Source organism: Dipodomys ordii, unplaced genomic scaffold (genome assembly GCF_000151885.1).
Source record: "Dipodomys ordii isolate 6190 unplaced genomic scaffold, Dord_2.0 Scaffold22, whole genome shotgun sequence".
NCBI lineage: Eukaryota > Metazoa > Chordata > Mammalia > Rodentia > Heteromyidae > Dipodomys > Dipodomys ordii.
In genome coordinates, this window is record NW_012267238.1 from 1,622,976 (window position 1) to 1,684,205 (window position 61,230).

Sequence of the window (61,230 nt, forward strand, 5' to 3'; positions counted from 1 at the left end):
CCCACCCCAGCTCAAGGTCTTCGTCCGGACCCCTACCTCAGCCTCCCTCCACCGCCCCCCGAGTCTCCCGCGCTAACCGCCCGCCTATCGGAGGGCCCGACACGCAGTTGCTTAGGTAACCTAGGCCTGCGGTGGCGGCGGCGGCGGCGGCGATGACAGCAACTGCCCCGCCCAGATACCCGGGCCGCGGTGCTGCTCCACTCGCCTCAGCGCTAGATCCCAAGCTGGACCAAGGACCCCACGCAACGAGAGTCGGCCCGGGGCGTCGCGGGAGGTGACTACGGCCCCGCTGCGTTTGGCCTGGGGGCGCGCTCCCCCAACCCCCCCACCCACCCACCCACCACCCCTACTGGCCTTCCAAGCCCCGCCCTCCTTACGACCTCACAACCAATCGGCTTCCGCCTCTCTGCGGCTTAGGAACCAGTGCACGTAGGCTCCCGTACGTAGCGACCTCTGGTGGGAAATTCTAGGTACTGCAGTCCAGATGAGCTCCCGGGAGGCCCCGGGGTCTCTTGGCAGAAAGGGTTGAGGTGAGAAACTAGGAGCCGCCCCTAGAGGTTCATGAAGAGTCTGCGAGTCTTTCCAAAGGAAATTACTGCAAAAAGCCAACTAAAATGTCCAGACCACTCTGGATAAAGTCCCACTTATACAACTGCCTTCTTGACACCCCCCACCCCCCCCCCGGTTCCCTCCTTTTCAAGCTAAATCGGATGCCCTTGCTTAACACTCCCTGTCCGTTTTCCTACCTGCCCCTCAAGGCTCCACCCTCTTGAGGTTTTTGCGGGAAGGGCCTGTGGCCAGTTCCCCCATGCATCTCACTCTCCCTACCCATTGAGCCTGGTGGGGGGAAGTGGCAGCGACTTGAGAATGAGAGCCCCAGGAAAGAGCAAGCCGGGCCTGAGCCTCCTTCAGCAAAGCTGCATTTCCTGCTCTCGAGCATACCGTCAGCAAATCTTTACTGAAACCTCTGTGCCCTACCCTGTCCTTGCCACCGGAGGCAGGAGAAGCAATCAGGCCCAGTCGTTCCTCTGACAGTAATAAACCAGCTCCTGTTCTAAGGAAAGCCTTTGAACACTAGAGCTTGGATTTGTCCAACAGCTGCCTGGCTTAATGGGTAGGCTGTTGATATAAAAATACATATCCAACGTCAGCTACTACCACTCTCCCCACTCTAGCTGGCCCTGACACTGACTTGCTGGCTGGCTTGCTTGCTCTCACTCTCTCGCTGCTCGCTCTCTTTCTCTCTCTCCCCCCTCCCTCCCTTTCTTCCCTAGTAGTGCTGAGGATCCAAACCCAAGCATCAGGCTTGCTAAACAAGCATTTCACCACTGTGTCACACCCCCATCCTAGAGCCTTCTGTGAAGTTGCCAATGCACACCTAACTCTTGGTGCATTCACAGCCTCGATTTCTGTGTGCGGCTGCTTCTGCCTGAAACTTTCCTCCCTACCCGCAGCTCTTCATATAGCTGTTCTTCCTTTGAAACTGCACACCTTCCAGGGCAGGTGGCTTTCATCAATAATCTTTAGCTAGCATGGAGGCTGAGATCTGAGGATCAAGGTTAGAAGCCAGCCTTGTAGGAAAGTCAATGATATGCTTATGTCCAATTAACTAGCAAAAAGCCAGAAATGAAAATGGCCTGTACACACAAAAGAGGGAAAGAAAGGAAGGAGAGAGGGAAGAAGGAGAAATGAGCAAGTGCTGAGGTTGTAGCTCAACTGGTAGAACACTTGTCTAGTAAGTGCCAAGTCCTGGGCTCAATCCTCAGTACCACATCAAAAAGAAAAGAAAAGAAAAGCCATTTTGCTTGCTGTGTTGGAACATCCCTGTAATCCCATCACTCAGGAAGTGGCAGCCAGAGGATTAAAAGTTTGAAGCCATCCTGGATAACAAGACCCTATCTCAACATAACAAGACCCTATTTCAAAAGCACCAAAATAGAATTTTTTTAAAAAAGTGCAAAGTAAAGCATGCTTAACACAACTTCCTTCAAATTTGACTACATCATTTCCCTTAGCCACCGCATGATTTCTTTGGGTATATGAGTACATGACCTACTTGGCACAAAAAGTCTGAGTCTTAGAAACAAGAAACCACGGTCAGCCAGTTACCAATTTACATCAAGACTTTGAATTTTTCAGAAATTTTTACATTTCCTGTGAGGCAAAAAATCACATTTTCCATCTAAAAATAGAATTAGCAAAGATCCAATTTATATTCCTTTGGGTATATACCTGAAAGTAGTGAAAGTTGGGTTTCAAAGAAATATTTGTACAGCCATGTTCATAGTAACATTATTCACAAAGCAAAATATTCAAAGTAACCCCGGAATCTATAGGGAAAGGATAAACAAAATGTTAAGTACATACAGCAGAATATTGTATAACCTTAAAATTCTGGTACAGGGGCTGGGAAGGTGGCTCAGTGGTAGAGTGAGTGCTTGCCTTGCATGCATGAGGCCCTGGGTTTGATTCCTCAGCACCACATAAGCAGAAAAAGCTAGAAGTGGTGCTATGGCTCAAGTGGTAGAGCGCTAGCCTTGAGCTGAAGAGCTGAGGGACAGTGCCCAAGCCCAGAGTTCAGGCACCATGACTGGCAAAAAATAAAATAAATAAATAAATAAAATTCTGGTACAGTAAATTCTGGCACATGATAGAACATAGATTAGGAAAAGTAAGTAAATAAGTAAATAAGCCAATCACAAGAGAAAAATATATCATGATTCCAACTCCAACCCCTGTGGCTTATGCCTGTAATGTTAGCTACTCAGGAGGCTGAGATCTGAGAAGAGAGGTTTGGCACCAGCCCAGGCAGGAAAGTTTGAGATGCTTATCTCCAAATAACAACCAAAACGCTGGAAGTGAAGCTGTAGATCAGGTGGTAAAGGACCAGCCTTCAGAAAAAGCTAAAGGACAGTGACCAGGTCCTAAGCTCAAATCCAGTACCACACACACGCAGAAAAATAATACTCATGTTTGGCTTTTTTGCTTAAGGCTGGCACCCTACCACTTGAGCCATGCCTCTAGTTCTGATTTTATGTTGGTTAATAGAAGATGAGAGTTTCTGGATTTCTGGGATTTGTCTGCCTGGGCTGGCTTTGGTGCCCAGGCAACCTCATCTTCTTCCTTTTTTTTTTTTTTCCTCTTGTTGGTCTAGAACTTAAATTGAGGGTCTAGGCACGATCCCTGAGCATGGCTGAAGTGGTAGGGTGCCAGCCTTAAGCAAAGAAAGCCACACAAGAGTATCAGGCCCTGAGTTTAATCCCTAGTACTCAAAAAGAAAGAAAAGATGGAAAAGGAAGAGGAAGAGGAGACTCAACTTTAAAAATTCATCTGTTTGCTTTGGGGCTTTTTATGGGGAGTAAAGGAAGGGTACAGAAAGGGAAGGACAAATGCAATCATGCTATTCAGCATACAGTATGTGGAAAATGAACTATGTAACTTGTGGGCAGGGACAGGAGGAGAACATGGGGGAAAGTGAAGGAATCGGCATCATTGTCTAAAAAAAGAAATGTACTCCTTACCTGACATGAAACAATAACTTTTCTGTACAACACAATAACAACAAAATTATATTAATTTTAAAAAGAATTCAATGTATATCCTACAAAATTAAGAAGAATGATGGGAGGAGTGGGGAGGGAAGGGATGTGTGAGAATGTTGAAAGAAGTGACATTGCTCAAGATGCATGTATTCACAAACTGCTTTGTTGAATAAAACCGCCTTTGTCTAACTACTTGAAGATTGAAAAAATAACTTAGGCTGGGAAGGTGGCTTAGTGGTAGAGTGCTTGCCTAGCATGCATGAAACCCTGGGTTCCATTCCTCAGTACCACATAAACAGAAAAGGCCAGAAGTAGCACTGTGGCTCAAGTAGTAGAGTGCTGGCATGGAGCAAAAGGAGCTCAAGGACAGTGCCCAGGCCCTGAGTTCAAACCTCAGGACTGGCAAAAAAAAAAAAAAAAGCAAAAAACCTTTAAAACATCATCTGTTCCTTTGGTATCTTCCCAAACTTGTCCTATCTCTTCAGACTTCTGCTATATTTTATTGTTTTGTTTTGTTTTGTTTTGTTTTGTTTTTGGGTCTGGTCGTGGGGCCTGAACTCTGGGCCTAGGTGCTGTCCCTCAGCTCTTCAGCTCAAGGCTAGCGCTCTACACTTGAGCCACAGCACTTCTTCCGGCTTTTTTCTTTTTGCTTATGTGGTGCTGAGGAATCAAACCCAGGGCCTCATGCATGCAAGGCAAGCACTCTACCATTGAGCCACCTTCCCAGCCCTTCTGCTATATTTTAGAGTACTTATATAACTGGTTTATTTTTTAGGTAGTTGTACAAAGGAGTGCCATTCAAAAAAACAATGCATTTTGGTCAATGTTATTCCTTTGAACATTCTCACTCCTCCCTCCAATTCCACCCCCCTTTCCTCCCTTCTCTTAATTTTGTAAGATATACACTGAATTTTTAACTGCATTTTCTACCCTTCCTTCTCTTCATTTGACTTGATTAGCTAGTATCTATCTCCTCCTGTCAGCCCCTGAGCTCATAAAGTACTGCATTTCCTACATCTTTATATTCTAATAGGCTATGTTCCCCATACCTAGCAGGTACATAAACATTTTGCTTAAAGTATGGACAAACGATATGCTCTATACAGCAAACTAAGTGTCCTTCCTCTATACCTCAGGGTTTCTGATTATCCTTTAGAAACAGAAGTGTTGAACAGGAGATTACACTTGATTAAAATAAAGAGATTCAGGCTGGGAGGTGTAGTTCAGTGACAGATCACTTGCCTAGTATTTCACAGGCCTTAAGTTTGGATCCCTAACACCATAAACCAACAAAAACAAAACAAAAAGTGTCCTACATCTATCTGCTCAGACAAGTTTAGGAATTGTTGTTTGGGCAGCATTATTACTGGCGCCCCTTGCTGTCCAAATGAAAGAATAGCTGTTACTGGGAACGTGCCCAAGGTCTGGCTTACTTAGCTTTCAGAAACTGAATTATCTCCCCTTCTAATACCGCATCTAGAATCTTACTGCCAATATTCACTCATTCATTCATTTAATATCTACTGGTTATCTATTTATAAAAATCTCATTCCTGCCACAAAGCAGTTTTATACATACATATATGAGGAGACAGTACTTAGTGATAATGTTTTGAGAGATAAAGGGGTAGATAATGGATCAGAGGGGGGACAAACTGCTAAAAGCAGCCAAGGATACTGTGCAGGGACACAGATTTCATGTGTGTTGGTGTGTGTGTGTAGGGGAGGTCTGGAATTGGACTGCCTGGATTCCCATCTAAGCTCTGATGTTGATCCTGAGGAATCTAAACAACCTCTCTGGCCTCAGTTTCCCATATAAAAATGGAATATTCTGTAAGCTTAGAATATCTGTAAAGCAATTAGAATAGTGCCAAGCAGAGAGTTATATGCTCAATAAATGTGGACTCAATATTCTGCAAGGAATTTAAATTGGAGTCTTTACCAGGCATCCATGGCTCCTTCCTATAACCCTAGTTACTTAGGAGGCTGAGATCTGAGGATCATGATTTGAAGCCAGGCTGCGCAGGAAAGTCTGTTATATTCTTATCTCCAATTAAGCACCCCCCCAAAAAAAAAAAAACCACAAGTGGAGCTTTGGCTCAAGTAATAGGGCACTAGCCTTGAGCAAGAAAGTTCATGAACAGCACAGGCCCTGAGTTCAAACCCCAGGACAGGCACAAAGAGAAAGAAAAGGAAAGAAAGAAGGAAGGGAGGGAGGGAGGGAGGGATAATTAAAAATAGAGAGAAGAAGAAGGAAGGAAGGAAGAGAGCGGAAAGGAAAGGAAAAGAAAGAAAAGGAAAGGAGGGAGGAAGGAAAGAAGGAAGGAAGGAAGGGAGGAAGGAAGATGGAAGGAAGGAAGGAAGGAAGGAAGGAAGGAAGAAGGGAGGAAGAAGGGAGGAAGGAAGGAAGGGTTGGACACTTGACTGTCCCCCCTCCCAATGTGGAGTATGGCTAGCCAAGATCCTAGCCTCAACAATACACTTAGAATCAGGAATCAGGAAGCCCCTGAAAACTCTCCATCTCCTAACAATAATAACCCTGAATAACCATGGACGACCTAGGTTTATCAAAAGCTAAAGTCACAGACTCCTCGACCTGTGAGCACTAGAGGACTTGAACTTCCTCTTCAAGAAAACACACCGTGGGCTGGGAAGGTGGCTCAGCGGTAGAGCGCTTGCCTTGCATGCTTGAGGCCCTGGGTTCAATTCCTCAGCACCACATAAGCAAAAAGAAAAAAGCCGGAAGTGGCGCTGTGGCTCAAGTGGTAGAGCGCTAGCCTTGAGCTGAAGGGACAGCCCCAGGCCCAGAGTTCAGGCCCCACAACCGGACCCAAAAAGAAAAGAAAAGAAAAGAAAACACATTGTTCAGCCAAGCACACTGGTCATAGTGGCTCACACCTCTAATCCTAGATATTCAGGAAGCAGTGATCTAAGGATCGCAGTTCAAAGCCAGCCCAGGCTGGAAAATCTGTAAGACTCTTAAAACCAATTAACCACCAAAAAATCCAGAAGTGGATCTGTGGCTCAAGTGATAGAGCACAAGCCTTGAGCAAATAAGCTCAGGGATAGTGGTGTCCAGGTTCTGAGTTCAGGCCCTAAACCTCCACAAGAAGAAAAAGAAAAGAAAGAAAGAAAGGAAAAGACCAGATTCACCCTGATATTTGCCCAAATTATGCACTTTGAAGAAGAACTTTATCTTCAGGTCCTGACTATCTGGATCCTGATCATGATGTGGCCGCCAATCAGTGGAATTGCTACTAAATGAACTTCCCAGGGGTTTCAGCCTGTGCTCCCAAGTGCCTGGAATCTTACTAACATTGTTCATAGAGAACAACAGCTCAGCCGGGCGCTGGTAGCTCATGCCTGTAATCCTAGCTACTCAGGAGGCTGAGATCTGAGGATCGCGGTTCAAAGCCAGCCCGGGCAGGACAGACCGTGAGACTCCTATCTCCAATAAACCACCAGAAAACCGGAAGTGGCACTGTAGCTCAAGTGGTAGAGTGCTCACCTTGAGCTGAAGAGCTGAGGGACAGCACCCAGGCCCAGAGTTCAAGCCCCACGACCGACCAAAAAAAAAATTTTTTTAAAAAAAAAGAGAGAGAACAACAGCTCGTACATCTGACAACTTACAGCCTCCTCCTCCTAGGGACAGAGCAGGACCAGAAACTGGATCCCTAATAGAAGCATGTGGGTTTTTCCCCCCGGTTTCACTCTGTGAGAATCTAGTGGCAAACTCAAAAATGTAAAAGGCCATCCTACGACTGGACCCCAGAGTTTCTAACTCTCAAGTACGTGTACAATGAGCCCCCAGAAATTCAGAGCCTGTGAATATGTAGCCTTACATGGTAATCCTGATGTGGTGGAAGGTCCTTAAATGTAGAAGAGGAAGCAAAAGAGCCATTAAAAGGGGGTACAACAGAGGGTAGAGCTTAGCCTGCCATGGCTGCCTTAGAAGATGTAAAGAGCCATGGGTCAGAGAATGAGAATAGCTTCTCCAAGCTGGGAGAGCTTCAGTTTCCCCATTGTGGTGAGTTGTAACTAAAGGTTAAATTGAAAGGCCATAAGATGGAAAGCGGTTATAAGTGAGTCTCTCAAATATTCTAGACCTTGGGAGACAAAGCCACATGACTGCTTTTCTGGTTTGGCCTAATTAATTCTCTCTTCATTGGTATCCTTTGATTCACATATTTCAAACATATAATAACCATTTTCTATTTTAAAAAAAAAAAGAGAAGATTTACACCAAAACTGACTACTTGTAATTTGGAGAGATCATTCTAGAGATAACACTGAGAACAGATCAGAGGGGATTTCAACCTCACAGCCCCACAAATCGCTTGGTATTTGTCATTTCCTTTTAAAAATGAAACTAAGCCTGAGAAGTTGGCTCTTAGAGCATTCTGCTTTTATATGATGGAGACAAGTGAGGTGGTCAGACAAACCTGGGCTAAAAACCAAGTTTATCTTCTTATTAAAAGTATAATCTTAGGGGCTGGGAAGGTGGCTTAGTGGTAGAGTGCTTGCCTTGCATTCCTGAGGCCCTGGGTTCCATTCCTCAGCACCACATAAGCAAAAAGAAAAAAGCTGGAAGTGGCACTGTGGCTCAAGTGGTAGAGCACTAGCCTTGAGCTGAAGAGCTGAGGGACAGCACCCAGGCCCAGAGTTCAGGCCCCACAACCGGACCCCCCCAAAAAAAAGTATAATCTTAGGCAAGACCTAAGGCATAATATGAAGTCTAAGCAATAGTAGTTTGAACAGAGGTGTTTCTCCGATTTGAGAAACAGATGGTGATTAATTAGCTAACCAGGTGAAGAATGAAGATGAATCATGATTATAATAGCTGTGACTTTAGAAAGTACCATTATGTACTAGGTATTATGTTAAGCATGCTAAGTTCAATTATCCATTCAATCAATGCAGGGAATTTACATACCAGGTACTATCCTAGGCACTCGGGGGAATGTAGCACTATATCAAGCAATATTTCTTGATCTCATAGAACTTATGTATTATCTCATATAATTAGTGTTTACAGAAATCTGATGTTGTAACATAATTTAGATCCATCTTATAAAGGATTAAAATTAAGACTTTTTTTTTGATTGGTTGTAGGGCTTGAACTCAGGGCCTGGGCACTGTCCCTGAACTCTTTTGCTCAAAGCTAGCACTCTACCACTTTGAGCCACAGTGCCATTTCCTGTGTTCGTGTAGTTAACTGGAGTTGAGTCTCCTGGACTTCCCTGCCTGGGCTGGCTTTGAACTGTGATCCTCCGATCTCAGGCTCCTGAGTAACTAGTATTACAGGTGTGAGCCACCAGTGCCCAGCAAAATGAAGACTTCTCTGAGTCTAGGAAGTCATGCTGTGGCTCAAGTGGTAGAGTGCTAGCCTTGAGCTGAAGCACTGAGGGATAGTGCCCAGGCCCAGAGTTCAAGCCCCATGACCAACAACAACAACAACAAAAAAGACTTCTCTGAGTCTAATGTTCTTCCCACCTTTTCCCCACTATATATCTGCAGATAAAACCCAAGTCTGCACACTTGCTAGACTTGCCACCAGCAGGAAGTGTTTTTAATCCATCAAATAGAGGTTATAATATCTGCCTCATAGAGTTGCTACTCAATAAGTGTAACACATATTTGTGTTGCCAGGGACCAGTGCTTCATGCCTGTAATCCTAGTACTCAGGAGGAGATCACAGTTCAAAGCCAGCCCAGGCAGGAACGTTCATGAGACTTTTATCTCCAAATAACCACCAGAAAAACTGGAAGTGGCACTGTGGCTCAAGTGTTGGAGTGCTAGCCTTGAGCTGAAGAGCTGAGGGACAGCGCTGAGGCCCAGAGTTCAAGATCTACAACTGACAAAAAAAAAAATTGTTAAAATCTCCAGTAATACCAGGTTCTGGTGGCTCATTCTGTAATTCTAGCTACTAGCCCAGGCAGGAAAATTCTGGAAACTATGATCTACAGTTAACTACCAAAAAGCTAGAAGTGAAGCTGTAGCTCAAGTGGTAGAATGCTTTTCATAGCACAAAAGCTCAGGGACAGCACCTGGGGCCTGAGTTCAAGCCCCGGGTATGGCGCACACGCACTCACACACACACACACACACACACACACACACACACACACACACACACACAAATTCAATAATGTTCTCTTAAGGGGACATGGCTATTCATGCCATATTCATGCTGTTCATGTCATATTATTCCAGATAGTCAGGAGGCAGAGAATAGGAAGATCACAGTTAAAGGCCAGCCCAGTAAAAAAAAAGTTGTTAGTCAGACCACCATATCAACCAATGAACCAGATAATAGTAGTACACATCTATGATCCCAGCTACTGAAAGCATTGGTAGGAGGTTCACTGTCTCAGGCTAGTCAGGCAGAAAGCAAGACTCTATCTGAAAAAAAAAAACACCAGCAAAGAGGGCTGGGGAGGCCAAGAATGTGGCTTAGTGGTAGAGTGCTTGCCTAGCATGCGTGAACCCCTGCGTTCGATTCCTCAGTACCACATAAACAGAAAAAGCTGGAAATGGTTCTCTGGCTTGAGAAATAGAAGCTCGGGGACAGTCCCAGGCCCTGACTTCAAGCCCTAGGACTGGCAAAAAAAAAAAAGGGGGGGGGGAGTGGGGAAGGGACTGGAGATATAGCTCAAGTGCTATGATACCTCCTTTACAAGCCCAAGGCCTAGCCCTGAGTTCAAAACCCATACTATATATATAAAATTTGGTTGGGCACCAGCTGTAATCCTAGCTTCTCAGAAGGCTGAGATCTGAGGATGGTGGTTTGAAACCAGCCCAGGCAGGAAAATCCATGAGACTCTTACCTCTAATTAACCACCAGAAAAACAGAAGTGGTAAGAGTGCTCACCTTGAGCTGAAGAGCTGAGAGACAGTGCCCAGGCCCAGAGTTCAAGCCCCACGACTGACAAAAAAAAAAAACAGAAGGAAGGGAAGAGACAGGAAACATGAATCATTTAGACATCTATAGAGGTGAGTTGTTCTTGGAACACCCAGACTGAAGGAGAAGGAATTTCACAGAAGGGATTATGCAAGATAACCTGGGTACCACCCAGTTTAGAGAATATCAAACATATACAGATGTTTTAGTAAACAGGAAAATTATTGTACTGCCTGCCTTGGAGGAGGGACTGCTGCTCCTGAAGGACAGGACATGACTGTTGGTTCCATTCCCTCCATCTTCTTAGTTCCTCATGGAAGTCAAGAACAATGGATTCGGGTTAGGAATGTGGCTTAGTGGTAAGAGTGCTTGCCTAGCATGCCTGAAGCCCTGGGTCTTCCTCAGTATCACATGAATAGAAAGAGCCAGAAAAAGAGGTATGCGGGGCTGGGGAGGTGGCTCAGTGGTAGAGCGCTTGCCTTGCATGCATGAGGCCCTGGGTTCTATTCCTCAGCACCACATAAGCAAAAAGAAAAAAGCTGGAAGTGGCACTGTGGCTCAAGTGGCAGAGTGCTAGCCTTGAGCTGAAGAGCTGAGGGACAGCACCCAGGCCCAGAGCTCAGGCCCAACGACCGGACCCCCCAACAAAACAAAACAAAACAAAAAACCCAAAAAACAGAAGAAGTATGGCTCCAGTGGTAGAGTGCTTGCCTTGAACAAAAGAAACTCAGGGATAGTACCCAGGCCCTGAGTTCAAGCCCCAGGACTGACAAAAAAAATTTTTTTAAACAATGGATTCAAGGATGTTTAACTTGTCACTTCCCTTACTAATACTTACTGCTCTTTCCTATCTTTCCTATCAAATCCCATAGAATGAAACATCAAGCTCATCCTTGGCAGTATCTGTAGAAGAGTAATAAAGGGACTACTTACTCTTCAGGAAGGCTGAGAGCCAGCGGTGGCTCCCATCTATAATCCTAGCTACACAGGAGGCTGAGATCTGACCATCAAGATCCTAAGCCAGCAGAGGCAGGAGAGAAAACTCTTATCACCAATTAACCACCAAAAATCCCAAAGTGATGGTATGACTGGAATGATAGCCAGACTTGAGTTTAGAAAGCTGAGTCAGCACCCAGGCCCTGAGTTCAAGCCTCAGTATTGACAAAAAAAAAAAAAGCTGAAAAAAAAATATGATAAGGGGATCAAGAAGAGTCCATGAAGCCTCAGTAGAAACAAGAGAAGAATTCAGACTTAGTATCAGAAGAGGCTAGGGACTAGGGCTAAGCCGAAGACTTTTGTGGGCAGCTGGTAAACTATAAGAACTAGAGCTCAATTGCTCACTAGGGCTTGGAACATCTATTTGGGTTTTGTTTTTTGTTGTTTTTTTTTTTTTTTTTGGGTCCGGTCGTGGGCGTGAACTCTGAGCCTGGGCGCTGTCCCTCAGCTCTTCAGCTCAAGGCTAGCGCTCTACCACGTGAGTCACAGCACCACTTCCAGCTTTTTTTCTGCATATGTGGTACTGAGGAATCGAACCCAGGGCCTCACGCATGCAAGACAAGCACTCTACCATTGAGCCACCTTCCCAGCCTGGAACATCTATTTGGAAGCCAGCAGAGAACGGTGAGATCACACAAAGCTTTTCATTCACTCCTCTGTCTCGGTCCATACTTCTCTTTCAGAGAAATGGAGTCAGATTGATTTAGTGCTGGTACTGGGGCTTGACCTCAGGGCCCTATGCTCTCGTTTGACTTTGCACACAAGGCCATTTGAGCCATACCTCCACTTCCAGCTTTTTGCTGTTTAATTGGAGGTAAGAGTCTCACAGACTTGGATCAGGTGGTAGCGCACCAGCCATGACTGAAAGTAGTAGATACCAAGTTCAAGTCCCAGTCTCAGGGGAGGAGGGAGGGGGCAGGGAGAGATGGAGGGAGAGAGAGACAGAGACAGAGAGAAACAGAAAGAGACACAGACTTTTCTGCCCAGGCTGGCTTCAAACCACAATCTTCAGATCTCAGCCTCCTGAGTTGCTAGGATTATAGGTATGAGTCATCATCAACCTGGCTGAGTCAGCTTAAGAGCTTTCATTTTGATTAAGAGGAAAGGAAAAAGAGTGAAAACATCATGAGGGTGTGGAAAGTCATGTTTAGTAGTTGTAGCATTGGGGAATTTACTAGCCAGTTCAAATGGATAATTTCACTTAATCTTACAATTCCACAAAGCATACAGGGCTTATCATTCCTTGTGTGTGTGTGGGGGGGGTGTATTTAACAGTTCCAATACCTGAACTCAGGTCCTTATGTTCTCACTGGGCTTTTTTCCTCATAGTTGATGCTCTACCACTTGAGCCAAATGTGCCACAAAAGTTACTCCAAGTAGGGGGCTGGAAAGGTGGCTAAGTGGCAGAGTGCTTGCCTTGCATGCTTGAGGCCCTGGGTTCAATTCTTCACCACCACATAAGCAGAAAAAGCCAGAAGTGGCTGGCGCTGTGGCTCAAGTGGTAAAGCACTAGCCTTGAGCTAAAGGGCTGAGGCCCCATGACTGACAAAATTTAAAAAAAGGTACTCCAAGTTACCTAGACGCTAGTGGTTTTACACATATTAGTAATTTATTAAAGTAATTTAATTCCACAGATGTTTACTGAAAGTAAATGTTTGCTTGGGCTTGCCTACGGCAGGCCCAGTGGGTGGACACAGATGAATCAGACCCAACCTCAAAGGATTCACAGTCAGTAAGCTAGACAGACATTAGACACAGATACAATTTACTACTGTACAAAGCACAATGACTTAAGTGATATTAAAGGACTATGAGCAATATGCTCTATGCATAAACCTTAATGACTTAATTATTATTCTCCACTGTATATCATCGAAGGTCAGAGCTCAAAGGTATCATCTAGTTTAATCCTTGTTTTTCACTGGAAGAAGCTGAGACCCAGAGACAGTCCTAGGATCTAGCGTAAGATCTTACTAGTCTAACTGGCTGAGCCAAGACTAGACTCCTGAAGCTCAGCCCTGGGCTTTTTCCTCCTATGGTAGCTTCATGTGCAACAGTCCCCTAACCCACTAAAACCTTGAGATCCTGGAGTAGTTCTTCCTCCTGAACTAGGGGGATGGGGGAGTCAAGCCTATGACAGAGGCTCAGAAATTACATTCTAACCTTAGACTGCCAATCCATTCCATCTTTCCTTCCTGATGGGATTACAGGTGGATATCACAAAGTATACACTACTCTCACTGCTATGACCCCTACATGGATTTTTCATATACAAATATATTCACATATATATGCTTAAATCTTATTGTTTTCAGTGCTAGTACACAGCCTTGTATGTGCTAGATTACTGAGTTACATCTCCTGCTTGACTTTCAAATACTTGTTTGAGGAAAAAAAATTGTCATGAGCTCTTTAATCAAGACACCAGGACACTAGATAAAGGGGAAAAAGTCCAGAGCCTATTATTTTCCTCCCTATTTTCCTATTATTTTCTTGAGAAAGAAATGCTAAAGGAGGGGGCTGGGAAGGTGGCTCAGTGGTAAAGTGCTTGCCTTGCATGCATGAGGCCCTGAGTTCGATTCCTCAGCACCACATAAGCAGAAAGAGCTGGAAGTGACTCTGTGGCATAAATGGTAGAGCGCTAGCCTTGAGCTGAAGAGCTGAGGGACAGTGCCCAGGCCCAGAGTTCAGGCCCCAGGACTGGCAAAAAAAAAAAAAAAAGAAAAGAAAAGAAAAAAAGAAATGCTAAAGGATACAAGTCCTGAGAAGGACTGTAAGGAACACAAACTCAAAACTCTTTGAGTGAAGCTGGGTACTGGTGGCTCATGCCTATAATCCTAGCTATTCAGGAGGCTGAGATCTGAGGATCAAGGTTCAAAGCCAGCAGAGGCAAGAAAGCCAAGAGCCTCTTATGTCTAATTAACTACCAGAAAACCGGACATGGTGCTGTGAGTCAAGTGCTACAGCACTAGCCTTGAGCTCCTCAGGGACAGCCCCCAGGCCCAGAGTTCAAGCCCCACAACTGACAAAACAACGAACAATAACAACAAAATAAGACCAACTCCTTTAGCCAGCATGGTGGTATATATACCGGTAGCACAGCTATTTGGGAGGCTGAATAGGGAGAATCACTTGAGCCCAGGAGATGAAAAACAGCCTGGGTTGGGTAGCTGTACACTCCCATCTAAAAAATAACAACAAAACACCCTAACTTTGTTGTAAGACATAATTTTTAATGGTTTCATAGAAGCCACTTAACTGTGTGGTCCACGTCTGAGCCCTTGTTATTTTATGGGACTTACAATCTTCTCTTCATTAAACACCAACACTAAGTCCATAAAAGGTCCCTCTTGTTCTTCCTGTCTTCCTTTTCCCCCAGGGAGGAGTGTGAAGGGTTTTAAAGACCAGAATGAGAGAGCAGCCCACAGGCTGCTTGGGAGGGGAGAAGGCTCCGGAAGAATGCCTTCATCTACGCAGCTTGCATCTGATCCAGCCTTTAACTGCACTTTCTTTACACTGGCAACACACTGACCACCCTCAGACGGAGAAGGTATGATTATTACCCAGGACAGAACGGCTCAATTATGTAGGAATGGATCTTCATCTTTATGTAGAAAACTTCTAGAAGACAGGGACCCTTGTCTTAAATAAGTTTTGTGGGTGTTTGGTTGCTTTCCCCCCTCCTCCCCCCTTTCCTCCACTGCACCTAGCACGGAGCTCTGCACGTGGTTGGCGCTCACTCAGAAAGTTCGTGCAGTACCCAGGATGTGAATTGTCAAGTCAAAACTCCGCGCGCCAGGAAGGCCGGGGCTCAGAGGCGGCAGAGGGCGCCCACGAGGCCGCCCGCCCGCCCGCCCGTCCCCGGGGCCCAAGCCGGACCTCAGGCCTGGGTGCGGCCCTCCTGCTCCAAACATCTGCCCGCCCGGACATCGAAGATAGGGACCACGAGCGAGGACAGCCCCCCCCCACCCCCCGGCCTCGGTCCGCCTCGTCCCCTCCCCCGAAGAGCGCCGAGTCGCGGGGTGCGGAACCACGACGTGACATCCTGTTTTTGGGGCTCGCGGCTCCGCCTGCGCCTCTGGCTGATCAAGCGCTGACGACAGCTCCCCTGCCCCCCCCAGCCTCCCCAGGGGTCTGAGACCTACCCGTTGCTGAATCACACTCCCCCCCACACACACACACTTCTACCAGCGCTCCCCGGGGATTGGGGACTGCCCCGGCCTGACCCAGGACGAACGTCCCCTTTCCCTGGCCAGCCGCGGCCACCGCTGGGGCTCGGCGGCAGACACCCAGGCCTAGGGACCGGCCTTTCTCTGCCTTTCCCGCGGAGGTTGGTGGGGTGAGATCCAGAGGACGAGGACAAACGTCCAGTGCCCAGTTTAAGGCCCGGGCTGGAGGCAGGATGGCCAGGCGGAGGCGGGGAGATCTGACCTTGAGAGGCCCGATCTGAAGGATCCCCGGGGCCGCCCGGCGCGGGGTGAGGTGGTGGGAGGGGAAGGGGGAAGCGGGGAGCACAGGACTTTTGTTTGAAGACTTGGGGGGGGGGGCGGGCGAAGCCTGCAGAAGGGGCCGGGGCGGAGAGTGGCGGGGAGCGCGCCCGCCGACTTCCTGGTTGCGCCCCGCCCCGGCCCGCCTCCGCACCCCGCCCCCCCACCCCCCCACTTCCTCCAGCCTCCCGCTCTCACTTCCTTCTCGAGCCCGGAGCTGCTGCCGCCGCCCCCAGCTCCCCCGCCGCGGGGAGGGCTCCAGGTGAGGCCCGGCCACGGCGGGCGGCAGGCAGGGGTTGGGGGGGTCTGGCGGAGAGCAGTCCGACCCACCGGGGATCGGGAGCCGAGCGCGGGCCGGGAAGCTCGCTTGCCGGAGGCCGCGGGGCGGGAGGGTTTTGCTCCCCCCCCACACTCATCGAGCGGGCGCGGCCGGCCCGGCGGGCGGGCGGGGCGGAGATGGGGCGGCTCGGAGAGTCGGGGGGTCCTGGCGCCTTGTCGAGGGGTCCCGTGACCGCAGAGGGACCCCTAAAGTTGGAGCCTGGAGAAGGGTCTTTAAAAGTGGGAAGGCTCGGAGCTGGGAGCTGGGGCTCCAAGGCGGGGTGCCCTAAAGTTGAGTGTGTGGTTGGGGGGGTGTTCATTAGTGGGTGAGGGGAGCGGGCCTTTGGGCTGGAGGGGGCGCCCCGCGGTACTGACATTTGCTAGGCTGGGAAGGGGGCGATGTCTGGGGTTTGGGGGGAATTTGTTGTTGTTGTTTTTTAACCTTTTCCTGGGAGATCGATGTCAAACCTCCCAGGCTGCCACCCCAAGGGTCCCTGGCAATCCGGAGGACTCGGTGGGGAGCGCTGCCAACCTGCCTCCTCCTCGGGAGTGTCTGTTTTTATGAGCTCCAACCTCTTCATCTCTGGAAGCCAAGCAACAGGTATTTAGTGCCTCACTGACCTGAGCCTGGCCTTGTTCTTTGGGGAGTAAACCAAGGAAGGAAAAGGCCTGATCTTGCCTGGTATAAAGGGGTTGGAGGGACTCACGTAGAGATATTGAGAGTTACAGGGCTTTGGGGGAGGCCCCAGAGGCTCTGGCCTCCTGGAAGGACTTGACAGCCATCTCCTACTGTTTTCTCTCCTGTTCAGTGACAGGATTCTACAGATGTCTATCTTGTCTTCCTCCACCCCTTTAATGTCTACCCACTCTCTTCCCTTTCGGTCTGTTTTCCCACCTTCCTTCCCCCCCCCCACCCAAATACACAGACATACCTAGGCCTTGATGGCCTCTCAGTTGTCCCTCTGTTCCTCTTGGTCCCCTGCAGCCTCCTTTTCCCCTGCCTCTGGTGTAGCACACATGCAGCCTCTTCCTTCATCCCTCAGCCTGTCACCTTCTGTCTCCTTCCCTTTCAGCCACTTATCTCCAGCTTTGGGGTCAGAAATTGCTGTAGAAGACTTGGTGAGTTCTGTGTGTGTGTGTGTGTGTGTGTGTGTGTGTGATTTTGTTCTTCTAGTTTGCTTTTTGGAGACAAGGCCTCCATAGCCAAAGCTGGTTTCAGCCTCTTCATCTCCTTTCAGGCTCTCAAGTGCTAGGATTACAGTTGTGAGCCACCACACCTGACTACTTGGGAGTTTGAGAGACTTTTCAAACCTTTCTAGTGTAAAGAGGTAGGCTGCAACTTTAGTGATAGAGATGATTAAAGGGCTGGCAATTTGTGTACATGCATGCAAGAGCATGAACATGCAAGTGCTTGTGTGTCTATATCTTTATCTCTTGGAGACAAAATAGCTGCCCTCAGCTTTGAGAGGGCCCAGAAGCTAACAGAGTGAAAGGGACTTGGAGTGGGTGACTTTGTGGTTAAGTAGGAGGAAACTGTAACAGTCAGGGTAGGGTAAGACAGGAATAAAAGTGATGAGAGAAGCCCTGGAAAATCAAAATTACCCCATTTGGGTGCATGATAAAGAAGAGGCTTTGACTGGGGGCTGGGAGAATAGACTGCAACACCTACTGGTTTCAGTATTGTCTGGTGGTGGGTAGACTAGGCAGAAGAACATTCTGGTGTGGTGAAAGGAAAGACATAGGGCACAGATGGGGATTCGGGAGGGAAGACTGCAGCTGCTCTAACTTTAGTTTTAACCATTTTAATTTTGAATCAGGAAAAGAAAGATAGGAGGTAAAGGTGTCTGTCCCTTTTTCCCTGCCGATTTCTGGGGCTTGTCCAAGCTGGGTACCCACATATTCCTATCTGCTTTAGGGCTTGGGTTACCAGGAAGCCCTCTGCTGACCTTTGTTCCTTCAGGCATCCTTAATATATCCTCTGTCAAGGACCCTCTCTGCTCTCTCTCTGAAACATTTCTCCTAAGTCTAACTTGAGTCTCTCCTGGCTTTTTCAAGTGCTTGTCTACATTCTAGAGCTGCTTCCTCAGGCCTTTGGGCTGCATGCTTAGAGATCTTGTTTCTCTCCACCTCCTGTAACCTCTGTATTCATTCCACTCCACTAGAAAAAAAAAAAGAGAGAGAAGTGGAGGGGACCAAGTGAAACATTTTGGGGATCTCTAAGGCACAGCTAAATTTAAGAGCTATCCTCCTTCATCCTATCCTCTTACCATCTCACAGTTGTTCCTCTCCCATAAATTGTCCCTTCTTCCAATCCTGCCCTTTACTCTTTTCTGGGATGTACAGAGAGAGGTTCAGGCCCAGTAGGAAATCCAAGGGATCTGTATTAAATCCCAGCTCAGGGAATTTGATGTGCATACAAGGCACTTTCCCAGCATCACAGCTCAATAAAAATCCCCAGGAGTCCTGATTCCCAGCCTAGCAAACCTGTACTTATTTTAGTATTCTTTCTGCATAACTAAGCAACCTGCTGAACTCTGAGAGTGAAGATAAAGCAGAAGAAATAGATTTTTTTTCCTAGGCTTCATTGAAAATTTGAACCAATTGCAAGAAAATCATTGCTGGAAAAATATGACCAGAGTGAAAGGGATCTAAATAGTATGTTACAACTGAGTATGCTGTGGAAGGCTTAGCTAAAAAAGTAGGATTGATGGGCTGGGAATGTGGCTTAGTGGTAGAGTACTTGCCCAGCATGCATGAAGCCCTGTTCCATTCCTTAGTACACATAAACAGAAAAAGCCAGAAGTAGTGCTGTGGCTCAGGCAAAACCAGCACAGGGACAGGGCCTGCCCAGGCCTTGAGTTCAAGCCTCAGGACAGGAGAAAGGGGAAAAAAATAGCATTGAATTGTGACAGTTCATGAAAACAAAGTGGTGGTGTGAGATTGCTACATATCCTGCTTGGGAAGCTAGGATTTGGAGAGTTGTTTCTAGCAAGAGGTTAGGGCAGATGGGGTGGTTGCTCTGAGCTTTTAGGTGGTTATGAGCGGGAAGATAGGAGAAGCTGCAGCTATAGTGAGACGATTGTGATTATATTAGGATGATAGTAGCTGGGGAACTGTAAGTAAGAACGGGGACTGGACTCAAGCCAAAGACCCTTTTCTCTATATGCAGTGGTGGATCCATTAGAAAGGGAAGGGTTATAGGGGTCCGTGAGAAGAGCTGAGAAGGGAAACTAAAGACAAAGCGTGAGCCACCTCCCCAGATCAGACTGGTTTTCCTGTCCAGGGTCCAGCTTCCTCTTTTGTCCTCATCTGATATGGGGGGAGGGCATCTCCCCAGGAGCTAAAGGCCAGAGGAGGAGCTTGGCTGCAGCAGGGCCAGGATAGCTGGCTGTCCAGTCATGATAGTGCTAACTCATGAACACTACAGGTTGGGCTAACCATGGTGGCCTAGAAACTTAGAAGCCTAGAGCTCAAACATAGGCTAACCTGCCTCCCTTGGCCCTTTTCACAAACCATGGTAGGGCCCTCTGAATGAAGTCAGAGGGATGGTGGGTCTGTTTCCAGGCCTGGAGTAACACATTTTCTTTGTGGAACTCAAGGTTAGGAGATCCAGGTCCTTGTCCTGGGCTTACGATCAACCGTGTACAATTTACTTTCTCTTGGTTCACTGTCAACATTGAAGAGTTGGATTATCAATACTTCCAAAGTACACAGTGAAAGCTTTGACTTTCCCTTCCCACAAAAGATTCCTAATAACCACCCCCCCTCCCTCTCCACATCTCCCCCCCCCCCACACACACACACCTTCCTTCTCAGTTAACCTTGATCTGCCAGGCCTCTATGTATATGTCAAAGGCAGAACTCTATGGCTCTTTCCCCAAAGCACAAGGATTACTATGAAGTCAGGCAGAGAGTGTTGGGGATTTCACAGGGGACAGCAAGATTGGGGAGTACCCTGTCCCACTGACCGTGGAAAACAGATAGTGGAATTTCCTCCCTGATATTATTTTCCCTTGTGGAAAGCCCCCTCAGTCCTTGGGTAAGCCTAAAGAGACTGGGCAGCCCTGGGTTTCTCTGTGGGTATTTTCGGCTAGCGGGCACAGGATTTGGTAGTCTGTGTAGCCTTGTGTGTAATGAGGAAAGGCAAAGGAGGTGCCACTTCATGGGCCTTTCATGGGGCCCAGGGACTGCTGAGCTGCAGCTAGGGGGGAGGGGGGAGGAGAAGAGCTTTTTTCTTGGTGGTTTGGTGGGGGGAGGGAGGAGGAGTCTTCCCCCGGCTTCCCCAGCCAGTGCTGTCCTGGCCCTGATGCTCCTCACTTTTTGTAGAACACCCAGAGCACTAGGATGGCCAGAGAAAAAGGAAGGGATTCGAGAAAGGATCTCAACTCCCTATATCTTGGTCAGGGACACCTGTTTTGCTTCTTCCTCTCCAGTCCCTAGAGGATGGCATCAACTTCTCTTCCCCTAGTGGCTGCAGTGCAGGATCCTCTGTAGGTACTGAAGGATGGAAAATGGGAACATGTAGTAGAGTCCTGTAATATGAGAACTAAGCTCTCTTGAGTTCTTCCCTGCTTATGAGAAGGGGAAGAAAAGAGAGACTCAGCCCTTGGCCTGGTCCCAGCCCTACACTGACCTCATGTCTCCCCCGGCCGCTTCCTCCTCCCAGTCCAGCTGCAAGCAGCTGCAGCCCCTGTAATTCTCCTTGTGTCACCTCTTCTCTTTCATCCCTTCAAAATAAACAAATTTGTAGAACCTTTCCAAGAGTGTTCTGTCTCTACCCTAAGGGTCTTCAGACATTCTAATCCAAACCTTAGCTTTTTTCCAATCTTCAACCTTAGCTCTGACTCCTTTGCCCCTTATTCTTCAAGCTGAAGACAAAGTAAACTAGCTTACATGTTGTTCAGTATCCTAACTTCATGCTCCTCTGAGTGAGGCAGAAGCTGACAACCTTTGTCCTGTGTCTTTTGGTCATAGAGAATTTCCTTATTCCCAGCTTCAATGTCTGGATTGATGGAAGAAGAAGAGGTGTATGTCAGTCTACAGTTTTTGCTTAGCCCTCTGCTTCGTCCTATGAATTAAAATGACAAACTCTTCTCCCTGTGAAGCATCTAGTTAATTTAGCACAACGATCAGAAGGAAAGGTACGCAGAAGAGAAGGTCATTGTGATGTTTTAGAGGAGAACTGAGCCTTGGAGGGCAGAAAAAAATCTGAAGGGACAATCAGCATTTCAGAAACAGAAACAACCTCGTGTGAAGACAGAGGACTGGTTGAGTTCACCGAGTTTTTTTACTGAGCCCAGCCTATGTGTGCTGGGCTTAGCCCAGGGAGATAGAAATTAGCCTGGACCTTGCCTTCTAGGCTCTCCCAATGGAATGACAGGAGATACGGCTCAGATCAGAGCCCGGAGGCTGAGATCTGAGGATCATAGTTCAAAGCCAGCTAATCAGGAAAGTCTGTGAGACTCTTACCTCCAATTAATACCAGAAAACCAGAAGTGGAGCTGTGGCTCAAAGTGATAGAGCCCTAGCCTTGAATTGAAGAGCTCAGGGACAAGGCCCAGGTCCAGAGTTCAACTGACAAAAACAAAAAAAAACCTAAAAATAAAAAGATTCAGATCAGTCTCCCAAGTGATCCAAGTAAGTACCTGTGAGAGAGAGACAGGCATCAGACATTGGATAGAATAAGTCATGACATGGATAGTTTATAAAAATTTTCCTGGAGCAAGTAGCAGTGGTTTGGTTCTATGAATATTTCTACTTGTGTTTAGGGAAGAGAATATGGAAGCTACCTTGTAGATCAGGATGGTGTGGCCAGAGGTAAGGGTTGGAATGTCTAGAGGTATATTATGGTGAGAATGAGGTTCAGGGAGATCTGCAGAGGAGCTCTATAGTAGGGGCAGATTAGAAGGCTGTAGTAAGTTCCCATGTCATAGAGCCCATCCTCCCCCTCCCCCACTCCCAGTTGGGACACTTCCCCTGCTCTAACCGCCACAGAGATCTGGCAACCAAGAACACTTCAGTGCTTCCTTTTCCTCCTCCCTCTGGGTCTGCCTGGCTACACCCCAGGGCCAGGAGTAAGTAGATGTAAGCTGGGCACCAAGGACCCCACTCTAGTAGTGTTGCCTCTCCTCTCTCTGCTCCATGAGCGGTGCTCCCGCAGACTCTGCTGGAGCTAGTGTAGGAAGAGTGACTTGCCCATCCTTGTTCTCTATTAAGATTTAGCATTTCTGGAGCTGGGAAGGTGGCTCAGTGGTAGAGTGTTTGCCTTGCATGCATGAGGCCCTAGGTTCGATTCCTTAGCACCACATAAACAGAAAAAGCTCGAAGTGGCACTGTGGCCCAAGTGGTAGAGCAGTAGCCTTGAGCTGAAGAGCTGAGGGACAGTGCCCAGGCCCAGTATTTTGACCCCATGATAGACTAAAAAAAAAAGATTTAGCATTTCAGGTGTTTAGTTCTGGGTGCCAGAAGTGGTCTGTGTCCAGGCCTCAGTTATGAAGATAGGTGGTACAAGTAAATCACAGTGTTTTACACTCCTGTGTGTCCCACCATATAGTCATAGCTTTTTTTGTGAATGAGTTGAGAAAAGCTAGGCCTATTATTTAAGGATATCCACAGTTGGGTAACTTTATATGATTCTTGGAGTTAAAGGGCTATATGATGGAAATTTAAGGAATTCAGTAGCCTCGTGGAATGATGAGACTTAAATTAGGCCTCCAGGAGTCTGAATGTTAGAGAGGCGAGAGGGATTGTCAGCAGAGACCTTGAGGATCCCTCAGGAGCAAGATGGGAACTCGCTTACAAAATATCTACATTGTGCACATATATTGTATATTAATGCATTTAATCCTCATAGCAACCCTATGAAATAGGTACTATTGGGACTCATTTGAAAGCTGAATTGAAGCTTAGAGAAGTAACCCTTCATAAGTTCAAGGTCACACAGCTGATAAGTGGCAGAACTATGACTTAAACCTTTGGCATCTTTGTGACTCCAAAATTCCTTTCAGAACAACTTTGAACAACAAAATGATAGGAATTAGGGGCTGGGAAGGTGGCTCAGTGGTAGAGCACTTGCCTTGCATGCATGAGGCCCTGGGTTCGATTCCTCAGCACCACATAAGCAGAAAAAGCTGGAAGTGGTGCTGTGGCTCAAGTGGTAGAGCATTAGCCTTGAGCTGAAGAGCTGAGGGACAGTGCCCAGGCCCAGAGTTCAGGCACCATGAATGGCAAAAAAAAAAAAGGATATGAATTAAATTGGAATAAATACCAGAACAAGTTTGGCTATACAGTACAAATCTGCAAATATCAACTTATTTGCTAGACAAAAAAAAAAAATTTTTTAAGTTAGTGGTAAGTCAAAACACAAGCTCAGGCAGGCTACTCCTAGTTCAGCATTAACACCCCTTCTTCCTATCTGGCAGCTTTAGCATATGAACTATGGGAACTTGTTGAACCCAATTCCTGCCAAAGGATTTTAGAGAAAAGAGTTGTCTTGGGAGAGAGGATGAGGGTCTGAACTCGATCTGAATAGGGAGAACTGGACTGATGCCACCACTCAGACATATGCAAACTCCGTGCTTCCTGCCTCTTGGGATGAAAAGCTTGCTACAGTCACCTCCTGTGTTCACAGCACATCACAACTTACAAAAGCAAATTCATTCTCATTCTTAGTTAGGATCCTCAATGCAGTCCTGTGAGACTGGCAGGGCCAGCTACTGTTATACAGATGAAGAAACTAAGGCTTCAGGAAGAGGAATGATTTAACTTGCTCAAATTCACACAGTTGGCTGGTAAGGGATAACTTGGAGCTGTGTGATATATTGAGAAAAACATAGGACCTTTGGATCACAAAACTGGGTTTGTGTCCTATCCTCTCATATTAGGTAGTTGGGTAACATTGGATTATTTTAACTACTGAATTTGTTTCCTTATTTGTAAACTGGTAGTAAAGATTAAATGACATAATACTAGGCTAGCTAGTTGTTGTTTTTTGTTTTGACCGTATGAGGGCTTTTTATCAAGGGTGCAGATGAGAAGAGGTGCCCAGGTCAGATGCAGGTATTTGGTGCTCTAGCTTTGTACCACACCTTGTTTTGGACATACCTCATTCATAATCCTTTTCCGGTGTCGGTCCCTGTTCCTTTGCCAGCTAGGAAACTACCCTCTTCCCCTTCCCATCTCCTTTGAACATTGATTTACTGATGGTTGGTTGATAAGTACCTTCCTAGAGAGCCTGTTGTACTTTCAGTCTTGAGCCAGAGTTCCCTCCATGCCCTCCTGCCTGGGCCAGCCCTCTGCTGGGCTTGTCTGGGAGAGGTCTCAGGCATACTGACACACCCACTCATTCTATCGAACTAAAAACTACAGCCTCTTGCCCCCCCCCAGTTCTGTGGGATGCTAGGCCCTCCCACACAATCCACTGTACACAAGTAAAGTCTCCTAGTGTTCTTGTCATAGGCTGTGTGTGTGTGCGTGTGTGCATGTGTGCCCCAGTCCTGAGGACTGAGCTCAGTGCTGTCCCTGAGCTTTTGCACAAGGCTAGCACTCTGCCACTTAAGCCACACTACCACTTCTGGCTTTTTCTGAGTAGTTTATTGGAGATAAGAGTGTGAAGGACTTTTCTGCCTTGTCTGACACTGAACCGCCGTTGTCAGATCTTGTCTCCTGAGTAGCTAGGCTTACAGACATGAGCCATCGGTGCCCAGCATGCTCTTTTGTTTTTTTTTAAGGCAGGGTCTTACTACACAGAACATATATAGAAGGATCTCCAACACATGATCCTTCTACCTCAGCCTTCCCAGTGCTGGGATTACAGGCATGTGCTTCCATAACCAGTTGGTTATTTTCATTTCCTGAAAGGAAAACAAACTAAGACGCAGAGAGAAAAAGTGTCTCAGTGAGGCTGGGCATGTGGCTTAGTGGTAGAGTGCTTGCCTAGCATGAATGGAGCCCTGGGTTCAATTCCTCAGTACCACATAAACAAAAAAAGCTGGGAGTTGTAGCACAAGTGGTACAGTGTTAGCATTGAGCAAAAACTGGAGCCCAGGCACTGAGTTCAAGCCCCAGGACTGGCAAAAACAAAAGTGCCTCAGTATCTTAAGTTTGGTAGTTTGGTAGTAGTCAACAGAGCTGAGGCTCAAACTTGGGTCTTTGGATTTCTTCCCTGACTACTCTCTAAATGTCTAAACGACATGAAGTTATGCATATACACAACACACTTTTTAATGCAAATAAGATGAAAATAATGTTAATGGGAATCAAAAGAGGTAATTGCATAGATTGAAATCATTTCGCTTCCAGCTAGTCCCACAGGAAGCTGTGGCTTGGGACAAGCTTGTGTCATTTGTAGCCCCTACACCACCAGTGTTCCTTTTCTGCTTGGGTAGGGGATTCCCCTCCACTGTTACACTTGCACACTGTCTGATCTTTTTTTTCAAATTTTTTATTGTGATTAAGTGGTTACATAATTTCCCAAATTTCACAGTATTGTGGGATAGTGATGCTCAGTTAAAGTCACAAACACATTCTAACTTTCCTGGAGCAAATTGTCTATTGTGGTCTATAACATTTATGAGTTCTGTGAGCTTTGCGATAGTTATTTCCACATTGGGTGGTATATACATTTCTTTTGTTTTGCATAGCATCAGCTGTTCCCTTTTTCCCACTTGTTCCCTCCCTCCCATCACTGCCATTAAGTTGCTTAGTTCATTTTGGTCAATGTCCAGTGCAGCTGATGGGTCCCGCTGTTGTATGTTTTTCCCTGATTCCCTCTAGTTCTGTGTCATCTTCCTGGTTCCCCTCCAGTGTACACATATATACCATACATATGATCAGCACAATGAGGTTATTTAGTAGTGATTTGACCAGATGAGTGGAAGTCCTTTGTTTCTTAAATCCTGTTAATTTTGTCGTATCACCTAACATTTTGGATTTAATATCCACTTATCAGGGAGACCATGTACCATTTGTCTCCTTGCTCTTGGCTTACCTCACTCAACATTTCTTCTAGCTCCATTCCCCTGCAAATGCCATTATTTTGTCATTTCTAATGTCTGCATAATATTCCATTGTGTATAGATACCACAATTTTTGGATCCATTCATCTGTGGTGGGACATCTGGGTTGTTTCCATATCCTGGCTATTGTGAACAGTGCTGCAATAAACATAGAGATGCATGTGTCCTTGTATACTGGTTCCTGTTGTTCAGGATAAGTGCCTAGAAGTGGTATGACTGGATCGTAAGGAAGGTCAGTATTTAGCTTTCTAAGGACCCTCCAGACTGCTTTCCAAAATGGTTGTATAAGCGTACATTCCCACCAGCAGTGTAATAGGGTTCCTCTTTCTTTCTTTCTTTCTTTTTTTTTTTTTTTGGTCCGGTCGTGGGGCCTGAACTCTGGGCCTGGGTGCTGTCCCTCAGCTCTTCAGCTCAAGGCTAGCACTCTACCACTTGAGCCACAGCGCCACTTCCAGCTTTTTTCTTTTTGCTTATGTGGTGCTGAGGAATCGGACCCAGGGCTTCATGCATGCAACGCAAGCGCTCTACCACTGAGCCACCTTCCCAGCCTAGGGTTCCTCTTTCTCTGCATCCCCTCCAGCATTTGTCGTTGGCTGACTTGAGGATGTGGGACTTTCTGACTGGGGTAAGGTGGTATCTCAGGGTTGTCTTTATTTGCATTTCCTTCACACCAGGGATGGTGAACATTTCCTCATGTGTTTCTTTGCCATTTTTATCTCTTCTTCTGAGAAGTCTCTCTTTAGGTCCCTTGCCCATTTAGTAATTGGTTTGTTAGGTTTGGGAGGGATTAGTTTCCTTGAGTTCCCTGTATATACAGGATGTTAACCCCTTGTCTGATATATTGCTGATAAATATTTTTTCCCAATTAGTTGGTTGTCTTTCTAGCTTGGTTGCGATAGATTTAGCTGTGCAGAAGCTTTTTATTTTAAGGTAGTCCCACTTGTCGAGTCTCTCTCCAATTTGTTATGACCCTGGGACTCTGTTCAGGAAGTTCCTTCCTATGCCTATAAGTTCAAGTGTCTCTCCTACTCTGTCCTGCAGTAGTTTCAGAGATTCACGTTTAATGTTAAGGTCTTTAATCCATTTTGAGTTGATGTTGGTGCATGGTGATAGGCTGGGGTCCACTTTTAGTCTTCTGCATGTGGCCGCCCACACGGTCTGATTTTTGAGGTTTCTAACCAATGATGAGAGATCAAGCTGGTGGAATGGGTCTACTTTTAGTAGGGGCTAGTAGATCTCTACCCTTGGGCACCCTCCTTTGTCTAGGGAAATGGAAAAATGGCTAATATTGTGGGGAGCTAGTGGGGCTCAAACCTGTAAAACCTAGCTTCTCAGGTGACAGAGGTCTGAGGATCATGGTTTGAATTCATCCCAGGCCAGTAGGCCCGTGAGACTCTTACCTCTTATTTAACCACTCAAAAGCTCAAGGACAGTGCCCAGGCATTGAGTTCAAACCCCAGGATGCATGTGTACACCCCTCCCCACCCAACAATACTCTTTGACCAAATACTATTCTAAGTGCTTTACGTGTATTAATGTATATTATCCTTATAACCAAATGAGATAGGTATTACTTTATCCTCATCTTACTGAATTACAATAGGCATGGGGAGGGAAAGTGATTTGTCTACTGTTACTGCTGAAAAATAGCAGAACGAGGATTTTTCCTTTGGTCTGGCACTTGACCCTGTGTGCTTCCCGCCACATTATACTGCGTCTTTATAACATCTTGCTCAATACCTATCAATGTCTGTCTGTCTTTCTGATGTCTGTCTTACTGAGATTTTGGAATCCTGTCAAGTTAACAAAACAGGAGTTGGTTTCTCTCTGTACCCCCAATCTTTCTTTGCAATATATATCGAAGCCTAATTAGGAGTGTCTTTCTTACCTCTTCACAGGTCATTGCTTCCAGAGGGGCCCAAGAAAGGGAGGGGGCACCGCCTCCCCTACAGCAACTTCACCCACAATGCAGAGCATCAAGTGTGTGGTGGTGGGCGATGGGGCTGTGGGCAAGACATGCCTGCTCATCTGCTACACAACTAATGCCTTCCCCAAGGAGTATATTCCTACGGTGTTCGACAATTACAGCGCCCAGAGCGCAGTTGATGGGCGCACAGTGAACCTGAACCTATGGGACACTGCGGGCCAGGAGGAATATGACCGCCTCCGCACACTTTCCTACCCTCAGACCAACGTCTTTGTCATCTGTTTCTCCATTGCCAGCCCGCCCTCCTATGAGAATGTGAGGCACAAGTGGCATCCAGAGGTGTGCCACCACTGCCCTGACGTGCCCATCCTCCTGGTAGGCACCAAGAAGGACCTGAGAGCCCAGCCTGACACCCTTCGGCGCCTCAAGGAGCAGGGCCAGGCGCCCATCACACCCCAGCAAGGCCAGACGCTGGCCAAGCAGATCCACGCTGTGCGCTACCTCGAGTGCTCGGCCCTGCAGCAGGACGGCGTGAAGGAAGTGTTTGCTGAGGCTGTCCGGGCTGTGCTCAACCCCACACCGATCAAGCGTGGGCGGTCCTGTGTCCTCTTGTGACCCTGGCCCTCAGCTTAAAGGCTGCCCCTGCCCCCCCACCAGTTGTGCCTTGGCGCCTTGTCTGCCCCCAGCTGTGCCTTAAGGACTAATTCTGGCACTCACTTGCCTGGGGAGCTCCTGGAATGCCTTTTTCTCCTTAAGGAGGCCTACAGGGAAAGGGGCTTTGGGCCCTGCCCCAACCTGCTTGGGAACATCAGGTATTCTCATGAGCTTACCCAGGCCAAGGTTGATTCTCCCAAGAGGCCAACCCAGTGCCATCCCTCCACTTTCCGCTACTGACCAGTTCATCCAGCTTTCTACGACGTGCCTACTGTGGTGCCTCCTCTCAGGTTAGGGGCTCAGCCATCTCTAACCTCTGCCCTTGCTGCTCTTGGAATTGCCCTACCCCAAACCCCGAAGTGCTCTTCCCTTCATCAAGGAAGGAACTATAGACCTGAGAAGATAAATGTGCCCTAACCTGCTCAGTGTGTCCAAGCCTTACGCATCTGCTGACTGACTCAGCCCCCCGTGCTCCTGGGGGCCTGTCCTACCCCCATCAGCATCAATAAAACCTCCTGTTTTCAGTGGCCCTGGCTCCTCCCTGTTGTGCTGGGCATTAGGGGGTGGGCATGGGCTAGGGCTCCCCAGAGACTGGGAGTCTTTTGTTTGCACTAAGAGGGGACAAGTGACAATAGACTTCATTGTTGATCTCCCCCAACCCCCAATTTTCCTAACAAAGCTCTGAGCCCAGCCACTGATGCTCTAGTGAATTAAGATGCAAAGCTTGAAGAAAGACTTCCTGGTTTAAGACTCAGAAAGAGAATGGGAGCCATTAGCTTGAAACCAGGTGCTCATGCATCTGAACTGTCCCTGTAATATATACTTCTAAGAGGATTCATGGTGGTGGGGGTTCTAGGGCTTGAACTTGGGACCTCACACTTGCTAAGTAGGCACTCTACCTCTTTTCCTATTCCTCATCCCCTTCCATGGGACAGATCTTAACTCTCCCTGAAGTCATTACAATCACTCCAGTCAGGATCACTAAAATGGAGGCTCATATTAGCCTTAAGAGACAACCAGATTGAAAGTGGGGGCCAGGGTGAGTGATGGGTGCCAGATGGAATAAGACCAAGGTGGACTTACTCACTCCCTTCTGGAGCCCCTCACCTACCTCAGGTCCCATTATGGAAGTGGGCCCCAAGACTTGCATGCTTGGCCTAGATTGTTGGCAAAAGAAAAAAAATTTATTGTTATTTGCAATAAAATGTACAACCAAAAGAGCTCAGAGTTGGTCTGAGGCTGTAGGGAAAATGGAGAAACACCAGGGAACCCATTAGGAACTATGCCTTTGACCCATCTCCCTTTGGAGAAGAGGAAGAGTCCATAAGCCAGTGACTTCAGAAGGAAAGGGAAATACATGCAGTGCTTGGGTTCTTCTCTGGGATGGGTCATCCTCCAGGTACAGAACACCTCCATCAGATGAGATTAGAGCCACACGAGCAAAGCCTTTGGCTATTTAACAGCCCACCTTCCCCCATCATACACAGGGATAGACATAATGAGAGGCTGACAGGGAAAGGTATACACCCTAGAGCCACACCAGATCAAAGTGGTGAAGTCAGAGCTGGAACATGTAGGGACACTCAGCAGAGCACTATGGCCACAGGCCTGGATGCACACAGTACCTCATTAGACACAGTTAAGTAAATGACCTGGAGAGAAATGACTGGTTTTCAGGTAGCAGCCAGTGCTCAGCAGTCTCATACCTCAGTCAAAGGTTTCTATAAAAAGGCCATAAACTAGATGGTGGTCATGAGCCTCAGGACTTTGTTGTTGTTTAGCACCAAATGGTGGAGCTTTTATGCCAGTTTAGCTTCTTAGGGCTTCTCAGTTAAGGGTGATGTTGCTTGAAAGCCTCTGTGCCTAGGTGAAGGCTGAGAGAAGCCATCATTACTGGGGTCAGCCTTGTCTTATACCCTTCTCCCTCGCCCAGTTTTGTTTCTAAACAGTTGTATACCTTTTCCTAGCAGCATAGAAGGATTTAGAATCTTTTCTCCTCAGGTTGAGAGGTTACGAGCAGCTCTTTGTTCCCGAAGTCCCACCAGGCTGTCATGTGGAATGCCATGTTGGTTAGGACAACAGTGTACTCCAGGACAGCAAAGATGGTGTACACTGTTGTAAGGACACAAGGAACAGAATGGTGAACCTTCTGTTACACTCTTTCAGGATCCTCTTAAGACTAGCCCACATTGGCGGCAGCCATTGCCCGCTATCCAAAAACATCACAAGTGCTGGTGTCTAGGGCTCATGCCTGCAATCAGAGCAACTCAGGAGGCTGAAATCTGAGGATTGCTGTTCAAAGCCAGCCCAGGCAAGAAAGTCCATGAAACTCTTAAATCAACCACCAAAAAAAAAAAAAAGACAAAGTGGAGCATTGGCTCAAGTGGGACAGTGCCAAGGCTCTAAGTTCAAGCCTGAGAAAAAGCACGGATAAATATGTTGAATGAATGAATGAATACATCACAAGTACTCCATAGTGATTTATGATTATGGATGCTAGTCTTGTCTCACCTCCAGCCTCACAATACATGTTGTGCCGAAAGTAGACAGCCAATGCCGAGAAGAAGGAGACAAAGTTGATGATGAAGAGCCGTTGTTTCCAGCTGTAGGACTTGCGATCCTGGAAGAGGAGCTATCTGATCACACTGTGCTTGTTGGGTATATATGGGTAGCCTTCCCTCTCACCCCAGCTTCTAAGGGACCAGGCCTTCCTCCCTTAGTTCCCACAGCAGTCACGGAACATGGGGCACAGGCAGCGGGAGTGATAAGCATCTTCACATCCCTGCATTCGGGGAATGATGAGGAGCAGTGGCATCTCTCCCCTCCCATTTCAGGGAGATAAGAGTATTAAAAGTACTTAAAATGGGTTGGGAAGGTGGCTCAGTGGTAGAGTGCTTGCCTTGCATGCCTGAGGCCCTGGGTTCCATTCCTCAGCACCACATAAGCAAAAAGAAAAAAGCCAGAAGTGGCGCAGTGGCTCATAGTGGTAGAGTGCTAGACTTGAGCTAAAGAGCTGAGGGACAGCACCCAGGCCCAGAGTTCAAGCTCCACAACCGGACCCCCCCCCCAAAAAAAAAGAAGTACTTAAAGTATGACAGGCACACATCTATAATTCTAAAGTATGACAGGCTCACATCTATAATTCTAGCTGTTCAGCAGGCTGAGATCTGAGGATAATGGTTCAAAGCCTGCCTGGGCAGAGAAGTCAGTGAGAGACTCTTATCTCCAATTAGCCACCAAAAATTTGGAAGTGAAGCAAGCTGTGGCTCGAATGATTAGACAGCTAGTCTTTGTTTGGGGTTTTTTTTTTTTTTACTTTATTTTTTTTGTCTTTTTTGATACTGGGGATCAAACCCAGGACATTGCACTTGCTAGGCAGGTGCTTTGCCAATAAGCTACATCCCAGCCCCTACAGCTAGTCTTGAGTAAAAAAAAAAAAAGCTAAGTGATAGCACTCAGGCCCTGAGTTTAAGCCCTAGAACTGGCACCAAAAAAAAAAAAAAAAAAAGCACACAGAATGACCCACCAACCAACACCTCCAGGTACTGTGGAAAGAAAGGAAGATAAGTGGGTGGGGTATTACTTCTACAACACAGTGTTCCTAACCCACAGGGGCCTGGCTGTTATCTCTCTACCCCCATTTGGAGCCTCTCATCTCTTCTCCCATACTGCCCAAACACAGTCCTGGACTTTGACAAGTCAATCCCTTCTACTTGTCCCCCACCCAGTCCTCTGCCAAGGTACCCAATGGAATCCAGTGCCCATCTTGTCATTACCGGTATCCTGAGGATAGATGTCCTTGATTTGAACTGGGCCACCTGGTGCCCAGGTGGGGCAGGCCGTACCTCCTGACTTACTGTGTGCTTCTTGGTGAGCCGCCAGAGAATGCAGGTGAGGAGCATGTGACTGAGAGATGCTGCGATGAACACAATGAAAGCATTTTCGTGGATGGCTGGAGGGGAGAAAAGGAGGGTGGAGAGGGCTCATAGCGGGCAGCGCCCTCACCCCTACGCACGAAGGACCATGTGTGGGAAGGAACAGGATGTGTTCCTGGTTCCCCCCTTTACCAACCCTTCTCCCTCCCTCCCCCTGTCTCATCTGGGCACCCACTGAAGTCCTCGGAGGAGGAGACATAGGTGAGCACTAGCAGTGCGAGGTTCTCGATGACATTGAGGATAAAGTTGATGCGACAGAGCTGGCGGTAGCCAGGACATGGTGAGGCACAGCTGAGGTAGTGGTTCCAGTAGGCAAAGGCCGCCAAGAAGCGGGGTGCTGAGTGTAGGCCGATGCAGAAGCGCCACACGTAGCGCTGGGGCACCTCCCCGCCGATGGCCGAGCTCACTGACGGCAGGTAATTGGGCACCTAGAGAGAGTTATGAGGGGGTCTAGGTATAGCCTCCACCAGCCCCTCCAGTCCCCTCGCACAGGGAGACCCTTCTCCTCCCCATCTGTCTTCAAAGTCAATGACCTTCAGGAAGGCTGTCTCAGCCCCTTCCCTTCCCAGGAGTCCTTCAGGCCACATCTAGAGCTCTCCCAAATCCTGCCTGTAGCCACTGTGCTTGATTCTCATTCCCAAACAGACCAGGATTTGTCCAGGGGCAGAGTAGGCCTTGTCTATCTAACCCCAAACTGGAACCTGTGTGTTTGGGCAGGCTGGTAGCTCATAGCTGGCCTAAGAGAAGATCCTGTGGGAGTCTCTGGAATCCCAACACACTAGATTCAATCCTGAGGACAAAGATGAGTCACAAAGATGAGTCCTAGAACACCTGACCTTTAGAAAAGTACTGCTACCCACCTGAACTGGTATTTTTACAGCTCCCCGCTTCATTCATTCCCCTGAGTACTGTGAGATCCTGGGAGCTAGGCCAAAGACTACCCCTATCCTGGTCAGGTTTAAGGACTTGAGTGATCCTAACTTTCCATATAGTTTGAGAAGTCCCTGGTCTTATGCATCATCTCTATTCATCTTTGAAACTCATTCCTTAAGGTGCTGTAGCCTCCCTTTTTTTTTTTTTTTTTCTGTTGGTCATGGGGCTTGATCTCTGGGCTTGGGCGCTGTCCCTCAGCTCTTCAGCTCAAGGCAAATGCTCTACCACTGGAGCCACAGCTCCTCTTCTTGAGTAGTTTATTGGAGATAAGAGTCTCACAGAGTTTCCTGCCTAGGCTGAATTTGAACCGTGATCCTCAGATCTCAGCCTCCTGAGTAGCTAGGATTACAGACATGAGCCACCAATGCCCAGCTGTAGCCTCACTCTTCAAGAGAGGAAGAGCTGGGGCTAGTAGCTCACACCTATAATCCTAGCTACTCAGGAAGCTGAGATCTGAAGATCAAGGTTCAAAGTAGAACAACTGGTATGACTCTTATCTCCAATTAACCACCAAAAGTACAGAAGTAGAGCTATGGCTCAAGTGGCAAAGCACCAGCTTTGAGTGAAAAAGCTAAGGGATAATGTCCAGGCTCTGAGTTCAAGTCCCACTATCAACAAGAGTAAAATATGAAAGAGGACAAGCAGGACTGGTATTGCTTAGCTAAGAGGTGGACAAATGGGGTAGTTCAGATGGGGCCGGGAAAGCCAGTGCTTTGCAAATTTTAAAATACACATAATTCACTAAGGGACTGTGTGAAAATGCAAATCTTGAACCTGAGAATCGGCACTTTTTAAATACCTCAACAGGAAGCTGCCAATCCAATACTCACACTTTCCATAGATTATTTTTAGACCAGGGCAGTGCTGGAGCCCAGCAACCCAGCAAAGGAATGATCCTGTTATATTTATGGAGGGACTGGTGTTCAGAGATAGATCCCTTCCTTTCTTTCAATGGAAATATCGAATGGGTATCTGGAAGCTAAGAAAGTAAGAAATATGGGAGGTAACTCATATTGAGCCATGATGGAGGGTTGGCCAGGCACTTCACAGCTCACAAAAAAGGAGCTAGGTTCTCTTCAGCACTGTTAGAAGAAGCTAAGTGCAGAGTTCTCCAAGAGAAAGCACTGCCCTCAAGATCATGTTTGAGGTACTATGGCTTGAAACCAGGCTCATTCCCAAACAGTAGTGTGGGGGCTTTGGATCCCAGCTCTGCCTTCAGTAGGGGTGTGTGTGTGTGTGTGTGTGTGTGTGTGTGCGCGTGCGTGCGTGCGTGCGTGCGTGCGTGTTGAATTCAGCCTGGATGCTATCCCTTAGCTATCTTGATTCAAGGCCAGGTCTACCACTGGCTTTTTTCTACTTCTGGCTTTTTGGTGGTTAATCAGCGATAAGAGACTCTGCCAGAGACTCTTTACTTTCCAGGCTGGTCTTGAACCTGAGCCTTAAATTTCTGCCTCCTGAGTAGCTAGGATAACAGGTGTGAGTCATCAGTGTCTGTCGAGAGCCTGGTGATTTCAAACAAGGCACTTCATCTCTCTGAGCTCCAATTTACTCATTGGCAGCACTGGTATAACACATCCTGTCTTACAGAGTGAATCAATTTTAAATACATTGTATGTGAAATACCATCAGTGTTGGGCATACAGTGGGTACAGTAAGTATTGGCATTAGAGGCAGACTTCCCTACAAAGACACTGAGCTACTTGGCCACTGAGCACAACAAAAGTACTTACAGGGTAGAGGGAGGACACCAGACATAGTAGAATCTGTAAGTCTCCATACTTAATTTTTGAACCTCTGCTACTCCAGAGTGAAATGAAAGTGAGAGTGCTACCTCTGCTTCCTGGAATATTTGCTCTGAAGACTGCTTCCTCAACTCAGCTGCTTGTGAGTAGCACTCATGGCACTTGTGGCTCACGCCTGTAATCCTAGCTACTCAGGAGACTGAGATCTAAGATCACATTTCAAAGCCAGCCTGGGCAAAGAAAGACTGTGAGACTCTTATCTCCAATTAACCACTAGAAAACCAGAAGTGATGCTGTGGTTCAAGTGGTAGAGCGCTAGCCTTGAGCTGAAGAGCTGAGGGGCAGCACCCAGGCCCAGAGTTCAAGCCACACACACACACACAAAAAAAAAAAAAAAAAAAAGAAAGAAAAGAAAAGAAAGGCAGAGCCAGACATCTTAGGACAGCACAAAACATTCAAGGGCACTGAATCCTGACTGGTTCTGGGAACAAGTATTGAGCAGAGATGATAGGGGACTTCAGAAGGAACAGAGTTAGGATTCTGTGACTAGCAGTCAATCTTCATAAACTTCTCTCTGATTAATAGTGGGGGCAGAATTTTAAGAACAGGGCTTACCATGTCTGCCCATTATGTGCACACAGACAGACAGACAGACAGACAGACACACACACACAACCCAATAACTAAACCCCTACTTCTACTCCCATCCCTAGCATGTAAGTTTCATACTCACCAACTGTGCCAGCAACAAGAAACATTAAGAGCTATTAGAGACTAGATTCATACACAGCTTTCTCCAAACCTCCCCATTAGCCCAGTACTACAAGATGGATAGACAAACCCCTTTCTGGCAGGGCAAGAGAAGTTTATAAAAGGAAAATAAAAAATGACAACAACAACAATCTTATATCTGATAAGATTTTATCACTAGAATCATTCCTTTGGCCACTGATGAAAGTAGTCTCAAGTTATAGATGACTTCTGTTCTCTCTACTCCTTGCCAAATGGACCAAAACTCCTGTCAATTCTACTTGCTACTTTTCAATGGACTCTATCCTTTCCTCTTTTTTTTTTTTGTCGGTTGGGGGCTTGAACTCTGGGCCTGGGTGCTGTCCCTTAGCTATTCAGCTAAAGGTGAGCACTCTACCACTTGAGCCACGGTGCCACTTCCAGTTTTCTAGTGGTTTACTGGAGATGAGTTTCATGGACTTTGCTGCCTGGGATGGCTTTGAATCGTGATCCTCAGATCTCAGCTTCCTGAGTAGCTAGGATTACAGGCGTGAGCCACCAGTGCCCCCCTATACTTTCCTCTCTATCCTCACAGGTCTCCAGAAATATAAGCCACTGCATGAGGCTGGGAAGGTGGTTCAGTGGTAGAGCGCTTGCCTTGATGCATGAGGCCCTGGGTTCGATTCCTCAGCACCACATAAGCAAAAAGAAAAAAGCCAGAAGTGGCGCTGTGTCCTTCCCTTAAATCTATTTTTCAGTCAGAAGCTGGAATGATCTTCTAACATCTTTTTTTTTTTTGGTCATGGGGCCTGAGCTCTGGGCCTGGGCGCTGTGCCTCAGCTCTTCAGCTCAAGGCTAGTGCTCTACCACTTGAGCCACAGCACCACTTCCTGCTTTTTCTGCTTATGTGGTGCTGAGGAATCAAACCCTGGGCCTCATGCATGTAAGGAAAGCTCTCTACCACTGAACCACCTTCCCAGCCCCTCTTCTATGATCTTATTACATCTCCTTTCCTGCTTAGAATCTTTCCAAAGCTCTCCACTGCCCTCAGGATAAAATCCAAAATGTCAGCCTGGCATTCACACTGATCTTTCTTCACCTCCACCCTCACCTTCTAGCAACAAAAGCCTCTCCTCCAGGAAGTCTTCACCAATATCCAAGCTGGGTTAAGTATCTCTTCTGAACTTTACAGTCCTTGCATTCATTCCCTTTTAGTACAATAAAAATCTCAATTCATGCTGGGCACTCGTGGCTCCTGCCTGCAATTCTAGCTACACAGGAGGCTGAGGTCTGAGGGTTGTGGTTCAAAGCTAAACAGGTAGAAAAGTCCTTAGGACCCTTACCTCCAATTAACCATCAAAAAGCTAGAAGTAGAGCTATGGCTCAAGTAGTATAGCACCAGCCTTGAGCAAAAAATCTCAGGGACAGAGCTCCATGACTGCATACACAAAAAGAATCCCAATTCACTATGTTGTGACTGTCTAAGGACAGTCTCTTGCAGGAATGAGAATGCTAAGGGCAAGTCCACAATCAACTCCATGCTTCTGACATAGAACCTTTACCCCTAGGCTGTCAGGAAAGACCTAATGGACAGATAGATATGAGACGTTCTGGGTTTCCAGCTAGCAGAACTCTGGGCTAAAGCTGCCAGTAGGGGGCAGGTGGGTGGGGGAACAACCTATGGTCCCCAAAGAAGGGCTATGGATATTCCAAGGAAAGTCTACTGATCTGGTCTAAAGCCATTCCTCTCCTGGCCTTTTTGAATCTCCTCAGTTTTGGTTTCCTATCCAATCTGGTTGTTCTTCAGCCTCCTCTTCCCTCTAACAATCTCTACCGCTGGGTCCCAACCCCTTCTCTTCTCTCCCCACTTCCTCCACTCCTTTACACCTTCTATAATCCTTTTCTAATCCTTTTTTTTTTTTGGAGGGGGGGGCGGTCATGGGGCCTGAACTCTGGGCCTGGGCGCTGTCCCTCAGCTTTTCAGTTCAAGGCTAGCGCCACAGCGCCACTTTTTCTGTTTTTTTCTGGTACTGAGGAATCGAACCCAGGGCCTCATGCATGCAAGGCAAGCACTTTACCACTGAGCCACCTTCCCAGCCCATTTTTCTAATTCTTAAAGGATTGTGACTCTATGCTCTGAGCTTCTGCCCCCAAATTCTTTAACTCTGACTTGTCCTCCCAATCTTCTTGTGCTGTTTCTTTCTCTGACACTCTCTTTTCTCCTGCTGTCCCCTGGCCTGGCCTTGACCCGGGTGCTGCGGAGCCTGGCACTCACCCCACAGTCAGTGGCCACCGTGTACTCAAAGTGGAACAGCAGGGACCAGGTGATGCAGAAGAAGAAGCCGAACATGGGGAAAGTGATGACCCACAAGACAAAAGTTGTGAAGCGGAGCCGGAACACGGTCCCATCGGAGTCCAAGGGTAGGGAGGCCGCAGAGAACATCCTGTAGGGAGTGACCCAGGCGGGGCGAGGGACACAACTTGGGGTCTGATGAGTTGGTTGGGCCTGGAAAAGTGGAGGCTTTTCCAGAGCTGGCTCCTCAGAGTAGGAGGGAAAAGCAGAGTAGAAGGAGAAGAAAGGAAGACTGTGCAGAGGAGGAGGAACAGAGGAAAGTGGGAAAGTAGCAATAGAGACAGGCAGGGACAGCTCTTAGGAATCCCCTGGCAAATTAGCCTTCTCTCAGGTCCTCCTTCTGAAGAGGCTGGACAAAGGAGGAGGCTCCCAGGGATCTGGACAAAGGAACTCAGGGCTCACCTGGAATGGGTATTTCTCCTCCACAGGAGAGTGACTGAGGCCCAGAATTGGGCCAGGATTGGACGGGAGGGGTACTAATGCCTCTTGCTTCGTGTAGCCTCTTGCTACATGACAGCTTAAGTCAAGGTTTCCTTCAAACCAAGTAACCTAGACAAAGGACCCTTGGTTCAAACTGGCTGCAGCTCTCTTCCTACTGACCCTGTCTGACTACATTCCTCCTCCTCAACCATGTTCAACTAGGAACAACAAGAGTACGCTAGAACCTATGTTAGTGGGGTCACAAGCTACTAGTTATCCCACCCCCAGGGTCTGAATGAGCCAAGCCTCAGGCCAGCAGCACCTTGATCCTGAAATATAAGGGTCCCTGTCGAGGCCTAGTCCCTCAGTGCATTCTCCTCTCAGGAGACTACATTACCTAAAGAATGGAGGAATCTGAGGGTCATGGGAACCTTCTCTACTTAGCCTCAGCCTGCTATTCTTGGCCAGATCCAGGAAGCTTTTGTCCAGGTTGGATGCAAACTAAGGAAGCTGGGCTCCCAGTATTAGGTAAGCTGGGGAAGATCAGAGATGGCTTTGTATTAAAAAGCCTACAATGGAACTTCCCCCTGCAACTCACCTCCCTCCATTAAGGAGACCCCAGTCTACCCCAGTCTAATCCAGCTCCTCTTCTGGGATAGGTGGAGGGAGGGGGCTCACCAAGCAACACTCACACTGGGTTCTGAAGAATCCGGGGCTTGGGTTGAGGACTCCAGCCAGACTGAGACTGCTCCAAGATGAGAGGGTCCCACCCCCAGCTTCTCCAGGCCTGCCCTCCCGCCCACAAAGCCCAGTTCTCCACGCCTGCCCAGGCACACAGCCTTCCCAGAATCAACAAGGCCACCTCATAAATCCCAGAACACTCTGAAACTGTAAGAAGTGATAGTGGTTGAGGTCAACCCATGGTAGCTTCTTTGCCAGGGGTGGGGGGTGGGAACCTTTCTGAGGGCTGTGTCCAGGGACACAGACAGGTTTCTAGAAAGGGAAAGAAAAACAGAATGGAATAATCCAGCTCCTTTCTTTTTCTTTTTTTCTTTTCTTTTGCCAGTTCTGGGGGTTTGAACTCAGGGCTTCATGCTTGTTCAGCTGTGCTCTACCACGTGAGCCATATCTCCAGCCTAGCTTTTTGCTGTTTATTTGGGAGATAGAATCTCCTGGACTCTTCTGCCTGGGCCAGCCTTTAACTGCAATCCTCCTGAGAAGCTAGGATTACAGATATGAGCCACTGTCGCCTGGCTGATAGGGCCCATTCTGATTAAAGCAAGACTAAGTATATTTGTTCAGCTACATCAGAGAGTGGCCTAATCCTGTGATAATAGAATGAGGATCCAAATGATATCTAGTCAAGCATGAGTATGAGATATTAATGCGTAGCCTGTAGCTGTGCAGAAACAGCTAATGGCAACTCAGTGCATCAATAGAACAAACAATACTGTTTCTTTTTCTTTTTTCTGTCCTGCCCAGGCCACCTGGAGTCTGATGCCCAGAAGGAGAAAATAGTTACCAAATGGGCCAAGTCCAAGTCTAAGAACATATTCATGCCAGGTGCTGGTGGCTCACGCCTGTAATCCAAGCTATTCAGGAGGCTGAGATCTAAGGATCGTGGTTCAAAGCCAGCCCGGGCAAGAAAGACCGTGAGACTCCTATCTCCAATAAACCACTAGGAAACCGGAAGTGGCGCTGTAGCTCAAGTGGTAGAGTGCTCACCTTGAGTTGAAGACCTGAGGGACAGCGCCCAGGCCCAGAGTTCAAGCCCCACGACCGACAAAAAACAAAACCATTCATGATGAGGGTGAGGATGAGATTAAAGACTCAGTCCTATAACAGTTGCATGAAGAGACTAGAGCTACGCTAAGACAAGGCTCAGAAATCTCCACTATTGCTGCCTATTTTTTTGGTCGGGCTGAGCTAAAGTCAGAAGGAGAAAGTAGCTCCATGACTATCAAAACAGAGCCAGAACCAAGCACAACAGAGATTCATTAAAAAAAAAAAAAATTAAAAAGTCTAGCTGGAGCTGGGTGTCGGTGGCTCACGCCTATAATCCTAGCTACTCAGGAGGCTGAGATCTGAGGATCACAGTTCAAAGCCAGCCTGGGCAGGAAAAGTCCGTGAGACTCTTATCTCCAATTAACCATCAGAAAACCACTGTGGCTCAAGTGATAGAATGCTCACCTTGAGCAGAAGAGTTGAGGGACAGCGCCCAGGCCCAGAGTTCAGGCCCCACGACCGGTCAAAATAAAAAAAAAGTCCAGCTGGTGGCAACTCAGGAGGTTGAGATCTGAGGATCTAGGTTCAAAGACAGCCTGGGCAGGAAAGTCTGTGGGACTCTTATCTCCAATTAACTACTAAAAAGTTGGGCTGGGAAGGTGGCTCAGTGGTAGAGTGTTTGCCTTGCATGCATAAACCCCTGGGTTCGATTCCTCAGCACCACATAACAGAAAATGCCAGAAGTGGCGCTGTGGCTCAAGTGGTAGAGCTCTAGTCTACCATTGAGGGACAGTGCCCAAGCCCAGAGCTCAGGCCCCACGACCGACCAAAAGAAAAAGAAAAATCTAAAATGCTGGAAATAGCACTGTGGCTCAAAGTGGTAGAGCACTAGCTTTGAGCAAAAAACAAACTCAAGGACAGCGTCCAGGCTCTGAGGTCAAGCCCCAGAATCAGGACAAAAACAAAAAACAAAACTGTATTCATCTTAAAAAACTGATTGATATATGCTAGTTACTATACCTCTTTAGAATAGCACCTAAAGCATCACTAGAGATGTGCAAGCAGAGGCAAACTCATCAATTATAAATGTGTTGGCTGAGCATGGAAGAGCAAGCCTGTAATCCTAGCATTTAGAAGGCAGAGGCAGGAGGATCACAAGTTCAAGGTCAATCTGGGTTACATAGTGTGTTCCAGGCCAACTTGGGCTTCATAGAGAAACTGCATCTCAAAAATAAACACAAAGAACTTATAGATGTGTTAGCCTAGGTTGCTTCTAGCCTCAGGACTCACACTGGCCATTCTGGGATATTCTAGATGGGAAATTGAGAGCATATATGAAAAGCCTCAAGTGAACTCAACAGAAGAATTCTAGGGCCGGGCACTGGTGGCTCACGCCTGTAATCCTAGCTACGCAGGAGGCTGAGATCTGAGGATCACGGTTCAAAGCCAGCCCGGGCAGGAGAGACTGTGAGACTCTTATCTCCAATAAACCACCAGAAAACCGGAAGTGGTGCTGTAGCTCAAGTGGTAGAGCGCTCACTTGCCTTGAGCTGAAGAGCTGAGGGACAGCGCCCAGGCTCAGAGTTCAAGCCCCACGACCGACCAAAAAAAAAACGAATTCTAGGGAGTGAGGCTAAAATACTCCCAGGGTCAATATGTCTAGTACTACTAAATGGGGACCTTCCTATAAAGGAAGCTTGCTGTGAGCCTTCTGAGCACTCGCTGAGGTCAGCTCAAGGGTTATATCCAAGCCTTACCTATTTTCCACCTACAGCCCCTAGGCTAACTTCATCTCCTGCCCTGCCTTCCAGTCTGACAGTCTCTTTCTTCTCCTCCTCCTGCTCTTTCATCTTTCATACTCCCAAACCACCTTCCTGTCCTTCCTCTACGTGGACCACTATACTAGCTCTGGAAAGGAACAGAACAGGAATTACTGGCCTCACCATAGACAATGGGAAATTGAAGTTCAGGTTATACAGAGTTGGTGTGAATGAATTGTACAACAGAGGTCAACACAGGTCTCACCACATTTACTCTGATATTACTCTGATATGGAGAATGGATTTGTGTATCTTTTTTTTGTGTGTGTGTCGGTCGTGGGGCTTGAACTCTGGGCTTGGGCACTATCCCTCAGCTCCTTAGCTCAAGGCAAGCGCTCTACCACTTGAGTTACAGCGCCACTTCCGGTTTTCTGGTGGTTTATTGGAGGTAAGAGTTTCATGGACTTTCCTGTCCGGGCTGACTTTGAACTGTGATCCTCAGATCTCAGCCTCCTGAGTAGCTAGGGTTACAGGCGTGAGCCACCGGCGCCGGACTGAATTTGTGTATCTTTCTTTGTGGCCCAGGCACCTATATCTCTGCCAGAGATGGCTAGTAATCTATAGAACTTTAAAGAATATGGGCCCTACCTACAAACACAAGTACAAAAACCAGGCATAGATATGGTTTTCTCCTCTATATATGTCTCACTTAAAGCCATTATATAGTCATATCCCTTACAATTACACACACACACACACACACACACACACACACACACACACCACCCCTACATGATCACATTCCTATAAAAACAGGCACAAACCCACAGGCCCATATGTGACCCAAATGCCCTCTAGTCCCGTCCCATTCTCTCTCTACCCTTCGAAAATCCGGGGGCTCCTAAATTTGCCCTCTATGAAATAATTATTGAGTCTGGCTTTTGAGGTCATTGAAGTGACCTCAACCCCTAGAACACCTTCATGGAACATGGAGGAAAACCACACTTGAGATTACAATTTGCAAGCACCCTGCCCTCCTCCCTGCCACTAGCCCAGTATGTTTGACAGATTTCTCTGCAGAGCTGGCTAATCCTGTTAAAAGTGAATCAGAATCCTCCCCTCCCCAAAAAATCAGATAGGCCTGAACCTGAAGCAACAGTGTCCCGTAGGCCCTACCCCACAGTGTGTAGACGTTGTCTCCTTGAAGTGGAAGAGCAGGGACCAGAGGATGCAGAAGAGGAAGGCGACAAGTGGACAGCAGACTGTGACCAGGGCCACCATGGTGAAGCGGAGCCGGAACAGAGTCCCTTCCCGGTCCAGCGGCAGTGGGACCTGGTACATCTTGTTAGACCTGGAGATGGAGTGGTGTGCTGTCAGGGTCTCAGGCATTGTGGCTGGGAATCAGTGATAAAGTCAACGTTTGTGCTCAGTCCTAAATGTAGCTGTGCTATAGGGCAGGGAATCTAATGAAAATGTCTTCTAAACTTGAACAGCTCTTGCCCTGGGTGAGAAAGATTCAGAATCCCAATACAATGTTCAACTTGAATTTCAGGGAGAAGACAATAATCCCAGTCTGTTAACAGGATGAAACAAATAGATTGGGAGATCTCTCCCCTCTAACCTCTCTTGACAGACCTAAGACTGCAGAAGCTGGTTTTATCTAGTTTCTCACTGTTTCAAGAACTAAACCTAAACTCAACCAGAGGACAAAATGGTCCATCTCCTCCCCCGAGTCTCTGGGCCTCCAGGCCTCCTTGCTTCACCCACCGGGCTTGGGGGTACTCCTGAACCTTCAGCCCCTTCCCAGGCTCTGTGTGCTGTGTGGGAGCCCAGCAGTCCATTGTAGCAGGGGCTCCATGGAAGCCGACAGAACCTTGAACCTCTGGTTTTCTCTGACTGCTGCCTCACGTGCTCTGAGGGTGAAAGGCTTTGCAGAATCAGGCCTGACACTAGCCTGGGCTTGCTGTTTGCCGGATAGAGCTGCTTGGTCAGCTTCTGGAAGTTTCCCAGTACCCAGAGACCTGGTTCACCCCCCTCCTGAGACTAGGTAAGAGCTCTTGAGCACTGTGATTTCTCCCTCAGACAAGGGTATCTAAGGTGGAGAACCTTAACACCAGCAATCCGAGTCTTGCACACACACACCCCGCCCCCCAGAGTACAGAAGGGAAAACAGGCAGAAACCTAGTCAGGGTCACACAACAAATAGAAGAACCATCGGTAGGAAGATGTGAGGGTCAGGGTTATACACTGAAACTGGCCTGCCTTGACCCTTTCTCTCTGGGCCTGAGCACTGGGCAGAAAGGACAGATTAAGACTGGAGAGAGGGAAGGACAAGAAATTTTAAAAAACAAACAAACAAAAAAACCCAAATCCTACAAGGGCTGGTGGTTCACACTTGTAATCCTAGCTCCTCAGGAAACTGAGAACTTAGAGGGTCATAGTTAGAAGCCATACCAGACAGAAAAATCCATGAGATTCCATCTCCAATTAACCAGAAAAATGCCGGAATGGCATGATTCAAGTGACAGAATGCCCGCACTGAGCAAGAAAGCCAAGAGTATAAGACTGTCAGTACCAGCACCAACAAAAATGAATAAAAAAATTTTTAAATAAGTTGAAGTGCCTGTTGGCCTTATTCCCATCGTAGAGATGGAGAAACCAAGATGCAGAACTTTCCTCCAAGCTGCTGAACTCGAAGGAAAATCAGAAAACCTGGAGTTTAGGTGTCTGGCGGTTTAGGCTTTTCGGTGCCAAGACACAGCTGGCTCCGGAAACATAAAGAACCTGCCCTTCTGGTCTCAAAGTCCTTGCCAAATTGAGTCATAATCTTCCTGGCCCAGCCCTCAGGAAGAACTCTGACCTCAGACAGGCTGACTTCTTGGCATTCCGGAACAAACCAGGTGAACACACCTCTGCAATTTCATCTACCCTTACCACCTGCTTCTCCGCCAGACCAGACAAATCAGCTTCCCCCATTCCTCAAGTTTCTCTCTCCCTTTGAGAGGGGGTACTCGCACAGGGAAGTTGGAAATGGCACTAGTGACCCTCCCAGATACAGTACTTCCTTGGGCTCATCCCTAAATAAATTCCAAGCCTCTCAAGGACCTAAATGGGAGGACCTTCCTTGCCCAGCTAGAGTAGACCTAGTCCCTTCTCCCAATGTATTTCCCCGAAGCCAGCATCTCCTGACTTCTCAGAAACCACTGGGATACTCTAATGGAAGACCAGATCTTCAGGGAATGAACAGACCCTGACCCCAGGTAGGTGGCTAATGAGGAGAGAAAAAAATAACCAAGACCAGGCATAGTGGTATATATCTGTAGTCCCAGCACTTGGGAGGCTGTCAGGAGGCATTCAAATTCAAGGTCAACCTAGGCTACACAATCAGACCAGAAGAAGAAGAAGAAGAAGAAGAGGAGGAGGAGGAGGAGGAGGGAAGGGGGGGTGTAGGAGGGGGGGAGGAGGAGGAGGGGGGAGAGGAGGAAGAAGAAGAAAAAAAAAGCTGGACACCAGTGATTCATGCCTGCAATCCTAGCCTCTCAGGAGACTGAGATCTGAGGATCACTGTTTGAAGGCAGCCCAAGCAGAAAAACCTGTGAGACTCTCATCTCCAATAAACTACCAACAAAGCTAAATGTGGAGCTGGGGTTCAAATGGTAGAATGCTGCCTTGAGCAAAAGAAGTTCAGCAATAGCACCTAGGTCCTGAATTCAATAGCATCTAGGCCCTGAATTCAAACCCCAGGACAGTCTCTCTCTCTCTCTCTCTCTCTCTCTCTCTCTCTCACAGAGCCAAGTGCCCATGGCTCATGTATGTAACACTTAGCTACTGAGGAAGCTGAGATCTGAGGCACACAATTTTTTTTTTTTGGGTCTGGTCATGGGGCCTGAACTCTGGGCCTGGGCGCTGCCCCTCAGCTCTTCAGCTCAAGGCTAGTGCTCTACCACTTGAGCCACAGCGCCACCTCCAGCTTTTTTCTTTTTGCTTATGTGGTGCTGAGGAATCAAACCCAGGGCCTCATGCATGCAAGGCAAGTGCTCTACCACTGAGCCACCTTCCCAGCCCCTGAGGCACACAATTTGAAGCCAGCCTGGACAGGAAAGTCTGTGAGGCTGGGAAGGTGGCTCAGTGGTAAGAGAGCTTGCCTTGCATGCCTGAGGCCCTGGGTTCGATTCCCAACACCACATAAGCAAAAAGAAAAAAGCCAGAGGTGGCACTGTGGCTCAAGTGGTAGAGCACTAGCCTTGAGCTGAAGAGCTGAGGGACAGCACTCAGGCCCAGAGTTCAGGCCCCACGACCAGACCCCCCCCCCCAAAAAAAGGAAGTCTGTGAGACTCTTATTTAGATTTAAAAAAAAACAAAAACAGGTTTTGCTGGATTTTTTTGTGTTTGTTTGTTTTGCCAGTCCTGAGGCTTGAACTCAGGGTCTGGACACTGTCCCTGAACTTCTTTTGCTTAAGGCTAGCACTCTACCATTTGAGTCACAGCATCACTTCCGGCTTTTTCTGTGTATATGAATACTGAGGAATCAAACCCAGGGCTTCATGCATGCTAGGCAAGTATTATACCACTAAGTCATATTCCTAGCCACCACCACCCCTTTTTTTCTGTCTTTTCTTTTTTGGTACTACAGATGGAACCCAGGACATTGCACTTGCTAGGCAAATGCTTTGCCACTAAGCTATATCCCAGCTCCCATGAGACTCTTATCTGTAGTAAACCACCAAAAAGTTGGAAGTGGAGCTGTGGTTCAAGTGATAGAGCACTAGCCTTGAGGGGAAAAAAAAAAAAAGCTTAGCCTTAATAAACAAACAAACAAAAGACAGTTTGTACTACTGGAGGATAGAAGCCAGGTCTTTCTTTCAGCTGAGTAACCTTGAGCAAGTGACTCAACCGCTCTGGGTTGTTTCCACAGTTGTGCAACAGGGGATCCTGTTCACATTACTGAAGTTCATCTTACTGGTCAGGCTCTTCCAACTTGTTGACTCTACTCCACATCTGAGGACAGAGAGATCGCTACATGAAGTCCGGCCCCCAGACAGCTTTAACCCCCTCACAGGTATAACTTAGCTCAAAACTGTTTTCTTAGTCCTATTCCAGCTTCATCGCATGTCCTTAAAGACGTCTCACTGGCCCAGGCAGGCTGAACAGATCCACATCGCGATACACTTCATCCATTGATACACACTGTTTTTTTTAAATCTTAGAATTCTGGGAAGTAGGTGCCATACTCTTGTGTTTCCATTTTACAGAAGAGGAAACTGAGGCTTACCCTGCTTAAAAAAACACTTACTGAAAGTGACCGGCTAATCAGTGCAGAGCTGGAGCTCGAATCTAAGCGGTGGGGTTCCAAGGCTCCCCCATGCCTCCATCCACCGCACCTGGAGGAATGCTGACCCTCGCGGCAGGCCCTGCGGAGTAAAGAAGGGAGAGCTTAGTCCCAGCACGCAGGGGCAGCCTACCAAGGAGAGGGCAGGGCGGGGGCTCTGTCCTGCCTGCGGAACGCCAGCAGATCCTGGGGTACCCACTGGAGCCCCCAGGGCTTGAGGCCTGGCCCGTGGAGGCCGGACCGCATGGCCGAGCTCCCCAAAGGGGCGGCGCGGAACAGCTACCCCCATACTCACCCAAGTGGTGGCGGTGAGGAGGGCCTTTCCTGCGCAGTCCGGGATCTGGGGGACCCCCGGGGTACCCGGGTTGAGCTGGAGGGGTGGGGGGGCGGGTAGCAGCCGGGGTCGCGCTGGAGCGGGGAACGCCAGGGCGGGGCGGGGCTGCGGGCCTGGGGCGGAACTTCGGGAGGAAACTGAGCCTGTCTGCACTGCGGGCTCCTCCCCGTTTCGGGGGGACCCCCGATCCCCTTACTTCTTTCCCCCTTAACTTGGTTTCTGCTGAATCCAAACCTCCGCAGCTCTGCTCGGCCCCCGCGGACTCTGGCTGCGTCGGGCACCGGAAGAGCGCGGGACCCGGGATCCTGACTTGTTGGGTAAGCCTCCTCCGGGTCTGCCCACCTCTCGCCCGCATGCCGTTACCTGTTGAAGGACACACAGAGATCAGTGCGACACGACCCTTATTTCTCACCTCCTGGTCCCGGGGGTCTCCTGACCTCCACCCCACACCACGTTCTAACCGAATTCTCCAGCTTCGCCCTGGCGTAAAACATGAGCCATTTTTGCCGCAGCCTCGACAAACTTGGCTCCTCCGTGCGGGGTTGCGGCATTGCAGCCAGGGTTCTCAAGATAGCATCTTGCCGGTTAGTGGGATCCTGGTCTACACGCCCCCCCCCTCTTTCCACCTCCACCCCCATCCCCCTCGCCTTCCCCCAAACTGAGCCAGTGCTGGTCCCACCTTTGATCAGGAGAGGGCGCCCTCTCCCATCAAACGTAGCAAGGAGAGCCTATCTCTGGCCTCAGCCTGGGGGGCGGGGGTCTCTTCATAATCAGAAAGGGTTGATCCTCAGAAACTAGCTCCCAGAGTTCTCATCCTGACCTTGACCAACCCATAAAAGGGGACCCTTTTCCAAAGGTCATCCTGCCCCCAACAAGGAAGCACTGTGAAGGGACGAAAGATCCCTCCTGCGGGAATCTTGGCGACTCCAGAGACCAAGTGACATACTATGGAGCTAGACATGGTTACCATCAGACCTCTCCCATTTAAATCCCCACAGTAATAACGAACATATTCTGAGTACCTCCTATATCCTAGGAGCTTTTCATGTTAGTTCATAAAAATCCTATGAGGGATATGCTATTAATATCTCCACTCTATCAATGGAAACCATAGAAGGTACATTACCTGTTCACACAGTAAATATCAGAATCAGGATCGAAACTTTACACAAGGTTATTTCCTTAATTACTATATATTGTTCATCCTTAATGACTACAGATTGCTCATCTCAATGTTGCTAGTTTGCAAAATAGGAAAAGTGTTAACTTGCCAGAATTCTTTCATTAGTGTCATTTAAGTCTGGAGTGAAGGGGTCTTACTCTAAAAAACATCTCTTGTTTGAATGCTCCCATATACTGTTCTTTAGAGTTGCAGGATTAGTAAGAGTTTTTGTTTTCTTTTGTTTTTTTGTCGGTCATGGGGCTTGAACTCTGGGCCTGGGCGCTGTCCTTCAGCTCTTCAGCTCAAGGCAAGCGCTCTACCACTTGAGCTACAGCGCCACTTCCGGTTTTCTGGTGGTTTTATTGGAGATAGGAGTCTCACGGTCTTTCCTGCCCGGGCTGGCTTTGAACCTGGATCCTCAGATCTCAGCCTCCTGAGTAGCTAGGATTACAGGCCTGAGCCACCAGCGCCCGGCAGGTTTTTGTGTTTTTTTGAGGTGTTTTGTTTTGCTGTCCTGCAGGTTGAATCTAGGGCCTTGTTCATGATAGGCAAGTAGGTAAAAGGTTACTAAAATAACTTCCAGCTGGGTGTACTGACACATACTATAATCCCAACTATTCAGGAGACAGAGATAAGAAGGATCTCTTCCCTTTTTTTGGGGGGGGGGTGGAAGGGGTCCAGTTGTGGGGCCGTTCATCTGGGTCTGGGCGCTGCCCCTCAGCTCTTCAGCTCAAGGCGCTCTACCACTTGAACCACAGTGCCACTTCCAGGTTTTTTCTTTTTGCTTATGTGGTGCTGAGGAATCGAACCCAGGGGCTCATGCATGCAAGGCAAGCACTCTACCACTGAGCCACTTTCCCAGCCCCCATCTCTTCCCTTTGAGGTCAACCTTGGTAAAAGGTTAGCTAGGTCCCCATCTTAACCAACAGCTGGGTGTGATGGCACACACCTACTATCCTAGATATACTGAAGGCATAAATGGAGGATCATGCTCCAGGACCACTGGGCAAAAAAGCTGTAAGACCCTATTCTTTTTTTTATTTTAATTTTATTGTCAAGTGATGTACAGAGGGGTTACAGTTACATGCGTAAGGTAGTGATTACATTTCTTGTCTAACTTGTTACCTTCTCCCCATTTTTCTCCCTCCCTCTCTCCCCGCATCCCCCCCAAGTTGTACAGATCATTTCCAACATATTGTCTTGTGAGTATCGCTGTTGCATAGGTTTTTACCCCTTTGTCCCTTGTCTCACCATTTTGTTGTTCCCCTTCCCTTCCCTAGTTCAGATAAACATACATACAATAGCCAGGGTACCAAAATCGAGTACAGCGACAACAGGGGATAAACTATAGGGGGAAAAACACAAAAGAAAAAAGAAATCAATACATTAAGAAAGGTTAGCCAGGGGCTGGGGGATCATGCCTGAAATCCTAGCTACTCAGGAGGCTGAGATCTGAGGATCACAGTTCAAAGCCAGCCCAGGAAGGAAAGTCCGTGAAACTCTTATCTCTCCAATAAAAACCACTAGAAAACTGTAAGTGGTGCTGTGGCTCAAGTGGTAGAGCACTCGCCTTTAGCTTGAAGACTTGAGGGATAGCACCCAAACCCAGAGTTCCAGCCCCACAACCTACAAAAAATAAAAACAAACAAAAAAGGTTAGCCAGGTCCCCATCTTAACTGACAGCTGGGTGTGACAGCACATTCTTATCCCAGATATACCGAAGGCAGAAGTGGAGGATCATAGTCCTGGACCACTGGGGAAAAAAGCTGTAAGATCCTATTCTAAAAAACAAAACAAAAAGAAAAGGACCACAAAGGAGTGCTGGGATATAGCTGAAGTGGTAGAGCACCTGTCTAGCAATCATGAGGCCCTGAGTTCAAACTCCAGTACCACCAAAAACAAAAACAAACAAAAAAACCCAACTACGTTTACTTAAGTGATGCACAAAGTCCTCCATTTATCTATAATAGCCATAATGGGTAAGCCTATTGAGACAGAATGTGGATTGGTGGTTATTAGGGGCTCTGGAGGAAGAAAACAAGAAATAGTGTTTAGTGGATAAGTGGGTTTGTCATTAAGCAAAGAAAATGTTTAGAATTACAAAGTGATTGCTGTAGAACACTGAAAATGTACAAATAAGCCAGGTGCAGGTGGCTATAATCCTAGCTACCGAGATCTGAGATCTCAGGAGCTGAGATCTAAGGATCACAGTTCAAAGCCAGCCCTTATCTCCAGTAAACCCCCAGAAAACCAGAAGTGGTGCTGTGGCTCAAGTATTAGAGCCCTTACCTTGAGCTGAAGAGCTCAGAGACAACACCCAGACCCAGAGTTCAAGCTCCACAAAACACCAAAAGAAAGAAAGAAAGGAAGAAAGAAAGAAAGAGAAAAGAAAATATACAAATACCACTGAATTGTTTTCTTTTTAAAATGCTTAACTGAAAAGAATTTATTAGCCAGGCACTGGTAGCTCACTCCTGTAATCCTAGCTGCTCAGGAGAGTGAGATCTGAGGATCACGGTTCAAAGCCACCCTGGGCAGGAAAGTCTATGGGACTCTGATATCCAATTAACCACCAGAAAACTGGAAGTGGCGTTGAAGCTCAAGTGGTAGAATGCTTGCCTTGAACTGAAGATATCAGGAACAGCGCCCAGGCCCAGAGCTCAAGCCCCACGACTGAAAAAAAAATTATTGTAGGGCTGGAAAGGTGGCTCAGTGGTAGAGTGCTTGCCTAGCATGCATGAAGCCCTGGGTTTGATTCCTCAGTACTACATATACAGAAAAAGCCAGAAACGGCATTGTGGCTCAAGTGGTAGAGTGCTAGCTTTGAGCAAAAGAGGCTCAGAGACAGTGCCCAGGCCCTGAGTTCAAGCCCCAGGACTGGCAAATCTATCTATCTATCTATCTATGTAAAAATGATGTACACAGGAGTTACAGTTACATGATCCAAGTAATGAGTACATTTCCTTTGAACAGTGTCATCCTCCTTCTAAAATGCTCAATTTTATGTCATATTAATTTTATTTCAGTATTTAATTTTCTTTTTGTGCTGGTACCATGGCCTGAACTCAGTGTCTGGCATTCTTGCTCAGCTTATTTGCTCAGGGCTGGCACTCTACCATTTCAGCCAAGTCTACAATTCCTCAATTTTATAAAAATGAAAAAAAATCAACATGCAAATTTTAAAAAGCATTCAACAGCTGTGAGAAAAAATGCTGAATGTAGCATTACCACATATTGCAGCATTTCCACTCTTAGATATCAAGTCAAGAGAATAGAAAATACATGTCCGAAACAACAAAAACAAAAACTGCAAACAACCCAAATGTTTACTAATAGACAAAAAGTTGCATGTTCATAAAATGGAATATTAGTCAACTATAAAAAGAAATGTAATAGATACATGCTATCCATATCAATGAGCCTTGAAAACATTATGCTAAGTGAAAGAAGTCAGACACACAAGCCATGATTGATTCTATTTATATGAAATTAAACAACAGGCAAATAAATACAGAAAGGAGATTAGTGGGTGGTTGTTCGGTTAGGGCAAAGGACTAGACAGTGATTGTTAATGGATCTAGGATTCTTTTCAGGAGTTAAAAAGTAAAAAGTGTTCTGGAATTAGATAGTGGAAATGGCTATACAACTTGGCGACTATATTAAAAATTATTGAATGCTAATTTTTTTTTCTTGTCAGTACCAGAGTTAGAACTCAGAGTTTTGTGCTTGTTCAGTTTGTTTGCTTGGTTGGTGCTCTACCATTTGAGCCATTCCCTCAACCAGCTTTTTACATATTATTTTGGAGAGTGAGTCTTGAAGCCTTTTCTTCAAGACTTGCTCCAAACTGAGAACCTCTAGCCTTGTTATTAGCTAGCATTTCAGGCATGAGCTACCAGTACTTGGCTTGAATTATACACTTTTAAAAATGTACACCTAGTGCCTGTGGCTCACGCCTGTAATCCTAGCTACTCAGGAGACTGAGACTTAGGATTGTGGTTCAAATCCAGCCTGAGCAGGAAACTCTGTGAAACTTTTTATTTCCAATAAAATACTCAAAAAAGCCAGAAGTGGGGCTGTGGTAGAGCATGCACCTTGAGCAAAAAGAAGCTCAGGGACAGCACCCAGGCCCAGAGTTCAAGCCCCAGGACTAACACACACAAAAAAATATAATGAATTGGAGTTTATCTTAATCTGCCTCAATAAATGGAAGCTACTATTACAAAAACTAAAATGAGAGAATAGGTTGAGCAAACAGACAAGTATAAAATGTTAGATGAAGCCAAGCGTCAGTAGCTCATGCCTGTAATCCTGCTACTCAGGAGGCTGAGATCTGAGGATCTCGGTTCAAAGCCAGCCCAGGCAGGAAACTCCATGAGACTCTTTTTTTTTGGGGGGGGGGTCCAGTCGTGGGGCCTGAACTCTGGGCCTGGGCACTGTCCCTCAGCTCTTCAGCTCAAGGCTAGCGCTCTACCACTTGAACCACAGTGCCACTTCTGACTTTTTTCTTTTTGCTTATGTGGTGCTGAGGAATCGAACCCAGGGCCTCATGCATGCAAGGCAAGCACTCTACCACTAAGCATCTTCCCAGCCCTCCGTGAGACTCTTATCTCCAATAAACCACTAGAAAACCAGAAGTGGCACTGTGGCTCAAGCAGTAGAATGCTCACCTTGAGCTGAAAAGCTGAGGGACAGTGGCCAAGCCCAGAGTTCAAGCCCCACAACCAATAACAACAACAAAATGTTAGATGAAATCCTGTGTATACCAGCAAATTTATTAAATGCAAAGGGCTAAATGTTCTGGTTCAAACTCAAAGGTCAGCCTGGCATCAGTGGCTCATGCCTATAATTCCAGTTACTCAGGTGACTGAGATCTGAGGATCATGTGTCAAAGCCAATGTAGGCAGGAAAGTCTTTGAGACACTTATCTCCAATTAACTACCAAAAAAAAAACCAAAAAAAACACACAAGTAGAGCGGTGGCTCAAATTGTAGAGTACCAGCCTTGAGTGAAAAATCTCAAGGACATTGCTCAGACCTTGAGTTCAAAATCCCAGTACCAGCACACAAAAAACCTCAAAAGGTTTTCCCTCCTAAAGGATTCCTAAAAATCAAATAATAAGCTACTTGTGAATGTCACATTTTCTAATCAAGTTATGGAAAAAGAAGAGATCAGCAATTGTTGAGTTGTTACTATTGACCAAACATGTCCTCAGTGCTTTTGCAAATTCCATTATTTCATTTGACCCTCATAATTAGCTTATAAAATATAAAGAATTGTGCTCATTTCTTAGATGAGGAATATAGGGTATAGTTAAGTATTTTGTGAAAGATCTGAAAGTTAGCCATTCTAGGATTTGAACTTAGGGCTGTGTGTGTGTGTGTGTGTGTGTGTGTGTGTGTGTGTGTGTGTGTGTGTGTGTGTGTGTGTGTGTGTGTGTGTGTACGGGGACTTCAACTCAGGGCCTGCTATCTTAATGTTTTCACTCAAGCCTTGCGTTGAGTCTCTTGAGCCATCATTGGAGATAAGAGTCTCAGACTTTCCTGCCAGCCTGGCTTTGAACTGCAATCCTCAGATCTCAGCCTCCTGAGTAGCTAGGATTACAGGTGTGAGCAATGGGTACCTGGCTTTAGCTCTGTTTTGACTCCGGTTCATATAAGAAATCCATCACTTCAGAAGTACAATTCCATGGTCCTAACATGGTCCAAATCTAAAGATGGGAATATGAAGGATTGACACTCCCCTATTATCCCAGGCACATACAGATGCCAGGCAAAATCCCAGGTATGTGCAGACTGCCTGACACCTAAGTCTAGCTGTAAACATTCCCTTGTGGGGCCAATGGAAAATCCCCCATCTCCTTTGGCTTGTTTAATTTTTAAAATTTTATTTTTTTGCCAGTCCTGGGGCTTGAACTCAGAGCCTGGGCACTGTCCCTAAGCTGCTTTTGCTCAAGGCTAGCACTCTACCATTTGAGCCAAGCACCACTTCTGGCTTTTTCTGTTTATGTGGTACTGAGGAATCAAACCCAGGGCTTCATGCATGCTAGGAAAGCACTCTACCACTAAGCCACATTCCCAGCTCCATAATGGCTTTTTCATTAACCTCTGCCTCCTTGCTTAGACCCCATAAAAACCCAACTCCTAAACCCTCTCTTGGCATGGTCTCCAAGCCCATGGAAAGACTGGGCTGCTGGCTGTTCTAGCCTGTTGAAGATGGAGTCTGGCCTGTTTCCTTCCTTTCTCCTGCATTTTCCTAACAATGAGCACTAATGTTTTTCAGCTACACAGGATGAGCTCTCAAGTTACATATGTGAGAGGCTTAAGTGCTCCTAGGACAAAGCTGGCCAGAGCAGAGTATTATTCTATTATTCTTCAGATATCTGGGCTCCTAATGTTTGGAACCAAGGTTTGGCTCAGAAAGCTTTTGTACATTTGATCCAATTTCCTTATCTTTAGAGTAGAAGCAGAAGATAAACAGTGTGTGTGGGCTAGAAAGCCCTGGTTCCACAAAGATGTATTTCCCAGTCAGAAGTCCCTGGGAATGATGACCTATAGGCCACATGCCAGCCCTAAGGTCAAGACCCAGGATTGGCACAAAACAAAAACAAAAACAAGGATCCTCAGAAATCACAGTGGTCACAGGAAGTTCTTCCCTAAAGCAATCCTCCTGGGAGAATGGGTGACATTGATCAGGATGCATTGTATATATAAATTGACATGTTGAGTTGAAAGCCTTTTGCACAATTATTTAAATATAATAAGCTGGGAGCTTATGACTCATGCCTGTAATCCTAGCTACTCTGGAGGCTGAGATTTGAAGGTTGCAGTTCAAAGCCAGTGAGCTCAGGCAGTCCTAGAGGCTCTTACCTCCAATTAGCCTCCAGCAAACTGGAAGGGGCACTGTGCCTCAAAATGATAGAGCAAAGGAGCTCAGGGACAGTGCCCAGGCCCTGAATTCAAGCCCCATGACAGACAGAAAAAAACCCCAACAACAACAATAATAATAACAACAAAGCAGTCCTGTTGCCAGGCGCTGATGTCTCATGCCTATAATCCTAGCTACTCAGGAGGCTGAGATCTGAGGATCACAGTTCAAAGCCAGCCCAGGCAGGAAAGTCCATGAAACTTTATCTCCAATAAACCACCAGAAAACTGGAAGTGGTTCTGTGGCTCAAGTGGTAAAGCAATAGCCTTGAGCTGAAGAAAGGGACAGCATCCAGGCTGAGTTCAAGCCCCATAACTGACAAAAAAAAAAAAAAAAAGAAAGAAAAGAAAAGCAGTTCTCTAGTCCTTTTCTAGTCTTCTCACCAATGTGCACTATTTGAAGAATCTAGTTTCTACATACTTATTACTACTTTGAATTGGCTCATCTTCTCTTTCATTCAAGACATATTTCTGAGCTGTGTTTCTTATTAAAACCCATAGCTTAGACTATTTATAATGGCAGTGCCTTGGCTTTTATTTATTTTTTGGTGGTACTGAAATAGGGTGATTGGGTCTGGCCAGTGCTATCTTGGCCACATGGTGGATGGTAGGGTCTGGAATCTTATCTTCAGGTGATGGAGGCAGGGGTGGGGACTTGGCTGATAGGTTACTAAACCTGTCAGTCCAGTACCTAGTACTGGTAGTTTCTTGTGACCCTGCCCCCTGACCTGACCCTAATTAGGCCCAGACCAGCTCAGAAGTGAGGATGCCATGCCACATGTCTCCTGTCTCTTCTCCAGTCACCATTGTGTCTCAATCCAGCTCTCCATTGGAGCTGAATTGGTTTGTTGGTATTGTTTTTGTTCTTTTCTTTCGTCTCTGGCCTTCATGGCTCAGTTTCCTAACAGTGTTAAGTATATTTGCTGGTCTTTGAGACAGAAGTCTACCGTGCAGTCACTGGCCTTTTAATAAAGACTCCAAAATCCAACCTCTCAAAATGTGGCTTCTCTGTTTTCTCACCTTACAACACTTTTGGAGTTTGAACTCAGGACCTTGCACTTAAAAGGCAAGTGTTCTACTGCTGAGCCATGCCTCTAGCCTTTTTTTATGTTGGTTGTAGGGCTTGGACTTTGGGCCTTGGCACTGTCTCTCAGCTTTTCAGCTCAAGGCTAGCGCTCCACCACTTGAGCCACAGTGGTACTTCCAGTTTTCTGAGTGGTTTATTAGAGTAAGAGTCTCACAGACTTCCTGCCTGGGCTGGCTTTGAACCACGATCCTCAGATTTCAGCCTCCTGAGTAACTAGGATTACAGGCATGAGCCACTGGAGCCTGGCTGCCTCTAACCTTTTTTTTCATTGATTATTTTGAGATAGGGTCCAGCTTTTGGCCCAGGTTTGTGCCTGAACCCCAGTGTGCTTATTTTATACTTGCTGTTGTAGCTGGGGTGACAGGCAGTGCCAATACACCCAGCTTATTCTTTTGAGATGGAATTCCACAAAAGGGTTTTTGTCTCTTTTTGACTTGGACTGTACTAGAACAGTTATATGCCTAATCTCAGCTTCAAGGTAGTGGAGATGACATGAACCACCTCATCCAGCTATTTCTTTTTTTTTTTTTCTTTTGTCAGTTGTGGGCTTGAACTCTGGGCTTGGGCGCTGTCCCTGCGCTCTTCAGCTCAAGGCGAGTACTCTACTGCTTGAGCCACAGTGCCACTTCCAGTTTTCTAGTGGTTTATTGGAGATAAGAGTCTCGGAGCTGGGAAGGTGGCTCAGTGGTAGAGCGCTTGCCTTGCACACATGAGGCTCTGGGTTTGATTCCTCAGTACCACATAAGCAAAAAGAAAAAAAAAAAGCCAGAAGTGGCGCTGTGGCTCAAGTGGTAGAGCACTAGCCTTGAGCTGAAATGCTGAGGGACAGTGCCCAGACAAGTTCAGGCCCCATGACCAGACCCCCCCCCCCAAAAAAAAAAAAGTCTCACACACTTTCCTGCTTGGGCTGGCTTTGAACTGCAATCCTCAGATCTCAGCCTCCTGAGTAGCTAGGATTACAGGTAGCTAGGATTACAGGTGTGAGCTACCGGCGCCCAGCCTCATCCACCTATTGTTAAGAAAACCTCTCCAGTGTATGGCTACACTGGCCTCAAATTGTGACACTCACAAATCTTAGACTCGGCATGAGCCCACTGGCATCGAGCTCAAAATGTTTTTTGTGGGCTTTTTTTTGTTGGTCTTGGGGCTTGAACTCTGGGCCTGGGTGTTGTCCCTGAGCTCATCAGTTCAAGGCTGGTGCTCTACCACTTGAGCCACAGCGTCACTTCCTGCTTTCTGGTGGTTTATTGGAGATAAGAGTCTCACAGACTTTCCTGCCTAGCTGGCTTCTTTTTTTTTTTTTGTGAAAATACTGTACAAAGGGTTAAAATTACATGGGCAAGATAATCATTACATTTCTTATTCGTTTTCAACATAACGACTTGTTCATCTCATTGTTGCAATGGGTCCACCTGTATCCCTATTTAAACGATTTCTTTTTTCCCTTCCCCTCCACAAATTATACTGACATCAAATACAGTGAAAGCAGGCGTTATACCGTGGGGGAGGGACATACAAAGCAACAAAGAAATAATCTTATAAATGTGTTAGAAACAATCGCATGAAAGAAAATAACATTTGAATACATATCTTAGGGTTCATTTCCCTAACATCAACTTATCTGACCTTTTCTGCTTGACTCAGACATATACTACTTATTGAAAATGAGAGAAACTATGGGCTAGTTGGCTTTGAATTGTGATCTCAGCCTCCTGAGTAGCTAGGATTACAGGCGTGAACTACCACGCCTGTAATCCTAGCTACCTGACTTTGTTTTGTTTTTAATTATCTATTTAACATGCTTTCCAAACATATATAGCTATCACATGGGGAAAAGAATATATTTTAGGGGCTGGGAAGTTGGCCCAGTGGTAGAGCTCTTGCCTTGCATGCCTGAGGCTCTGGGTTCAATTCCTCAGCACCACATAAGCAAAAAGAAAAAAGCCGGAAGTGATGCTGTGGCTCAAGTGGTAGAGCGCTAGCCTTGAGCTTAAGAGCTGAGGGACAGTGCCCAGGCCCAGAGTTCAGGCCCCACGACCGGACCCAAAAAAAAAATAACATATTTTACTGGGTTCTCAAAAAATAAGGGAATATGATATCAGATTTTTTCTTTACTTGCAATTAGTGAATTTCATATTTTTAAATAGTTTTCCCATGGTATCTGTACAAATACAAGACAGAGACAGATTTTAGCATCTAATAGATTCTCAGTAATTATTTAGCAATTGACATGTGGATTGTACCACTTGAGATTGCTAATATTAGATCAGTTGAAAATTGCCTGTAATTACTAAAATATATTTCCAGTTGTACTACTCAGAATTTATGATATTATGATCTTAATTTTCTTTGATTACAGTTGTTTTCTAGAGAAATGAATAATATAATAGCCTCAAAAATTATCAAAATCATATCTATCACTTATTGAGGACACTCTGTATTTAATTTCTTAGTCCAGTGAGGCAAGCAAAATTCTAAGTCCCACTTTACAGAATTGAAATTCAGAGGGGTTAGGAAATTTGCCCACTGTTCATACAACTAAATCATGATTGGACTCAGATTTAAACCCAAGGTTCTCTGACTCTAAAGTCTACTACTACTATTACTCATTTATGCATCAAACATCTAAAGTACACCCACTGTGTGCCTGGCCCTACAGATACCAAAATAAATAAGTAGAGGATGGTTTAAACAAGGTTAGCTTTGAGCCCAACACTGGTGGCTCACTCCTGTAATCCTAGCTACTCAGGAGGCTGAGATTGGAGGATCGTAGTTCAAAGCCAGCTGGGCAGAAAAGTCTGTGAGACTCTTCAATTAATCATTAGAAAACCTGAAGTGGTGCTGTAGCTCAAGTAGTAGAGCACTAGCCTTGAGCTGAAGAGCTGAGAGACAGCACCTAGGCCCAGAGTTCAAGCCCCACCACCGACAAAAAAAAAAACCAAAAACCAAAAAACATAGCTAGCTTTGATAGATTAGAAATCAAATGTTTAAGATTGAAGTGGAGAAAATACAGTAACTAGGGAAAAGTAATAGCTTTTTTTTTTTTTTTTTTTTTGAGACTTTGTCTGAAAGAACTGTAACGTAGAGGCTGGGATTGTGGCTTAGTGGTAGAATGCTTGCCTAGCATTCATGAAACCCTGGGTTTGATTTCTTGGGACCACATAAACAGAAAAAGCCAGAAGTGATGCTGTGCTAGCCTTGAGCAAAAGGAGCCTAGGGGCAGTGCCCAGGCCCTGAGTTCAAGCCCCAGGACTGGCAAAAAAAAAAAAAAGTAGCCTGGGTTAGCCAGAAACTGAAATCCTCCTGCCTTAGTTTCTTGAGTGCTGAGATATGGTATGTACCTCTTCACTCAGCAAAGGCAGGGGAAGGTGGTAGGGAAGCCAGGGGTGTTTGGACAGAGGAGTGAAGGGAGTGTGGCTATAGTTAGGTATTTAAGTTAGCCTTCCTGTTTGGCTCTCCATACATTACATTTACTTAATACCTAGAATGTATTATATGTTTCCCCACTGTCTTATCTCTACAATCTCTGTGTGTGTGATCTTGGGTTTGAATTCAGGACCTTGATCTTACTTATCTTGCTTGCTTGGCTGGTGCTGCTCTACCATGTAAGCCAGTCCTGCTTTTTGTTTTATTTTGGAGATGGAATTTCATGGACTTGTCTTTCTAGAGAAGCTCTGAACCTTGGTCATCTGGATCTCAACCTCCTGAGTACTTAGGATCACAGGCATGAGCCATTGTCATCCAGCAACCATTCCATTTTTAACAAGTAAACCATCTCTCTCTCAATTTATTTTTGGTAGTACAGGGGTTTGAACTTAAGGGCTGGTGCTTGCTAGAGAGGAATTCTACCACTGATGTCATTCCAGCCCCTTTTCAAACTTTTAGGTTTTCATGCATTTGCTCTTTTTTCTTTTTTTTTTTTGGGTCCGGTCGTGGGGCCTGAACTCTGGGCCTGGGC

General features: G+C 46.8%; 2 protein-coding genes across 8 annotated transcripts; one reads left to right on the plus strand and one right to left on the minus strand.

The window, feature by feature from the left end:
- Nucleotides 1-16,103: 16,103 nt before the first annotated feature.
- On the plus strand, nt 16,104-29,367 carry Rhog (ras homolog family member G). Of its 2 annotated transcripts, XM_013014104.1 has the most exons (3): nt 16,141-16,187; nt 17,317-17,362; nt 28,158-29,367. In XM_013014104.1, the coding sequence occupies exon 3, from the start codon at nt 28,226-28,228 to the stop codon at nt 28,799-28,801; it is 576 nt and encodes a 191-aa protein (XP_012869558.1). In that variant the 5' UTR covers nt 16,141-16,187; nt 17,317-17,362; nt 28,158-28,225; the 3' UTR covers nt 28,802-29,367. The 2 variants fall into 2 exon arrangements, with proteins under 2 accessions (XP_012869557.1, XP_012869558.1); XM_013014103.1 differs by lacking the exon at nt 17,317-17,362 and having other exon boundaries at nt 16,104-16,187.
- A 635-nt stretch (nt 29,368-30,002) lies between these two features.
- Nucleotides 30,003-47,814, minus strand: Pgap2 (post-GPI attachment to proteins 2). Of its 6 annotated transcripts, XM_013014102.1 has the most exons (9): nt 47,731-47,737; nt 43,614-43,788; nt 38,815-38,828; nt 38,455-38,623; nt 32,951-33,203; nt 32,686-32,792; nt 31,352-31,460; nt 30,798-30,952; nt 30,003-30,714 (listed from the first exon to the last, which is right to left on the minus strand). In XM_013014102.1, exons 2-8 carry the CDS (start codon nt 43,776-43,778, stop codon nt 30,822-30,824), a joined length of 948 nt encoding a protein of 315 aa, XP_012869556.1. In that variant the 5' UTR covers nt 43,779-43,788; nt 47,731-47,737; the 3' UTR covers nt 30,003-30,714; nt 30,798-30,821. The 6 variants fall into 6 exon arrangements, with proteins under 6 accessions (XP_012869556.1, XP_012869550.1, XP_012869551.1 ...); XM_013014096.1 differs by lacking the exons at nt 38,815-38,828; nt 47,731-47,737 and adding an exon at nt 39,645-39,945 and having other exon boundaries at nt 43,614-43,687; XM_013014097.1 differs by lacking the exons at nt 38,815-38,828; nt 47,731-47,737 and adding an exon at nt 39,645-39,945 and having other exon boundaries at nt 38,455-38,685; nt 43,614-43,687.
- Nucleotides 47,815-61,230: the final 13,416 nt, after the last annotated feature.

What these genes read in the sequence shown, in the direction of transcription:
- Rhog (XM_013014103.1), top strand. Translation starts at nt 28,226, where the DNA reads ATGCAGAGCATCAAGTGTGTGGTGGTGGGCGATGGGGCTGTGGGCAAG.
- Pgap2 (XM_013014102.1), bottom strand. Translation starts at nt 43,778, where the DNA reads ATGTACCAGGTCCCACTGCCGCTGGACCGGGAAGGGACTCTGTTCCGG. An exon ending in CTCCTCCTCCGAGGACTTCA is followed by an intron (nt 32,793 to 32,950) that starts GTGGGTGCCCAG and finishes TCTCCCCTCCAG; the next exon opens with CCATCCACGAAAATGCTTTC. An exon ending in CATGTATTGTGAGGCTGGAG is followed by an intron (nt 30,953 to 31,351) that starts GTGAGACAAGAC and finishes TCCTTACAACAG; the next exon opens with TGTACACCATCTTTGCTGTC.